We start from the raw sequence: 72,089 nt of genomic DNA on the forward strand, positions 1-72,089 counted from the left end.
GTGGGTAGCAGCTGAGGCGAGCAGGAATCTCTGCAATGCCGAAGATGAGCTGTGTCAGGTAGATGTTCACACCAAAGTTTCCCACATTCAGACTGATCCCATAGTACACCAAGCAGATCACAAACCTGTCAAAGGGACAATGCAATTTGGGGGAAAACACCAAAATGTCAGAATGGGATTAACGTGAAGATACAGATCTGTATTGCACAATATTGTGCATTATTCAAAATATAATGGATGCCCAGAATCTAATTTTTGGGTGGTTTACCCTTTTTTATAAAACATATTTTGATAAGTATTGCAAGTACTGGTACAAATTTGAACTTACCAGATAAAGCACATAATCAATGTCCTCTTTCTCAGACTCGTCACTCGGAAAAGGTCCAGCATGCTTCCAGTTCTGACTGTGTTCTCTGCATCCATCTGACAAACCATACATTCACATTACAAATTCCATTAAAACAAATACAATTAAATGTTTTGTTGAGACACACTTCAATTACCCTTTCAAGCAGAGAGTCTGAAACTATCCTGCCATTGACCCTGGCTGCATTCAGGATAATTTTCTTGGCTTCCTCCTGTCTGCCTTGAGTCAGGAGCCATCGAGCCGACTCTGGAAGGATCCTTAGAACAGAGAGCACTTACAGATATGGTATATATTATTCAAAGAGGTTTACAGATGAGGCAGACAACAATTGAACTATATACTTGAGCAGTTGCTGGATAAGGACTTTATAGGGGTCTGTGGTAGTACTGATATTAAAAACCAGACCTTCTGCAGAGCCTTGACTACTAGGCTACCAAGTCCCACTGGCTTCCAGTATATGGGTTTATAATCTGTCCCATACATGCCTTGTTAGCTAAAGGTCCATATAAAATCACAATATATTTTTTAGGGATGTCCAACATGCAGAAGCAAGAGTCTTGATATTATGGGCAGTATTTTAACCCCAAATTTTCCTACCCAAGAAAAAACACACACTGGAATGAATTTCCACAGCAATCATTTTTGAAGACCTTAGCTTAATAGACTGCAAACCCACCTGCCAACATTAATGAAGGACAGATATGAGGTTCAGAGTGAAAACCTTACCAAAAGTAGATACCAAGGATCAGGACTGGTGCAGACATGGCTAACTGGAGGATTCTCCAATTGCGGATGCCGTAGGCCAACCCAGTTAGTATCATCTGCCCCAGGGCAAATGTACAGTGAGACAGGATGGCGAAGGAGGCCCGATATGATGGACCACACCACTCAATGCCTACAAAAAGATTAGCCATCTTTTGACCTGCTAGAGGAGGAGTCATCCTAAATCTAAGACTATGACATGTTTGTCATTTATCTCATCTCATCTCATTATCTCTAGCCGCTTTATCCTGTTCTACAGGGTCGAAGGCAAGCTGGAGCCTATCCCAGCTGACTACGGGCGAAAGGTGGGGTACACCCTGGACAAGTCGCCAAGTCATAACAGGGCTGACACATAGACACAGACAACCATTCACACTCACATTCACACCTACGGTCAATTTAGAGTCACCAGTTAACCTAACCTGCATGTCTTTGGACTGTGGGGGAAACCGGAGCACCCGGAGGAAATCCACGCAGACACGGGAAGAACATGCAAACTCCGCACAGAAAGGCCCTCGTCGGTCATGGGGCTCGACCCCGGACCTTCTTGCTGTGATGCGACAGCGCTAACCTGTTTGTCATTTATAATAAAATTAATCTGAATAAGGATTAAAACATCTCCAAAGTAATGTCAGTAAAAGGAATAGTACAAATTATGTGTTCCATCAGTACCTATGATCTGGCCTGTGAGGAAGATGCCATTTAAGGTGACACCAACCACAAAGCGAAGAGCAATGTAGATGTAAATGTTGTGGGAGAAAGCAGCACCCACACTGAACAAGAACTGGAAAGTTAATGCAAGTAGTAGAACAAAACGCCGGCCGTATCTGCAAGGGTAGAACACATGACAAAAAATTGCCAATTGTCATTACTTCATCTCTATGGCCTCAGTCACTGTTTGACCCCAGTGTTGTGATGGTCAGTGAAAAGTATAGAATGGTCATGTAGTATAGTGGGCAATCGAACAAACAATGAATTTACTACCAATTGCATCAATTCTCTAGGTTATTTTGTTTATAGGAAGCACTCTTACTTGTCAGCCAGCAGTCCACACAACAGAGCTCCAGTGAGGAGTCCAGCCATGTAGATAGATTGTGAGGTCTCAATCAGATGCTTACTATCACACACCAAGTCAAACAGAAAGAAAGAAAGAAAGAAAGAAAGAAAGAAAGAAAGAAAGAAAGAAAGAAAGAAAGAAAGAAAGAAAGTAGTAAAAATATCAAAGCAAGCATTTAAACAATACTTAGTGTCCCAGCAGCCTTCTACTTTCAAATGCATTTGGCATCTTAAGGGTCTTCAATTTATCCATTTGAGAGAAAAATTTATGTAGAACCCAAAGGTTTTTCCTTTCACCAAAAGTTCAAAGTAGGACCTGTTTAAAAAGCTGGTTAGTCATGCAAGGAAGCCTTGAGGAAACGTCTCCAACTCTAGTTTCTCCAGCTCCTGCTCCAGCCTTGTTAACACCCTGGGTAGTGTCATCATGTCTCTATTATTGGTCTCTTTTGGTGGACAAATACCTCTTTACTTCCACTGTCTCCACGCAAAATTTGATTGCATGCTCTGTCTGTTCCAAGTTGGGTTGGTTTGTTTGTTTGTTTTAAAGTTTCCTGCAGTTTCTCGTTGTGTATTTTCTGTTTCTGACCATTATCTCGTGTTTTGGATATTGATAAAAGATCTACCAATGTCAAACTTCTGTTTTTTCCTCTCTGACCCCATTATGGACAATGACCATCAATTTTGGAAATCCCAGAATAAAAGAGGGTGGGTGGCCTTCATTCTGGTTGAGTGCTGTTTTTGCAAAAATAATGTGTTTCCTTTTCTGCCAAGAGTCACCCATAAAGGTCAGAAACTTAAGCTAGTAAAGCAATTAGCTTATTTCAAATCTAAAAACTGCAAACCACTAAAATGTCTAGTAGCATTTTACACCATCACAATGTCAGCCTCTTGGACATCAAATGGTTTGGAATGAGCAAGGCTCTACTTTGTCAAGTGAAAGTTATGGTAAGGAAGAGTCTAGTGCAAAGAATCCCAGTAGTGAAATTTGTATTTCATTTCTCATGTAGTTAGCTGCTAACTGTGCAGTGTCTGAAATTTGGGTGAGTATGGGAGGCCTTAGACTTAAAGGAGATGCGCAGAACCATGGCCTCACTTTTTGTTTATAAATGCCTTGAGACCTCAAGAATGGCATAGGAATAGTTTTAAGCATCAACAATAAATCTAATATAGTAATTTTTACAATTAAAATGATTCATATAGGTAGCGGTCTGAGTGAATGACCTTGACATCTGTGATGTCACCATAGGAAGGTTATCGGCCTCATCACCATTTCCACTATACTAAAACACAGAGCTGACTGCAACTTCAATCCTCCATTTTGAGCTAATTTATCACCATGCCACATAGATGTGTTGCTGGCAGGTGCAGCAACATGACAGAAGGTGGGTTTACGTTGCATTCATGGCCCAAGAATGTTCAAACTGAAAAGATTTGGACCTGTTTTGCAAGAAATTCATGGGCACATTGGGCGCCTACAAAGTGGTCTCTCCTCTGCTCTGCACATTTTACTCAAGACTGATATGATACCTCTGACCTGTTGAGGAGCGTTGGCTATAAGCTCATATTGAAAGAGGGTGCAGTACCAACAAGTAAAGGAAAAGAAAACTACAAGAAAACGAGAGTAAGTTCAGTTGCGCCAGTTCTCCTGGAGTGTGAGCCAAGGGTTGTTGCTAAAACCCGGGAAGGAACGGGATGGGACATATTATCGCTCGGGCAGTGACCTCCCCGTGGTTGCTGCTAAAACTGGTGACGTCCCATCCCATCCCGGGTTTTAGTAATTGCCTGAGCCGAGCAGTAATGGCGGAGTACTCAGTAGGGAGAAAATGGAGAATGAGTGGACCATCCGTCTGATTTCTCCGCTGGATATGCTTGCCTCAGCAGCAATATCTCGCCCTTACATGGAAGAAGCGAATGAATGGAGAACTAAAAGTCAGATTGTTTCAAAACAATCGGCCACAAGATCCGCCTTCAAGAAGCAAGAACACAGATGCGAAGATCATCATTTGGATACAAAACAATAAAAACAACAACACTCATTGTTTACCTGTATTTAGATTAATACATGTAATTTGTATTGTGTATTTAAGTTACCAGTATAAGATAATTTAATTTGCTTCAGAATGTGATTATCTCAGTTCATCTGATTATTTAATTAGCCTTTTACGTTTAATCAGTGAAAATGCATGCATGTATATGTATGTTGCATAAGTTATAACACCTATCCTGTTTTAATGAGAGTCAACCCACAATCAATGACGTCAAATCAGTCTTAGTTGAGCAAGTCATTAACGGTATTTCTTACTTTCACCATAAATTTTTATTTATATGACTTTGGTCTATAGCTGTCAAAGGCCTCAGCCTTAAAACTGGTTCCTGCTGTGACGTCATGCACTCAGGGCTGGCTGGCTCGGCAGGGCAACTCAAATGCCAACTTTGCAGTCGATTTTAACTCTCAAAAATATATATTTTTTTTATTCCCATTTATGCAGTGTACAAGAGTCAAGGATGGAGATTCTATCCACTCAGAAATGCATTTAAAAATAAAGGTTCTGCGTATCTCCATTAAAAAGCTCAAAAACTACTGATCAAGTGAATATCTAAAGGTTCCATAGTTATTCTTTGAGTAGATAGGGGTTTGTTTCTAAAGTTCCACTTGGAAGCTTTTCTGAAAGGGATATCTTTAGTGGGATGGTTCCAATCATAAAAGGTTCTCCTGCTCCCGAGTGACACGACAGAAAAGGCTTTTCCCCATCATCCAGAAATTGCGAATTCATATCTTGATGATGCCACAGTCATCTGTGGCCAGGAGCTGAAGAGAACAAAATTGGCTGTGCTCTAAGGGAGGGGCAGATGCTCTCTAACTTCAGTCACAGCAACATGCACTTTTCTTGGAGTGTTACACCACATTGATATTGAAAAGAATCGAGAAGACATTTCCCGTGCCTCAGAAGAAGCAGGTGATGGCTTTCACCTTCCCTGGTTGATAGCTGAGTGATAAGGGAGAGAATACTAGATAGGTGGGAACTGACCATGGCTAAATTACGTAGAGTAATAAACCAAATAGTCAGACCTATGTAGACCCCCCATACCATTATCAAGCAACATTGCTTGTTTTACGAGACGTGCTGAATTAAATTCAAAACAATCATTTGTTAGGAAATACAGCTTACCTCAGTAATTAAGGTGCTACTCCCTTGAGGTGCTTTGTAAATCCAGCCATCTCTGCATTTCTCTGTTGTGTTTAGTCCATAGGCTTCAATGACTTCAAATTCAAGTTCAACAGCAGTGAACATTTCACAGCTCTCATACTTGCCAGCTGGGTCTTTAGGGACCGTCAAATTTAGCTGCTCCTCGTAAGTCAGGTTCGGCCCTTGTTTCCGAATCCAGTTAGTATTGCAGTTGTGCGGGAAATTCAGGCCAGTAAACACCTGGACAAACATGTGAAAAGCTGAGATGATGTAGGGAAGGCATATTATCCCAAGCAGGCGCTTCTGGAATGGGCCAAATTCCCCAACAGCTGACAATATCTGGCTAAAGTCAATCATCTTGATGGAAAGCAGAGCAATCCCTTTCCATCTGGCATAGCAGTTTGCCAATATGGACATGAATTAATCTTTAACCTGCTTCAGGTTAATCTAACAAACAGGGAACACGTACACACATTTCTTATGTAGCATATTGTAAGAGTGAGCTAGGGAAAAACAATGAAGAGACAAGTCAAATATTTTCCTCTTATTCAGCTGATGTAATAAGGTTTAAATAAAAAATAAATTACTTGAGCACATCCATCCATCCATTATCTGTAGCTGCTTATCCTGACCTACAGGGTTGCAGGCTAGCTGGAGCCTATCTCAGCTAACTACAGGCGAGAGGTGGAGTACACCCTGGACAAGTCGCCAGGTCATCGCAGGGCTAACACATAGACACAGACAACCGTTCACACTCACATTCACACCTACGGTCAATTTAGAGCCACCAATTAGCCTAACCTGCATGTCTTTGGACTGTGGGGGAAACCAGAGCACCCAGAGGAAACCCACGCAGACACAGGGACAGCATGCAAACTCCACACAGAAAGACACTCGCGGGCTGCTGGGCTTGAACCCAGGACCTTCTTGCTGTGAGGCAACAGTGCTAAACCACTACACCACCGTGCCGCCCCCATCCATTCATTATCTGTAGCCATTATCCTGTTCTACAGGGTCACAGGCAAGCTGGAACCTATCTCAGCTGACTATGGGTGAGAGGTGGGGTACACCCTGGACAAGTCGCCAGGTCATCACAGGGCTGACACAGACACAGACAACCGTTCACGCTCACATTTACATCTGCGGTCAATTTAGAGTCACCAGTTAACCTAACCTGCATGTCTTTGGACTGTGGGGGAAACTGAAGCACCCAGAGGAAACCCACGCAGACACGGGGAGAGCATGCAAACTCCACACAGAAAGGCCCTCGCGAGCCCCTGGGCTTGAACCCAGGACCTTCTTGCTGTGAGGTGACAGTGATAAACCACTACACCACCGTGCCACCCCCATCCATCCATCCATTATCTGTAGCTGCTTATCCTGTTCTACAGGCTCGCAGGCAAGCTGGAGCCTATCCCAGCTGACTTGTACACCCTGGACAAGTCACCAGGTCATCGCAGGGCTGACATAGAGACAAACAAACATTCACACCTACGGTCAATTTAGAGCTAATTGCTGTTAATCTAGAAGACTCTGAGGATGAAGTTCCACTCTCTCTCTCTGTGTGTGTGTGTGTGTGTGTGTGTGTGTGTGTGTGTGTGTGAGAGAGAGAGAGAGAGAGAGAGAATCACTTAGCTGTCAGGAACTTTGGAGTGCGACCAAGTGCTTAAGCTGTCAGGGACTTTGGAGTGCGACCAAGTGCGACTTTTGAATAAATATACTGATATGAGATCAAAAGAGAGAAACACAGCCTCAAGAGGAGAGCAGTGGGGTCCAAGCACCCTTCCCAAAGATCACCATTTCTGTGAAAATATTCACAAAACTCAGTGTTCACAAGATATGGAACAAAACACAAAATGCTGTAGTGCCACTGTCAGGGCAATCAGGTTCATTACACTTGCACAAATAGTGGGGTGAGAATATTGATCCAATTTCACATCTGCACAACATACAGTTTGGTCTGCATGATCAGTTTTGGAGAAAGATGTGGAAAAGTACAAGAAGAAGAAGAAAGTTAAAGCAGGCATGAGAGCTGCTGGGCCTGTAATATCAATAGATATGAAGCAAAGACCTTGTGGATACAAATGAACATTTATATAGAGTATACGGCAAAATTAAGCAAACTGAACAGGTCCACAATACACAAATTTGGCTGAAGCTACACCTATTCTCAAATAAACAGAAAACCTAAATAGAGAAAAGTATTTTCTACATTCGTCCAGACTAGAAAGGATTCCTCAGTTTGCCCCTTTGAGGGAACCATTAAAGGTTTTATGCAAAACCTTACAATGTTCCAAAGTACCCTTAATATAACAGGACGCTAAAAACCCTGACTAACCCCCAAAGAAGCCTTGTGTATAGTAAATACAAAATTGTTCATAAGGGAAAGAGAAAAGGAAAAGCACTGCATATATAATTTTTTTAAAAATGCAGAACGTACAAGTACAATATGTTATCACAGGTATAACATCTCTTTTGTTTGCAAATTGAGATTCTGGGTGTCAAATACTTTGGCCATAATCCTCAAAAATACTGAAATTGATTATTTTAAAACATTTTTGGTCTGGACTTCAGCCTGAAACTGCAGATACATCAGTGAACCAAAGTCCATGTGATGTATAATAAGGGCTCGATTATTGTATGAACATTCACAAAATCAATCAGTCCTTAACTGTGCTTCATCAAAAACCCACACACAGTCATCACTGTACTGATTCAAACAAGCTGATATGTCCATTCTTTATTGATATTTAAAATAATCAGAGAAACATGCATCCAAGTTCAAAACAAACAAAAAAAAAAACAATCAAAAAAATAAATACAACCCCAATTCCAAAAAGTTGTGACGCTGTGTAAAACAAACAGAATGAGAAGACTTGCAAATCACGGAAACCCAATATTTCATTAAAAATAGTACAGAGACAACATATCAAATGTTGAAACGGAGAAATTTTTATTGTTTTTTGAAAAATATGTGCTCATTTTGAATTTGATGTCAGCAACAAGATCAATTTTCCTCAAAATGTTACTCCTTGGTTCCAGCTACAGCAGCACTCACTGTCCAGCTCTCTCTCTCTCTCTCACACACACACACACACACACACACACACACACACGTTATCCCTCTTTTTGTTTATCTACACCTGTTTATTGTGCAGACAATTATCTCATCTCATTATCTGTAGCCGCTTTATCCTGTTCTACAGGGTCGCAGGCAAGCTGGAGCCTATCCCAGCTGACTACGGGCGAAAGGCGGGGTACACCCTGGACAAGTCGCCAGGTCATCACAGGGCCGCAGACAATTATACTGAGCATAAATTCACACAAAGAGACTCTGTGTGTGTGTGTGTGTGTGTGTGTGTGTGTGTGTGTGTGTGTGTGTGAGAGAGAGAGAGAGAGAGAGAGAGTGAGTGTGTGAGAGAGAAAATAATAAGGGTAGACATCAAATCACAAAAAGCCACAAGTTATTTTAAAATGGAACATTATGCAAAGTCCATGCATGTAGAAATGCAAAGTGGCACACTGCTGTGACGTAGAAATTAAAACATGCTGTACATCTCTTAACAGTAGGTATTGAGCTCTGTTGAGTAAGACTGAGACCCCGTCCACACGTAGCCGGGTATCTGCTAAATCGAAGATATTTTTCTACGTTTTGGCCTGTCATCCACATGAAAACACATCAAAAACGAATATTTAAAAAAACTCCGGGCAAAGTGAAGATTTTTGAAAACTCCGTGTATGCCTTTTCGTGTAGACAGAGATAACCGGAGTTTTGCGTTTTAGAACGTCACAATCTGCGCCAAAAAAATGACAACAAATCTGCCCTGACGTCAGACGTGCGACCTTTGTTTACTGCAGAAGCCAGATTAAGCATGGACAAAGAGTAATGGATCGGAGTAGTGCCTTGAAAGCGTTAATTATTGTGCAGGTGCTATTTACATGTTTAATTTTAGAAGCCCAACTTGGGGGCGGCACAGTGGTGTAGTGGTTTAGCGCTGTCGCCTCACAGCAAGAAGGTCCTGGGTTCGAGCCCCGTGGCCGGCGAGGGCCTTTCTGTGTGGAGTTTGCATGTTCTCCCCGTGTCCGCGTGGGTTTCCTCCGGGTGCTCCGGTTTCCCCCACAGTCCAAAGACATGCAGGTTAGGTTAACTGGTGACTCTAAATTGACCGTAGGTGTGAATGTGAGTGTGAATGGTTGTGTGTGTCTATGTGTCAGCCCTGTGATGACCTGGCGACTTGTCCAGGGTGTACCCCGCCTTTCGCCCGTAGTCAGCTGGGATAGGCTCCAGCTTGCCTGCGACCCTGTAGAAGGATAAAGCGGCTAGAGATAATGAGATGAGATGAGAAGCCCAACTACTGACAAGATTCCCAATCAACGTTTTCTTGCGTCTTTTGAAGTTTCTACCCCAAAATTGTGTTTAGAAGGAATTCTGTCTCCGAGTCTGTCCAGACAAACAAGCTTGGCGCCATGTTTTATGTTTAGGCAGAAGTGACGCCAACAGAGGGCTATTCTGATGTGATTAGGGGGTAGGATTTGGGGAAATAATGCCATCTACAGGTTTGGAATGCTTATGAATGTGACTGAAAACGCAGATGTTCGGTTATGTGTGGAAGGGATTTTTTTCGACGACGAGGTGGTGTGGATAAAACATTTTTATAAACGGAGGGGGGGAAAATGTTCGGTTTTAAAAATACCCGGCTACGTGTGTACATGGCCTGAGTAATGAACCTTTTAAGTCAGTCACACCTGAGGCCTCGTCGGTCATCGGTCACGTGGGTTTCTGCAAACGATACATGCCTCGAAGCGAGGCTTCATCTACTATGCCCCCTTATACTCGATACAGTCTTCGGAGCCTCAGTTGGCCATCACTACCGTTAGCTTGGCTATCCTAACTAGCTAGTGATTAGATAGCCACCTACGGTAATTAGCCAGACAGACAACTGACTATCTGGAAATTTGCCCCCGTCTCAACTTTTATTGAAACGTGTTAGATATTAAATTTAAAAGGAGCGTATATTTTTCTAAAACCTAACATTTTTCAGTTTCAACATTTGATATGTTGTATTTGTACTATTCTCAATGAAATATTGGGTTTCCAAGATGTGTACAGTGTCTTGCAAAAGTATTCATCCCCCCTGGTGATTGTCCTGTTTTGTCATTACAAGCTGGAATTAAAAGGGATTTTTTTTTTGGGGGGGGGGGGGGGGGGGGGGGTTAACACCATTTGATTTGCACAATCTGCCTACCACTTTAAAGGTGCAAATTGTTGTTTAATTGTGACACAAACAATAATTAAGATGAAAAAACAGAAATCTGGAGTGTGCATAGGTATTCACCCCCTTTCGCATGAAACCCCTAAATAAGAGCTGCTCCAACCAATTCACTTCATAAGTCACATAATTAGTTGATTAAGATGCACCTGTGTGCAAGCAAAGTGTCACATGATCTGTCACATGATGTCTGTATAAATCATCCTGTTCTGGAAGGACCCTGACTCTGCTACACTACTAAACAAGCAACATGAAAACCAAGGAGCCTCCAAACAGGTCAGAGACAAAGTTGTGAAGTATGGATCAGGGTTGGGTTATAAAAAACATCCCAAACTTTAAATTTCCCAGGGAGCACCATTAAGTCCATTATAGCAAAATGGCAGTGGCAGGCCGTGCATTTCACACATGGGCCTTCAGTACTGCTCTGTCTGAATTAAATCCACCCCTCAATAATGCCTATAAAACTTCTACTGCAGCTACAGCTGCGACATTCATAAAAACATCAATAACAACCTCATTGTGGCAGCGGGGGCATGGTCAAGCGCCGGTCTGTGACAGGAGGGCGGAGTCAGGGAAGGTAAGTGGCAGAATCACTACACCTGACGGCAATTAACCTGTGTTTGTGTGTCTCCCCAGTGACAGCACCCTATTTAAGGAGAGAGAGCGAGAGCAGAGGGAGCTCTCTCCACAACCAGATGACTGGAATGTGTGTGCGTGTGTGGCTGAGAATGAAAGATATTTGCACTGAAAAGTGAAAATAAGAGTTGTGCGAACTCAGTCTCTGTCCTGCCGTCCTCTGTGCTCCACCCACACCTAGTGAACCTTTACAGGGGTGCCGAAACCCGGGATCAGAGTGGAGCTCCAGCCGATCAGCCCCATGGAGTCCTCCCCGTTTGCCGACCTGGTCCACACCCTTGCCAAGGCCCAGCAAAGCCAGCACCAGGCGCTCGTCATCCTCCGGAAGGAACAGGAGCGACGCTTCGAAGCCCTGGTGCTGGCCCAGCAGGAAGACCGCGAGGCGTTTTGGCACCTCCTCGCGTCGGCGGGGTCCACCAGCGCTCCGGCTGTGGGCCCATCTCCCCTCACCGTTACCAAGATGGGTCCGCAGGACGACCCCGAGGCTTTCATCACGCTATTCGAAGAAGTCGCAGAAGCCTCGGGGTGGCCAATGGAGCAGCGCGCGGCGCACCTCCTCTCCCTCCTAAAGGGAGAGGCGCAGCTGGCCGCGCAACAGCTCCCCGCCGACCGCCGGCTGACCTACGCGGACCTCCACTGGGCCGTCCTCCAGCGTGTGGGGCGCACACCAGAGCAACAGCGCCAGCGCTTCCGCGCATTGAGCTTGGAGGAAGTTGGCCGGCCGTTCGCGTTTGGCCAGCAGCTCCGGGATGCCTGCTGGCGGTGGTTGAGGGCCGATAACCGTGACGCCGAGGGGATCATCGACCAGGTGGTGCTGGAACAATTCGTCGCTCGCTTACCAGCAGGAACCGCGGAGTGGGTCCGGTGCCACCGCCCGGCGTCGCTGGATCAGGCAGTCGAGCTGGCGGAGGATCATTTGGCGGCTGTTCCGGCGGCAGGACAGCAGACGGCGTCTTCTCTTCTCCCCTCTTCTCTCTCTCTCCCCCTCCTTCTGTGTCCCGTCCTCACCCCATTCCCCCACCGCGGAGACGGGGGCCGGCGCCACCCCAGCCGGCCCGCCGCACCCGCGGTGCCCTCCCGTTTCTCCCTTCTGTGTCTGTCAATCCCCCACCTCAGGTGAGTGAGCCCCAGAACACCGGTGCAGAGGGAAAGCCCGGGCCGGTTTGCTGGCGCTGCGGGGAGCCGGGCCATCTTCAACAGCAGTGCACGGCAATGGAGGTGGGCGCAGTGGTTCGGATCCCCGACGCGCCAGAGGCCGCCCTCAATCGGGCCAGAGCGTATCGCATACCGGTGAGTATCCAAGGGGCTACATATCAGGCGTTGGTGGATTCTGGTTGTAATCAGACCTCAATTCACCAAAGCCTGGTTCAAAACGAGGCATTGGGGGGAGCACAGGGGGTGAAGGTGTTGTGTGTGCACGGGGATGTTCACTGCTACCCTTTGGTGTCGGTCCACATTTTTTTCAGAGGGGAAAAAGCCATAGTGAAGGCGGCGGTTAATCCTCGCCTTACCCACTCTTTAATTTTGGGGACTGATTGGCCAGGATTTCGGGATTTAATGACACATTTAGTGAAGAGTGGGTCCTGCCATTTAACAGTGGGAGGTCCCGGTGTCGCTTTGGCGGGAGTAGCTGTCACAGAGCCGTCTACGTCATCTCCGCGTCAGAGTGAGGAGCCGCCGGCTCCTCCTCTCTCTATTGGGGAATCCCTCGCGGATTTCCCATTAGAACAGTCGCAAGACGAGACTCTGAGGCATGCGTTTGACCAAGTGAGAGTAATCGATGGTCAAATGCTCCTGCCGAACGCCACCCCGTCCTTCCCTTACTTCGCGATTATGAACGATAGATTATACTGAGTGACGCAGGACACTCAAACTAAAGAGCGAGTCATGCAGCTTTTAATTCCGAAGAGGCGCCGGGAATTGATATTCCAGGCGGCTCACTTTAATCCCATGGCTGGACACTTAGGGCAGGACAAAACACTAGAACGAATAATGGCCCGGTTCTATTGGCCAGGGATTCGCGGCGATGTCCGTAGGTGGTGTACGGCGTGCCGCGAATGCCAGTTAGTAAATCCAGCGGCCATTCCAAAAGCGCCTTTGCGCCCTCTACCGTTAATCGAGACCCCGTTCGAAAGAATTGGGATGGATCTCGTCGGGCCATTAGATCGGTCAACACGAGGGTACCGCTTTATATTAGTTCTAGTGGACTATGCAACGCGATACCCGGAAGCAGTGCCTCTTCGCAATATCTCAGCACGCAGTATTGCGGAGGCACTCTTCTGCGTTATCTCCCGAGTTGGAATCCCGAAAGATTCTGACTGACCAAGGCACCTCGTTTATGTCACGTACACTGAACGAACTGTATGGGTTATTGGGTATTAAGCCGATCCGCACCAGCGTGTATCACCCACAAACGGACGGTTTAGTTGAACGGTTCAACCGCACCCTCAAGAACATAATTAAAAAATTCGTAAGTGAGGACGCACGTAATTGGGATAGATGGCTCGAACCTTGCTCTTTGCAGTGCGAGAGGTCCCCCAAGCCTCCACGGGGTTCTCCCCATTCGAATTGTTATACGGGCGTAAGCCGCGCGGCATCTTAGATGTGCTGCGGGAAAATTGGGAGGAGGGACCTTCACCAAGTAAAAACGAGATCCAATACGTTATTGACCTGCGCGCAAAACTCCACACGCTCATGCACCTAACTCAGGAGAATTTGCGGCAGGCCCAAGAACGGCAAGCCCGCCTGTACGACAAGGGTACGCGCCTTAGGGAGTTCGCACCAGGAGAGAAAGTACTCGTACTGTTGCCCACATCGAGCTCCAAATTAGTCACCAAGTGGCAAGGGCTCTTTGAGGTCACACGGCGAGTCGGGGACGTTGACTATGAGGTGAGGCGAACGGATAGGGGTGGGGCGCTACAGATTTACCACCTCAACCTACTCAAACTCTGGAATGAGGAGGTCCCCATGGAGTTGGTGTCGGTGGTTCCGGAGAAGGCGGAGCTGGGGCCAGAGGTTCAAAAGGGAACATTGGCATCGCGTACCTCTACGGTCCCCTGTGGAGACCACCTCTCCCCGACCCAACTCGCGGAGGTTGCCTAGTTGCAGACCGAGTTTTCGGACGTGTTCTCGGCCCTGCCTGGTCGCACCAACCTCATAGAGCACCACATTGAGACGCCCCCGGGGGCGGTAGTGCGTAGCTGCCCTTACAGGTTACCCGAGCACAAAAAAAAAAGTGGTTCGGGAAGAACTCGAGGCCATGCTCGAAATGGGCATCATCGAGGAGTCCCACAGTGACTGGAGCAGCCCGGTGGTCTTGGTACCCAAGGCCGACGGGTCGGTCCGGTTCTGTGTGGACTATAGAAAAGTCAACGCGGTGTCTAAATTCGATGCGTACCCAATGCAACGTATTGATGAGTTGCTCGATCGGCTAGGCACGGCTCGTTTTTACTCGATGCTGGATTTAACAAAGGGTTATTGGCAGATCCCCTTGACTCCATTATCCCGGGAAAAAACGGCCTTTTCCACACCGTTTGGCTTGCAACAATTTGTCACACTTCCGTTTGGGCTGTTTGGGGCACCTGCTACGTTTCAGCGGCTGATGGACAGGGTCCTCCGCCCCCACACCACCTATGCGGCCGCTTACCTCGACGATATAATCATTTATAGTAATGACTGGCAGCGGCACTTACAACACCTGAGGGCCATCCTTAAGTCGCTGAGGCGAGCGAGTCTCACAGCCAACCCAAAGAAGTGTGCGATTGGGCGGGTGGAAGTACGGTATCTGGGCTTCCACTTGGGCAACGGGCAGGTGCATCCCCAAATTAAAAAGACAGCAGCAATTGCGGCCTGCCCGAGGCCCAAGACCAAAAAAGGGGGTGAGACAGTTCCTGGGGCTGGCTGGCTATTATCATAGGTTTATACCTAATTATTCGGACGTCACCAGCCCACTGACTGATCTCACTAAAAAGGGGGCACCAGATCCGGTCCAGTGGACGGAGCAATGCCAGCGGGCTTTCTCTGAGGTAAAGGCTGCACTGTGTGGGGGGCCACTATTACACTCCCCTGACTTTTCTCTCCCTTTTATGTTGCAGACCGATGCGTCGGACAGAGGGCTGGGGACGGTTTCGTCCCAGGAGGTGGAGGGGGAGGACCGCCCCGTCCTGTACATTAGCAGGAAGCTGTCAGTGCGTGAGGGGCACTACAGCACTATCGAGAGTGTCTGGCGATCAAGTGGGTGGTCCTTGCCCTCCGCTACTACCTGCTGGGGCGCCCTTTCACCCTCTGTTCGGACCACGCGCCCCTCCAGTGGCTCCACCGCATGAAGGATGCCAACGCGCGGATCACCCGTTGGTATCTGACACTGCAACCCTTCAATTTTAAGGTGGTCCACAGGCCGGGGGCGCAGATGGTTGTGGCGGACTTCCTCTCCCGTCAAGGGGGGTGGGGGGGGAGTCGGCTGCAGGCCGGACGGCCGGACAGCCGCCCGGCCTGAGTCGGACGGTGGGGGTATGTGGCAGCGGGGGCGTGGTCAAGCGCCGGTCTGTGATAGGAGGGCGGAGTCAGGGAAGGTAAGTGGCAGAATCACAACACCTGACGGCAATTAACCTGTGTTTGTGTGTCTCCCCAGAGACCGCGCCCTATTTAAGGAGAGAGAGCGAGAGCAGAGGGAGCTCTCTCCACAACCAGATGACTGGAATGTGTGCGCGTGTGTGGCTGAGAGTGAAAGATATTTGCACTGAAAAGTGAAAATAAAAGAGTTGTGCGAACTCAGTCTCTGTCCTGCTGTCCTCTGTGCTCCACCCACACCTAGTGAACCTTACACTCATATTGCAATGTTATTTCGCAAAATAGCAACATTTTATTTTATCGATGTGTTCACAAAATAGCAACATTTTATTTTATCGATGTGTGTATTTATGTGCCTTATGAGACCTTGTGTGCATGTATGCGAATGAGGTCAGTCAGTATAGGCGAAGTAGATGACATCACTCACCAATACGAAGATTATCTGAACTGAAAATCCATCCTCCTTTCTTTCCTCAAGCAAACGTCAATAACTCTGTCGTAAAAGTCGTTTGTTCTTTTCAGTCCCATCAAAAAGTCCCATTCGATGGCCATCGAGGCTAATGCAGACAGTCGAGCCTGTCCTGTCATGTTTCTCGCATACGTTTTGATTCTCTTGAGGGCTGAAAATGTCCGTTCGACAGAAGCAGTGGATACGGGGATGGTCACAGCCAAACACACCAGTTTGTACAGCTGCCCCATGCTCTCACTCAGCTGTTTCTGCTGAAGAAAGTCAAGCAGATCAGTGGGGGATTTTCTGGCGAAATCATCCATGCCATACATGACGGTCAGTTCTGTTCTTGGTGTCGGGCTCCAGACACCATGGCGATCAGTAGCAAATAACAAACACTCCCAACAATACAGTTTGTGGTGTTCCTCGGAGCCTGTGAGCCAGGAGTACCGCTCGTAATTAGCGGGCTGAAAGTGGCGAACAAATCCTTTTCTAGGCTGTGTCAGGTTGGCTAGCTTTGGCGTTGACCGCCCTTTCTGAACAATGTCCAGCTTTTCTGGAAAAGTCCTCCGGGAAAATGGTTGTGACAATAAATTTGCCACCATATCAACTTCTCCCCCTCCTTCGGCCATTTTGGGTTGATAAAACAGATATTTATATTATTTAACTATGAAAAATTGAAGCTCGTTAATGCAGTTAAAAATTGCTAAGTTGACTAGTACTCAATGACTTTTTGTAGCATTCGCGTCATCGCAACTCCAGTGGAAATCTAGCCAATCAAATGGTGAGAATACAATGAAGTTTCCTTATGCATGCCTTGAGCCAATCAGAGCATATACGCCTGCAATGGGCTGTTGGGGCTCATCAGAGACGGCCTAATACGAGTGGTTCTGGGCTCGCTAACTTGAATCTACAGTCTATGACACAGACAGGCCAGCAGAACTGATTGTACTGGCCTCCAGGCAGATTTATTTGCCTGGCAACAAATGATGGTTGAAATGTGATTGGTTAAAAATGCTTCAACGTGAAAATACACGTCTGGCAGCAGCGCAGCCACGGGAAAGGAAACAGCCAGACCATTTGGAATTATTTAATAGTTATGAAATGAAATAAAAATAATAAACAAAAAATTAACATCAATCAGTCTGTCTGTGATTTTTTTAAGATATTTTCAGGCCAGCAGAGAAGGCTTTGCAGGCCCTGATGGCCCACCACTGCAACATGGAAAGAATATGGCACCACTACAAACCTGACAAAAGAAAGCCACCCACCAGAACTCTCAAACCGGGCAAGGAGGGCATTAATCAGAGATGCAAAGAAAACAGCAAAGATAACACTGAAGGAGCTGCAAAGATCCACAGCAGAGATGGGAGGATCTGTCCATAGGACCACTTTAAACCATACACTCCACAGAGTGGGACTTTATTGAAGAATGGCCAGAAAAAAGTTATTGCTTAAGAAAACACATTTGGAGTTTGCCCAACAGCATGGGGCAAACTCACCAAACACATGGAAGAAGATTCTCTGGTAAAATTTGACTAAAATTGATCTTTTTGGCCATCATGAGAAGTGCCATGTGTGGCGCAAACCCAACACCCAGAGAACACCATTCCAACAGTGAAGCATGGGGTGGCAGCATCATGCTGTGGGGATGTTTTCATCAGCAGGAGCAGGAAAGCTGGTCAGGACTGAAGGAAAGATGGATGGCACTAAATACAGGGCAGCTCTGGAGGAAAACCTGTTTGAGTCAGCCAGAGGTTTGAGACTGGGATGAAGGTTCACGTTCCAGCAGGACAATGACCCTAAACATACTGCTAAAGCTACACTGGAGTGGATTAAAGGGAAACATTTAAATGTCTTGGAATGGCCTAATCAAAGCCCAGACCTCAACCCAATTGAGAATCTGTGGCATAACTTGAAGATTGCCGTAGACCAACGCAACCCATCTAACTTGAAGGAGGTGGAGCAGTTGTGCCTTGAGGAATGGGCAAAAATCCCAGTGGCTAGATGTACTAAGCTAATAGAGACATACCCCAAGAGACTTGCAGCTGTAATTGCAGCAAAAGGTGGCTCTACAAAGTGTTGGCTTTTGGGGGGAACCTATGCACACTCCATATTTCTGTTTTTTCATCTTAAATATTTGTGTCACAATAAAACAACAATTTGTACCTTTAAAGTGGTAGGCATGTTGTGTAAATGAAATGGTGCTACCCCAAAAAAATCCATTTTAGTTCCAGCTTGTAATATAACAAAACAGGACAAACACCAAGGGGGATGAATACTTTTGCAAGGCAATGTAAATAATCATATTCTGTTTTTTTCTTTGCTTGGTTGGTTTTTAAATTTACGTTTTACACTGTGTCCAAAATTTATGGAATTGGGGTTGTACTAATACTGAACCTTTGGTCAAATAGATAATCGAAAAATGAATCAAACTCATATCAGTGGTGGCAATGAGCTTCTAGACTTCAGGGACGTTTTATAGAAATACATATTTCAGGAGGTTTTTTTGGTTGTTTTTTTGTTTGTTTGTTTATAAATGGCACATAATTTGTTTATAAGCTGTTCAGCAGAATGTCTAAATTGTCATCATTGTCACCGTCATCATCATCACTGGATGTTTACAACAGGCATATGTTGGGCTTTTTGTACTATTCAACATTATGTGAAGAATGTTTACTAATACATTTAAGAGGACATGGCAAATAATTCTACACAGGTTTATGAAATTATTTCAACAAACACTGCTTTATAATTTCGTGCTCCTTGGTGATTCTTTCATCATTTCTTGCTGGTTAATTCCACTTTCAACACTTCCCTTCTTCAATATCCTACAAATAAACATATTTAAAAAAATCAGATATATTAAATCTCAGAGGTGATTTTACATCTGGGTAATAACTCTTGGCTTTAAAGTTATTAAAATATACACATACATAAAAATTCAATGCAAAAACTCAATGAAAGTCAACGAATCAAGACTGTATCCACTCACATGTTCTTATCCATGAGAGCATCCATGTGATCCAGAAGCTCTGTGTTCAGGGTCTCGGGAAGCATAAAGCAAAGCACTCCAGCGAGAAAGGGCAAACTCCCAAAGATTAGCATTGGAATGGCATGATGATAGACATCCAACAGACCAATGAGAGGAGCCAGAATCCCACCCAGACAGGCAAACATGGTGTTTAATCCTGCCCCATTCTGCCTGCAACAACAAGGTTAACAGGTCAACCAGGGCAAAAACAAGCTACATAAGGGGAAAAAAAGTGTGCTGCACAATGCAGATTCTCATCTCATTCTCATCATCTCTAGCCGCTTTATCCTGTTCTACAGGGTCGCAGGTAAGCTGGAGCCTATCCCAGCTGACTACGGGCAAAAAGCGGGGTACACCCTGGACAAGTTGCAAGGTCATCACAGGGCGAACACATAGACACAGACAACCATTCACACACTCATTCACACTTAGGGTCAATTTAGAGTCACCAGTTAGCCTAACCTGCATGTCTTTGGACTGTGGGGGAAACTGGAGCACCCGGAGGAAACCCACACGGACACAGGGAGAACATGCAAACTCCACACAGAAAGGCCCTCGCTGGCCACAGGGCTTGAACCCGGACCTTCTTGCTGTGAGGCAACAGCGTTAACCACTACACCACCATGCCGCCCCAATGCAGATTCCTTCATGGAATTAAGTATTTTGTATACAAATACAGTATGCCATAGTAAGCAGGAATGCAAGTTACTCATTCATTACCTCACGACAGTGGGGTACAGCTCAGTAGTGTACACACACACTATGGTAAAGGAAGCAGCAAGTGAGAATTTCCCCAACACTGCTATGACAGTCACCACTACGGGGTATTCTGGAAGAAAAGGTTAGAAGTTAGAGGCTTCAGCAAACAGTGTATCCATAACACAGAAAAGACTTTGGTATGTGCTTGAAAGTCAGTTACATAAAGTTGTATGAATCCTTTGAGGGGAATTCATTTGAGTGACTTTGGTCATTCTTTTAAGAAATGGACAAGAGTGATAAGTTCATTTGAAATTCTGAGTTAGTACTGAAAACATGACATGCAAGTGTTATTGGGTAAGGCTAAGGTCACACGACAGCTTCCAGTGGGTTTGCCAATACTTGGTGATGAAAAATTGGGACAATTGCCACCAATTGTGTAATGCACAGCAAATGTTCTCCAAGCTTTGCAAGTTGTTTTTTGGTGTGTCTCCACCTCATGAGTGGCCAAAAATGTCACGAAAAATTTCAGTGCATGCACTGAAATTTGCTAGCATTGTTTTTGTCTGGAAACTACGTGGCAAATACTCACAGATGGGTTTGGGAATATTTCCCAAAGCTCGGGGAACCTTCTCAACCAAACACCTGATTTTCATTGATAACCCATGGCAAAGCACCGCAAGCTGTAGTGTGACCGGAGCCAAATAAAACATAAGAACCAATCAGATCTCAATATACAAAATTAATTAATTCGTCCTCAGTAGCCTCTTTATCCTGGTCAGGGTTGCGGTGGATCCAAAGCCAATCCCAGGAACACTATGTGTGAGGTAGGGATACACCCTGGATGGGATACCATGACACCGACAGAATTGTGGCAGCGGGGGCATGGCCAAGCGTCAGTTTGTGAGTGGAGGTCGGGGTCAGGGAAGGTGAGTGGCCAAGCCATTACACCTATTCTCAATTTTATATATATATATATATATATATATATATATATATATATATATATATATAAAATGTGTGTGTTGCAGTGATGGTGGAGCATAAAATGAGGGGGAGAGCAGAGAAGAGGTCTCTCCCGACCAGAACACAGGTGTGCGCGTGTGTGACTGTGTGTGAGCAGTGAGTGAGTGAAGCTGAAAAGCAGCAAAGTAAAGGAAAATAAAGTGTGTGAGTACTTCAGCTCCCACCTGCCATGCTTCTGTACTCCACCCACATAAGGGACTTATTACAGTGGTGCTGAAACCTGGGACGTACAGAAGGGAACCACCGCATGGAGTCCTCCCCATTTAAGGAGCTCATCCATGCCCTCGCTACCACCCAGCAGAATCAGCATCAAGCGCTGATCGCCCTCCGGAAGGAACAAGAGCAACACTTTGAAGCCTTGATGCTGGTCCAGCAGGAAGATCGCCAGGTGTTCTGGCATTTGCTTGCATCAGCAGGGGCTTCAACCGCCACCACAGCAGACCCTCCTCATGTCACTGTCGCAAAGATGAGCCCGCATGACGATCTAGAAGTCTTCATCGCTCTCTTTGAGCAAGCGGCCGAAACGTGGGGGTGGCCACTCGAACAGCGCATGGCGCGCCTCCTCCCGCTCCTGACTGGCAAGGTGCAGCTTGCAGTACAGCAGCTCCCTGTCAACAGCTGGCTCATGTACGCTGACCTTAAGAGAAACATCCTGCAGCGTGTCGGTCACTCCCTGGAATAACATCTCCAGTGCTTCTGGATGCTGACGTTGGAGGAGGTCAGCCAGCCGTTTGCATTTGGCCAACAAGTCTGGGACATCTGCCGGCGGTGGCTGAGGGTGGAAGACAGCAACACCAATGGGATCATCCATCTGGTGGTACTGGAACAGTTCATCTCTCGACTTCCAGAAGGAATGGCGGAATGGGTCCAGTGTCATCACCCAGTGTCACTAGAACGATCCATTGAGTTGGCAGAGGACCATCTGTCAGTGGTTCCAACAGGAGGCAGACAAGACGCCTCTCCTCATTTCTTTTCTCTCTCTCTTCCCCCCCACCATGGAGGTGGGGGCTGGCTCCTCCTCAGCCAGCCTGTTGCACCCATGATGTCCTCCCTTCTCCCTCTTCCATGTCTGTGTCTTCTCCCCCTCAGGTGAGTGACGCCCATAACACTGGTGCAGAGGGAAAGCCTGGGCCGATGTGCTGGCGCGGTGGGGAGCCGGAGCATCTCCAGAGTCAGGGCTCTCTGATGGAGGTGGGAGCTGTGATCTGGATCCCTGACACGCCAGAGACCACCCCCAATCAGGCCAGAACATATCGCATGCCGGTAAGTATTCAAGGGGATACATATCACATGTTGGTGGATTCCGGTTGCAATCAGACATAAATTCACCAAAGCCTGGTGCAAGGTGAGGGACTGGGGGGAGCACAAGCGGTGAAGGTGTTGTGCGTGCACGGTGATGTTCACCATTATTCTCTAGTGTCTGTCCATATTCTATTCCGGGACCAAAGGCATAGAATAAAGGCAGTGATTAATCCTCATCTCACCCACTCACTGATTTTGGGGACTGAATGGCCAGGGTTAAAGAACAGATGGAACACATTAAGAGGTGGGTCCTGCATTAGTATGTCACGAGAAGATCCCGGAGTGGCATTGACTGGGGAAGCTGTCATAGAGCTGTCTACGTCTGCACCGCATCAGGGCGATACGAAGAGTGAGGAGCAGCTCGCCCCTCCTCCCTCTCTCAGGCCTTGAGGATTTCCCATTAGAGCAATTGCGAGATGAGAGACTCTGTCATGCTTTTGACCAAGTGAGAGTAATCGATGGTCAAACTCTCCAGCCAAGCGCGACAACGGTTTTCCCATATTTTGCTATTATTAAGGATAGGTTGTACTGAGTGATGCAGGACACTCAAACAGAACAGAACAGAACAGATAACCCAGTTGTTAATCCCAAAGAGCTGTAGGGAACTCATATTCCATGCGGCTCACTTTAATCCCATGGCCGGACACTTAGGGCAGGATAAAACACTAGCCTGAATAATGGTCGGATTCTATTGGCCAGGGATTTGCAGGAACATTCATTGGTGGTGTGCAGCATGCCATGAATGTCAATTAGTAAATCCCGCAGCCACTCCAAAAGTGCCTTTGCGCCCTCTCCCTCTAATCGAGACCCCTTTTGAGAGAATTGGTATGGATCTTGTAGGGCCATTAGATCGGTCAGCATGAGGATATCGCTTTATTTTAGTTCTGGTGGACTATGCAACGCGATATCCGGAAGTGATGCCTCTCCACAATACCTCAGCACACAGTATTGCGGAAGCGCTCTTCAATATTATGTCCTAGGTCGGGATTCCAAAAGAAATCCTGACAGACCAAGGCACTACATTTATGTCATGCACACTGTGCAAATTGTATGGGTTACTGGGAATTAAGTCTATCCACACCAGTGTCTATCACCCACAACCGGATGGCTTCGTGGAACGGTTTAATCGGACACTCAAAAACTGAATTCAGAAAATTTGTAAGTGAGGATGCGCTTAATTGGAATAAATGGCTCAAGCCCCTGTTATTTGCAGTACGAGAGTTCCCACAAGTCTCCACAGATTTTTCACCATTTGAGTTACTATATGGGCGTAAGCTGCGTGGCATTTTGGATGTGCTACAGTATGAGAAAATTGGGAGGAGGGACCTGCACCTCGCAAGAACAATTCAGTATGTTCTCGACCTGCGTGCAAAACTCCACACCCTCATGCATTTAACCCAGAAGATTTTATGGCAGGCACAAGAATGTCAAGTCCAGCTGTACAACAGAGGCACGCACCTTAGAGAGTTCACGCCGAGAGACAAGGTAATCGTATTATGGCCCACGTCAAGCTCCAAATTAAATCACCAAGTGGCAAGGGCCCTTTGGGGTCACACAGTGAGTCAGGGACGTCGACTATGAGGTGAGGTGAACGGATAGGGGCGGGGCACTGCAAATCTACCACCTCAACCTGTCAAAACATTGGAACAAGGGGGTCCGCATGACATTGGCATCGGTAGTTCCAGAGGAGGCAAAGCTGGGGCCAGAGGTAAAAAAAAAAAAGTAACATCTCAAACCACTCCAGTCCCTTGTGGAGACCACCTCTCACCAGCCCAACTCACCACTCCAGTCCCTTGTGGAGACCACCTCTCACCAGCCCAACTCACGGAGGTGGCCAAGTTGCAGAAGGAATTTTCCGACGTGTTCTCGCCCCTTCCTGGTTGCACCCACCTCATAGAACACCACACATTGAGACGCTCCTGGGGGTGGTGGTGCGTAGCCACCCTTACTGCTTTCCTGAACACACACAAAAAAAGGGGGGATGAACTCAAGCCCATGTTCAAAATGGGAGTCCCACAGTGACTGGAGCAACCTCATGGTCCTGGTTCCCAAGATCGATAGGTCAGTTTGGTTCTGTATGGACTGTAGAAAAGTCAACACGGTGTCTAAATTTGATGCATACCCAATGCCTCGCATTGATGAGTTGCTCGATTGGTTAGGCACTGCTCACTTTTATTCGACGCTGGATCTAACGAGGGGATATTGGCAGATCCCCTTGACTCCTCTATCCCGAGAGAAAACGGCCTTTTCCATACCGTTTGGGCTACACCAATTTGTCATGCTTCCTTTTGGGTTATTTGGGGCTCATGCTTCATTCCAGCAGCTCATGGACAAGATCCTTTGCCCTCACGCTGTTTTTGCAGCAGCGTACCTCAACGACATAATTATTTATAGCAATGATTGGCAACTGCACCTAGAACACTTTAGGGCCATCCTAGAGTCGCTGAGGTTGCGCGGGAGCAAGGCTGCGCGAGAGCGAGGCTGCGCGAGAGCGGACCGAGAGGTTGCGCGAGAAGCGAGGCTGCGTGGGAGCGGGCCGAGAGGAAGCGCGGGAACGGGCCACGTAACAACAACCAACGCAATGCCCCCGAAGAGAGCTCCTACGGTCGAGGAAATTGACGACATTAAAAAAATCCCTCGACCTTCTGGGTGAAGAAATATCTGCTGTCAGGATGCAGCAGAAGACCATCTTGGACCTGGTGGAAGAGGTCAAAGCTCTGCAGCTGCAGAACACGGAGAAGGCGAAGAGGATCACCTTTCTCGAGAACCGAGTGGAGGAGCTGGAGCAGTACACCCGGATAAACAACATAATTGTGGGGGCGTCGTGGCTCAGGTGGTTAAGGCGCCATACCATGAATGCGGGCGACCCGGGTTCGATTCCGGCCCGAGGTCATTTCCTGATCCCTTCCCGTCTCTCTCTCCCGCTCATTTCCTGTCTCTACACTGTCCTATCCAATAAAGGTGCAAAAAGCCCAAAAAATATCTTTAAAAAAAAAACAAAAACAAAACAACATAATTGTGACCGGATTGCAGATTAAACCCCGGTTATATGCTGGAGCAGTGGCGAGAGGAGACGGAGAGGAGTAGAACGAGGAGGATGCTAACTCTGTGGACCAACAGGTGTTAGCATTCCTGCACTCCAAGGGGATTGAGGTAAAAAGTACCAATATTGAAGCATGTCACCCTCTCCCACGGAAAAGCAACACAGACAAACCGGCGGTAATAATAAGATTTGCCAACAGAAAGTATAAGATGCAAATGTTAAAGCAAGGGAGGAAACTGAAAGGCTCAGACGTTTTTTTAAATGAGCACTTAACAAAAAAAATGCAGACATTGCAAGAAAGGCGAGATTCATGAGGAAACGGGAAAATACAAAACACTTGGACACAAAACTGCAAGATATTTATAAAGCTGAAGGGATCTCCAGAAGAGGCCAAGATCCTGGTCATCCGAAATATTGGGGAACTGGACAAATTCTGAGGGAGCCAATCAAAGTAATTTACAATCATGACACAAGGATTGGACACTGGACACAAGAACTGGACACTTTCCTTTATACTGAACATAAAACACAAGATATGGAAAATAATATTGATCCGGAAAATAATCTTTTCAGCAACATCAATATCAGCTGCCGGTATTATACTGAAAATCAATACAATGCAACATTCAGAGAAGGAAATAAGATATCAATTATTCATTTCAATACCAGAAGTCTATATGCCAATTTCCATAAAATGAAGGAATATTTCAGTCAATTCAATACTCCACATTCAATATAATAGCCATATCAGAAACTTGGATCAATGATGAGATGGGCGTAGATTTTGAGCTGAACGGGTATGAATTTAATTATATCAACAGAAAGAACAAAAGAGGAGGGGGAGTGGCAATATATGTTGATAATAGTTTGGAATATAAAATTAATAATAAAATGACGGTAGCTGTTGATGATTGGATGGAGTGTATTACAGTTGAAATATGTTGTAAAAAAATGAAAAATATAACGGTGAGCTGTATATACAGATCTCCTGGATCAAGCATAGAAGTTTTTATAAATTGGATGGAAAGTATGTTTATAAAATCAACACAGAAGGTCATGTACATCTGTGGTGATTTTAACATCAACCTCTTAAATCATAAGAAACATAAAATGACAGAAGAGTTCATTAACTCAATGTTCAGTATGGGACTGTATCCAACTATTACCAGACCAAGCAGGATCGCTTCTCACAGCACCACTATAATAGATAATATATTTACTAATATCCTGGAAAATAATACAGAGAGTGGACTACTATTAACAGACATCAGTTCAAGTTCAAGTTCAAGATTACTTTATTTGTCCCATCAATGGGCAATTTAGTTTACAGCTCAGTCTCCATCAGACAACAATAAATTAAAAATTATTAAGAGAACACAAGACATATACACATACATCCAATATACACACATCCAGTCAAACATCACACCCTACCCTGACAGTGATAGCCAGCATTTAAAAAAATCAAGTTCTCATTGGTGTACTCTATCCCTACCCTCTTATTTAATAATCTAATACTTACAGGGATGAAAGAATTTGAGTACCTATTTGTTTTCGCTCTGACCGAGTAATAGCGCCTCCCAGAGGGCATTAAAGAAAACTGACCACTTAACACATGGTCAGGTTGGCTAATGATACTTCTAGCCTTTTGGACTGCCTGTTTGTTAAACAGAGCGCTCAAACCGTTAAGGTGTGTTCCAATAATCCTTGATGAGGTGTTAACAATACTACTAAGACTGTTTTTGTCTTTGACTGACAAAGTGTTAAACCAACATAAAAAAGAAAACGTTAAAAGACTTTCAATAAAAGACTGATAAAAATTACACAAAATGGTTTTAGAGACACTGAAGGAGTTAAGCTTCCTCAGTAGATGAATTCTCTGCTGTCCCTTTTTAACAATTGTCTCTGCATTTAAATGAAAGTTCAGGTCACTATCAAATATTGTGCCTAAGTATTTGTAAGAATCAACTGTTTCAACTTCCCCCCCCATGTATGACACTTGCCTTTGATTCGGCCTTCGCTCTCCTAAAATCTATTATGAGCTCCTTTGTTTTATCTACGTTCAAGTCTAGAAAGTTATCGTCGCACCACTTCACAAATGATGTCAGTGTTGGCCCATGAGTGGAATGTGGACCTTGGAACAGGGATAGCAGTGCAGTGTCATCTGAAAACTTAACCAGGTAGCTTCCTTGCTGGGAAGACCTACAGCTGTCTGTATATAGAATAAATAGCAGGGGAGAGAGTACACATCCTTGTGGTGAGCCAGTATTTGAAGTGATTGGTTGAGACAAATGACCATTTACTAAGACTCTCTGATTTCTATCTGTTAAGAAATTTAAAATCAAAAGCAGTAATTGATTTGATAATTGAAAGTCATTTTTCAGTCTCTCAATCAAAATATGCGGCTGCATTTTATTGAAAGCAGAAGAAAAATCTGCAAATAAAAGCCTGGCATGGGAGCCAGGTTTCTCCAAGTGTTTATATATTTTATCTAAAATAAAAAGTTTTGCATCATCCACACTTCTGCCTGTTTGATATGCAAACTGTAGTGGATCCAGCTTCCCAGTGACCAAGGACAAAATTTCATTTTTGAGGATTTTTTCAAAATTCTTCATCACCAAGGATGTAAGAGCTACAGGTCTAAAGTCTTTCAGCTCCTTAGGTTTATTTAATTTAGCTAATGGTATTATAGTGGAGCTCTTCCATATTTGGGGAATCAGCCCTTTTGTTGCACACATATTGAAGAGGGAGGTAAAAACTCCACTTAGTTGTTCTGCACAATGACGTAGTGTGCGTCCGCAAACAGCATCAGGACCAGCAGCTTTCCTAATATTGACCTTCTTAAACAGGGTTGTTACTTGCTCCTGAGATATTATTAGGTCATGATTAGGAACCAGAGTGTTTCTCCACATAGAAATATTGTTACCAAAGTCATCGGATTCAAAACGTGAGTAAAATAAATTAAAAGCATTTGGAAGATCACATAACTCAACACCTTGGATAGTAATAGTCCTTCTGCCGTATTCGGCTTGTTGGTTTAATGATACCATTGACTTTATTCCTCGCCAGGCGGCTCTAAGATCCCCTCCCCTGTATTGCTCTTCTACTTTTCTTCTATATTTCATTTTAGCTTTCCTAATCTCATTTTTTACTTCTTTGCACACCGCTTTAATCTCCCAAATGTCACCACTATAGAAAGTCCTCTTTTTCTTGTTAATGACAGATTTTAGTTCTTTCGTCATCCATGGTTTGTTGTTCGGAAAAGTGACGGTAGTCTTAGTTGGGATGACCATATCCACACAAAATGTGATATATGATGATACCGTGTCTGCAAGTTCATCAATGTTCTCAGACCCTTCCTGAAAGCACTCCCAGACCGTACACTCAAAACATGCTTGAAGTGAAGAGATACTATCCTCTGACCAGAGTTTCACAGTTCTCTCATTGTGTTCTAGGCGTCTGAAAGAAGGTTTGTACACTGGCATGAGGTAAACACTTATGATAGGAAGCTCCCAAGGAAGGCATAGGTATGGAGCTGTAAGCACCGTCCACTGACCCATAGCACAGATCAATCAAGGTCATTTTCTGCGTTGTAGTACAAGTAACATATTGATCATAAGTTCTCATAGTCTTTCTCAAATCACAGTGGTTAAAATCTCCCAAAATAAATTTAGGTGCATCGGGGCAAATTTCGTCCAGTTTATGTGTAGTGTCTGCAATCAGCTGAGCAGCAGCGGCTGCATTTGCGCGCGGGTGAATGTATACCAGTGTATAAAAAAGTTGTTGAAACTCACGCGGAAGGTAGAAGGGGCGTAGTGAGATGGACAGTAATTCTATGTCGGCGGTGCATATTTTTTCCCTGATCGTAATAGTATTGCAATACCGCTCGTTGATGTAAAAACACACCCCTCCTCCTCTGTTTTTTCCTGTTGCCTCCGGTGACCTGTCGAGCCGAATTGGGCTTCCAAACCCAGTTATTGACAGATCCTCGTCCCGATCTAGGTCGGTGAGCCATGATTCCGTAAAAGCAAGTAAACACGACTCCCTGATCTCCGCTCTAGTCTTAGTCCATAATTCCAATTCGTCAATCTTGTTACGGATGGATTGCACATTTGATAACAATACAGAGGGGAGCGGTGGTAGCTTGCGGCGATTATCCAGCCGAAAAGTTTTCAATCTCCGGCGTAAGCCACCTCTCTTCCCCCTCTTCCGAGGTTTCAAGGCCGGTGCACACCGCAGCTCCCTCGGGATAGTAGCAGGGATAACCCCGGCTGTTGAAGTCCGCAGCGAGAGGACAAACTCCCTGCTGTATGTCGCTCTCCCGGTAATTCCAAGTCCACCTGCTTCCCAACAGGTAGGCCTAGGAGCCCCCAGTAGCAACGATACCAAGAGGAAGATCACGAGGAGTTCCAAAAAAGTGACCACCTACCTATTTTTAATGTATATTACTGTAATTATAGCAAGAAAAAGGATACTACAAATTATAAATATATAAGAGTGAAAACTGAAGAAACCATGATTGCGCTAAAAAATGACTTAATGATACAGGACTGGAATGTAGTTTATAAAGAAAAAGATGTTGATAAAGCATATGAAGAATTTTTAATAATATTCAATGAACTATATAATAAAAATTGTCCTATAAAGAAATACAGTAATATACATAAATATACAAATAGTCCGTGGGTCACCAAGGGGCTACAAAAAGCCTGCAAAAAGAAAAATATATTATACAGACAATTCTTAAAGCATCGAACTATAGAGGCAGAGGAAAAATATAAAAAATATAAAAATAAATTAACTAATATTATGAGGATATGTAAGAAAGACTATTATAATAAATTACTGGAGAAAAATAAAAACAATATTAAAGGTATATGGACTGTACTAAATGGTATGGTGAGAAATGGATCCAAAACTACAAATTACCCGGAGTATTACACTGAAAATGACAAGACCATAAATAATATGGAGGACGTGGTGAATGGTTTTAACCAATACTTTGTAAATGTGGGACCAAATTTAGCGGCAAAAATAAAGGAACCCGAGACAACACAATGTGGGAAAATAGAAGATATGGGGGATAGAAATCCAAGTACAATTTTTCTAACTGCAACTGATGATGAAGAAATTATCCAAATTGTAAGAAAATGTAAAAACAAAACCTCTGCAGACTGGAATGATATAGACATGTTAACAGTAAAGACAGTTATTGAGGGAATTGTGAAACCACTCACCCACATCTGTAATTTATCTTTTCAGTCAGGTACATTTCCAGACAAAATGAAAATTGCAAAAGTGATACCATTGTTTAAAACTGGAGATAGACACCATTTCACAAACTACAGGCCTGTTTCTTTACTTCTTTAATGTACAATTGATAATAGACAATACTAAGATAGAAATGGTACAGGAAATTAAATTTCTTGGTGTGATTTTGGATCATAAAGTCTGCTGGAAACCTCATGTAGGATACATACGAGCAAAACTGGCAAAGTGCTCGGCAATACTGTGGAAAACAAAACATATTCTTGATTGTAAATCTTTGCATACTCTATATTACTCATTATTTTTGCCATATCTGACTTACTGTGTCGAAGTCTGGGGAAACACCTACAAAACCACTCTGCAGCCGATATGTACAATACAGAAAAGAGCAATAAGGACAATAAATAAAACAGGATACAGAGATCACACAAACCCACTATTCATAAACTCACACATGTTGAAATTTATGGATCTGGTCAAATTCAGAAGAGCACAAATAATGTACAAAGTGAGAAATAATCTATTGCCAAAAAATATACAAGGAATGTTTAGTGAGAGAGAGGGGGGATATAATCTAAGGGGAGACCTAAATTTTAAAAAACCAAAGGTTTGAACAAATATGAAAAGCATGTGCGTATCGAGCTGTGGGGAGTGACTTTATGGAACAGACTGGAGACAGAAATAAAACAAAGTGCAAATATAAATCTGTTTAAAAAAAAGGTACAAAAAAATTTTTTAAACAAGTATATAGAAGAGGAAGTATGTCAATGGAGAATGATGAGGGATAAATAGAATAGGGTTGATTGTTATATTAGAACTAACTTAGTATATGGTATATATGGTATATATTTATATATGGGGATAGTTTATATCTTCATATTTACAGGGATAGGTATGTAGCAGATATTTATTTTTGTAATTATATATTTATATAGATATTTATGAAGTATATATATGGTATATAAATTTTTTGTAATTATATATTATATGGATATTTATGCAGTGTATATGTGGTATATAGTATATATATTTTTTGTAATGATATATTTATATAGATATTTATGAAGTGTATATGTGGTGTATATATATATATATATATATATATATATATATATATATATTTGTAATTATATATTTACAACCCCGATTCCAAAAAAGTTGGGACAAAGTACAAATTGTAAATAAAAACGGAATGCAACAATTTACAAATCTCAAAAACTGATATTGTATTCACAATAGAACATAGACAACATATTAAATGTCGAAAGTGAGACATTTTGAAATTTCATGCCAAATATTGGCTCATTTGAAATTTCATGACAGCAACAAATCTCAAAAAAGTTGGGACAGGGGCAATAAGAGGCTGGAAAAGTTAAACGTACAAAAAAGGAACAGCTGGGGGACCAAATTGCAACTCATTAGGTCAATTGGCAATAGGTCATTAACATGACTGGGTATAAAAAGAGCATCTTGGAGTAGCAGCGGCTCTCAGAAGGAAAGATGGGAAGAGGATCACCAATCCCCCTAATTCTGCGCCAACAAATAGTGGAGCAATATCAGAAAGGAGTTTGACAGTGTAAAATTGCAAAGAGTTTGAACATATCATCATCTACAGTGCATAATATCATCAAAGGATTCAGAGAATCTGGAAGAATCTCTGTGCATAAGGGTCAAGGCCAGAAAACTATACTGGGTGCCCGTGATCTTCGGGCCCTTAGACGGCACTGCATCACATACACGCATGCTTCTGTATTGGAAATCACAAAATGGGCTCAGGAATATTTCCAGAGAACATTATCTGTGAACACAATTCACCGTGCCATCTGCCGTTGCCAGCTAAAACTCTATAGTTCAAAGAAAAAGCCGTATCTAAATATGATCCAGAAGCGCAGATGTCTTCTCTGGGCCAAGGCTCATTTAAAATGGACTGTGGCAAAGTGGAAAACTGTTCTGTGGTCAGACGAATCAAAATTTGAAGTTCTTTATGGAAATCAGGGACGCCATGTCATTTGGACTAAAGAGGAGAAGGATGGCCCCAGTTGTTATCAGCGCTCAGTTCAGAAGCCTGCATCTCTGATGGTATGGGGTTGCATCAGTGCGTGTGGCATGGGCAGGTAACACATCTGGAAAGACACCATCAATCCTGAAAGGTATATCCAGGTTCTAGAGCAACATATGCTCCCATCCAGACGACGTCTCTTTCAGGGAAGACCTTGCATTTTCCAACATGACAATGCCAAACCACATACTGCATCAATTACAGCATCATGGTTGTGTAGAAGAAGGGTCCGGGTACTGAACTGGCCAGCCTACAGTCCAGATCTTTCACCCATAGAAAACATTTGGCGCATCATAAAACGGAAGATACGACAAAAAAGACCTAAGACAGTTGAGCAACTAGAATCCTACATTAGACAAGAATGGATTAACATTCCTATCCCTAAACTTGAGCAACTTGTCTCCTCAGTCCCCAGACGTTTACCGACTGTTGTAAAGAGAAAAGGGGATGTCTCACAGTGGTAAACATGGCCTTGTCCCAACTTTTTTGAGATGTGTTGATGTCATGAAATTTAAAATCACCTAATTTTTCTCTTTAAATGATACATTTTCTCAGTTTAAACATTTGATATGTCATCTATGTTCTATTCTGAATAAAATATGGAATTTTGAAACTTCCACATCATTGCATTCCGTTTTTATTTACAATTTGTACTTTGTCTCAACTTTTTTGGAATCGGAGTTGTATATAGATATATATATATAAATTATAAATTTATATAGATATTTATGTAGTATATATTTATTTTTTTCAATTAAATATTTATATAGATATTTATGAAGTGTATATATATATATATATGGTATGTAGTATATATTTTTGTAATTATATACAGTATTTATATAGATATTCATGAAGTGTATATATGGTATATATTTTTATAGGTGTATTAATGCAGTTTGGATTTCGGGGTAGTTAAAAAGGGGTGGGAAATTTAAAAAGTATTGTACTTCTTCCCACTCCTTTTTCGAACAATGTGCGGTGTATTGTAATGTCTTAGCTCTTTATGTTATTTTATTTAGTTATTTTTTGTCACTTTCTCGTTGTCTTTCTTTTGTATGTACAAATAGTTACATAAATTTTTTTTTATACATGTTCGAAATAAAAATAAATTAAAAAAAAAATTAAAAAAAAAATTCAGGTGTGCAGGTCTCACAGCTAGCCCAAAAAAGTGTGCAATTGGGCAAGTGGAATTACAGTATCTGGGTTTCCACTTGGGTCGTGGGCAGGTGTGTCCCCAAATTAACAAGACTGCAGTGATTGAGGCCTGCCCGAGGCCCAAGACCAAAAAGGGGATGAGACAGTTCCCGGGGCTGGCTGGCTACTATCGTAGGTTCATACCTAATGATTTGGACGTCACCAACCCGCTAACTGATCTCACTAATAAGGGAGCACCAGATCCAGTCCAGCGGACGGAGCAGTGCCAAGAGGCTTTCACTAAAATAAAAGCTGCACTGTGTGGGGGGCCACTTTTACACTCCCCGGACTTCTGTCTCCCCTTTATTTTACAGACGAACGCATCAGAAAGAGAGCTGAGGGCCGTTTTGTCCCAGAAGGTGGAGGGAGAGGAGCATGCCGTGCTGTACATCAGCCGCAAACTCTCGATGCATGAAAGGAAGTACAGCACCATCGAAAAGGAGTGTCTGGCCATCAAGTGGATGGTCCTCGCTCTCTGATACTACATGCTGGGGTGCCCTTTCACCCGCTGTTCAGACCATGCGCCCCTCCAGTGGCTCCACTGCATGAAGGATGCCAGAACATCCTCCAGCTGTTTAAGTTCGAGGTGGTCCACAGGTCGGGGGCGCAGGTGGTGGTGTCGGACTTCCTGTCCCGTTGGTGGGGGAGTCCGCTGCAGGCTGGACAGCTCCCCGGCCTGAGTCGGGCGGTGGGGGCGTGTGGCGGTGGAGCCAAGTGTCAGTTTGTGAATGGAGAGCGGGGTCAGGGAAGGTGAGTGACCAAGTCATTACACCTGTTGTCAATTAATGTGTGCGCGTTTGTTGCAGTGATGGTGGAACATAAAAGGAGGGGGAGAGCAGAGAAGAGCTCTCCCCCGACCAGAACACGTGTGTGCATGTGTGACTGTGTGTAAGCAGCGAGTGAGTGAAGCTGAAAAGCAGCAAAGTAAAGGAAAATAAAGTGTGTGAGAACTTCAGCTCCTGCCTGCCATGCTTCTGTACTCCACCCACATCAGGGACTTATAAGATTATTAACTCACCTTCGTCTAAAAAATGATTTGTATGTTTGCACACCTGCTGGGATGGCAAGAATGACCAGACATGCAGTTCCCCCGAGGAGCAACACTGCACTTTGAGATTTCTTTCTGCCAAAGCGCTCAATAAGTGGGTAGCAGCTGAGGCGAGCAGGAATCTCTGCAATGCCGAAGATGAGCTGTGTCAGGTAGATGTTCACACCAAAGTTTCCCACATTCAGACTGATCCCATAGTACACCAAGAAGATCACAAACCTGTCAAAGGGACAAGGCAGTTTGGGGAAAAACACCAAAATGTCAGAATGGGATTAGCGTGAAGATACACATCTGTATTGCACAATATTGTGCATTATTCAAAATATAATGGATGCTCAGAATCTAGGTTTTGTGTCGTTTACCCTTTTTCATAAAACATATTTTGTTAAGTATTGCAAGTACTGGTACAAATTTGAACTTGCCAGATAAAGCACATAATCAACGTCCTCTTTCTCAGACTCGTCACTCGGAAAAGGTCCAGCATGCTGCCGGTTCTGACTGTGTTCTCTGCCTCCATCTGACGGACCAGACATTGACATTACAAATTCCATTAAAAATAAATACAATTAAATATTTTGTTGAGACACACTTCAATTACCCTTTCAAGCAGAGAGTCTGAAACTATCCTGCCATTGACCCTGGCTGCATTCAGGATCATCTTTTTGGCTTCCTCCTGTCTGCCTTGAGTCAGGAGCCATCGAGCCGACTCTGGAAGGATCCTTAAAACAGAGAGCACTTACAGATATGGTATATATTATTCAAAGAGGTTTACAGATGAGGCAAACAACAATTGAACTATATACTTGAGCAGTTGCTGGATAAGGACTTTACAGGGGTTTCTGGTAGAACTGATGTTAAAAACCAGACCTTCTACAGAACCTTAACTACTGAGGCACCAGGTACCACTGGCTTCCAGATATATGGGTTTATAATCTGTTCCATACATGCCTTGTTAGCTAAAGGTCCATACATAAGAAAGAAAGATAGATAGATAGATAGATAGATAGATAGATAGATAGATAGATAGATAGATAGATAGATAGATAGATAGATAGATAGATAGATAGATAGATAGATAGATAGATAGATAATTCGGACGGGTGGGTGGAGCGCAGAAGGACGGCAGGCCAGAACTGAGTTCAAAAAAACCTCTTTATTGTCACTTTTCAGTGATTTTTACACTCTCCCAGCCACACACGCACGCTCAGCGTGTGGCACACACACAGGTCGTCTGGTTGGGGAGAGAGCTCTCTTCCTCTCCTCACTCTCTTCTTATATTGAGGTATTTCACCCACGTGACCAAGTCACGTGATTCAGCCATTTTGGACGGCACCCTTAAGTCCTTCAGTGCAAGGCAGTATGAGATGGTGGAGACCTTTGCACATTTTAACAAGAAAGTAAGCTGTGATTCGTGTTAAATTGGATCTGTCTTTTATCACAAACACTGTACCCAGCCTTGGTATGGAGCCAAGGTAGTCGACAGAAGTCAACAGTTTGATGAAGGATGACCCCAGCAGTTTGAAACGGTACAAGGTAGGCTATGTTCACAACACTGTCTTGTTACTCGGGGGATCCGAGATCCCCTGAAACAGACATGAGATCCTTTGAAAACATGATTTGGGAAATGTTGGGGGGGTCCTCTAAAATACTGGCAAAATGATGTTTATTGACATAGCAATCGTGTGTAACGGGAAGCATTTGCATATCCGAAGTGTTGTGTTTACATGACAACGACTGCTGCTGCCAGGTTGGTTGTTGAGTAGCCTGACTGTTTTTTTTGTTCTTGCGTGTGGTATCATTGTTGACGCGAGGTTGTTTTTTGAACATGCCAATGCGGACACGATTTCCCCTGATGAGTTATGACTTCAGACGCGATGCGTGTGTGGAGTCCGCGTGATATGTGCGTAAGATAGGCTTCTCATGTGTTTGGAGATCCGCGCTCTTTTTTTTCCTCTTTCTTTCTTTTTACTTAATTTCCCTGTTTATTTCTGTGTCCCGTTTCTTTCTAGCCTCTGTTATTGCGTTTTATGTCTGATGTCTGCTACATGCAACCCTAGACAAATTAACACTGACTTGTTTCACTGCTCACATGGGTTAACAAACACTGACCCATTTACTTTTTGCTATATATTTTATCAAAATTGCGTTAACTGATAAACTAACCTGAAATGAAATGATCACTGCAAAGTCTGGAGTACTCTGTTGGCTCCCAATCCTGTCTTTTCACAGCTGTAATCCCTCTTGTCTGGGTCAGTAGTAAACCGGGAGTGATGTGTCGGTCGCGAACGATCCGGTTCAAAGAGCCGGCTCTTTGAAGTGAACGACGGGAGCCGGCTCTTCGGTGGGAACCGAGCTGGGGAGCCGAATTCTTTTTTTGTCCTTAGGTGCCTCAGAGAGAGAGACTTTCACAAAAAAAAAGTTGCTGTCCGATTGCGTCTTTGTGTTGTCTATTACCATTCAAAGGAAAAAAAGTAGCATGGTGTACGCCTACTTTTTTTGGTTGGGGGGGGTTGATGTCATTCACAGCTGCGAAAATACGAAAATTGGTGTAATGCTTAAAGCTGTGGAGCGCAGGGGAGAGGAGTCTGTGAGGCACCTGAGGAGGGGAAAATCAGCTGTGTATTTTATATTGGTAATATAACACAGTTTTGCATTATGTTTGTGAGAAAATAATTTATTAATTGGTAAGTTTTATTTCTATAGCTAGAACATTGTTACACTGCTATACTTTACAAAGCTTTACAATGGCTACAAAAACTAAAAAATAAAATGGAAAACATCCTATTGATAAAATATAAATAATGTAATTAATTAACTAGTTAATTGCAGCAATTAAATCAAAAATAAAATCTCAGGAGCCGTTTGGGAGCCGAAAGAGCCGGCTCCTTATAGTAAGAAGAGGCAAAAGAGCCGGCTCCCGAAAAAGAGCCGAAATTCCCATCACTAGAAACCGGTAAAAGGAGCGTCCTGCACGCTGTCCCTGTCTGTTGTGGCAGCCCACAGCACAACAAGCAAACACCATGGTTATTTATAGAGTGCTTACTGACAAATTAATCTATTCTAGGTGTCTGTAACACGTTTTTTTTCAAGCCGGTTCTCCCTCTCTGTCTGCAGCGTTAGTATGTAGCTTGACGTTCAAAATGGCGGACACCGGGGCGTCACGTGACCCTGTGACGTCAGGTGAAATACCTCAATAGGGCGCGGTCACTGGGGAAGACACACAAACGCACATTAACTGACATGAGGTGTAGTGATTCTGCCACTTACCTTCCCTGACTCTGCCCTCCGGCCCTCCGGTCACAGACCGACACTTGACCACGCCCCTGCTGCCACATTATATATATATATATATATATATATATATATATATATATTTTTTTTTTTTTTTTTTAAGGGCTGTCCGAGATGCAGAAGCAAGAGCCTTGATATTATAGATAGTATCTTAACCATGTGCAGCACAGTGGTTAACACTATCACCTCACAGCAAGAAGGCTCCGGGTTCGAACCTCATAGCCAACAGGGGCCTTTCTGTGTGGCGTTTGCATGTTCTCCCCATGTTTGTGTGGGTTTCCTCCCACAGTCTAAAGACATGTGGATTAGGTTAACTACTCTAAATTGTCCATAGGTGTGAATGGTTGTTTGTCTGGCGAAGCCACAGCAGACCTAGCAAGTCGGCAGTGGATGAAGCATGCTCAACACTGCAAAAAATAAAAATCTTAGGAAGTTTATTTGTCTATTTTCAAGTCAATACATCTAGCCACCCTTATTATAAGACATAATTGCCCAACAAGCAAAACCTCATTTAGCTAGAAAGGCTAGTTTTTAGACAGTCCATCTTGAAAATCTTGTATAGACAAAATGTCTTGAAAAAGTCTTATTTGGAGCACCTTTGAAAATAAAACCAGTTTTTTTTTTTAAAAAGAAGTAAGTACATTTTGGACATTTGTCAAATGCGGTTCATCTTGTTTCAAGAAAAAAAAGTATGCTTGTTTTGGGAATAAATGAACTTTACTGAAATCTTTGAATCTTTCATTACAATTCAACTCACCCTTACATATCCTAAGTTTACTGCGACTGTTTTCTCAGTCATTCAGAGTGAGCTCCTTCTAGATGCTGTACAGACTCTAGACCAGACAAGTGCCTTCAAAAAGGCTATAAGTGAGTGGAGGGCGTTTTAGTGAGGTCTTTTTGGAATGTTGTGAGTTAAGTTCAGTGTTTTTTTTTTTTTTGTGTTTGTTTGTTTGGTTGGTTGTTGTTGGTTTTTTTTGTGCCTGATCTTGTAAACCCCTTGTACACTGCACTGTTGCTTTGGCATTGTGTAAGCACTGTAAGTCAAAATGCGTAGACTTTTTTTAAAATTAATTTATTTTTTTTTGGTGTCTGAGGTCCTTAAGAATCTTAAGAGATGTTTTAATGTTTGAATGTTGAAATGGGAAAAAAAATAAACTTGTTGCAATGCTACACGTGTCGTCAACTTGATTCAAGATAGTCTCTGGTCTCATATCTAGAGTATTTTACTAATTACAGGTCACAAAAGGAGAATCTTTTAAGCTACCAATGCTTAGTTCTAGAATTTAACAATCCTAATATTAGTATATTTATCTTAAATTGAGTTTTTACTCTTAAGACTTTGTCATGAATTTAAGTGAAATACCCTTAAAATGAAATAAATAAAAACGACTTGAATGGCTAAATGTAAGAAGTACGATCTTGTTATAAGAACTATTTTGATTATTTTGAGTTAATCAGATCTCGCATAATAAGTTCCCCAATCTTATTTTGGAATTATTTTATCTAAAAACAGGTTAGATTTTTCATCTTACTTTAAGAAATCTTACCAAGTCAAATTTGACTAGTTCCATTGGCAGATTTTTTTCACCTGATTCAAGCAAATATGCTTTGTTTTAATCTTTTATTTCTTATTTTTGAAAGGCCATTTATTGCAGTGAAGATAGATGCAGTCAGCCTCATAAGAGGTGTTAGGGTGAGTCTGCATCTGAACCCAAAATTCTTGTCAAAATTCTCTCTTAACCCAAGATAACACACGCTGGAATGAATTTCCACAGCAATCATTTTTGATGACCTTAGTTTAATAGACTGCAAACCCACCCGCCAACATGAATTAAGGACAGATTCAGACTGAGATTCAGAGTGAAAGCCTTACCAAAAGTAGACACCGAGGATCAGGATTGGTGCAGACACAACTAATTGGAGAATCCTCCAATTGCGGATGCCGAAGGCCAATCCAGATAGTATCATTATCCCCAGGGCATAGCAACCGTGAGACAGGATGGTGACCAAGGCCCGACGTGATGGACCACACCACTCAGGGCCTACAAAAATATTAGCCATCTCTAAAGTAATGATAGTAAAAGGAATGGTATAAATTGTGTTCCATCAGTACCTATGATGTTGGTAGTGCTGGTGACGCCAGATATAGTGACACCAACCACAAAGCGAAGAGCAATATAGATGTAAAAGTTGTAGGAGAAAGCAGCACCCACACCAAACAAGAACTGCAAAGTTAAAGAGAGTAGCAGAACAAAACGCCGGCCATATCTGCAAGGGTAGAAAACATGACAAGAAATTTGCCTTTTGTCATTACTTCAGCTCTATGGCCTCAGTCACTGTCTGACCCCAGTGTTGTGATGTTCAGTGAAAAAGTATAGAATAGTCATGTAGTATAGTGGGCAATAGAATAAACAACGAATTTACTACTAATTGTGTCCATTCTCTTGGTTATTTTGTTTATAGGAAGCCTCCTTACTTGTCAGCCAATGGTCCAAACAACAGAGCTCCAATGAGGAGTCCGGCCATGTAGATAGATTGTGAAGTCTCATTCAGAGTCTTACTATCACACACCAAGTCAAACTAAAATAAATAAATAAATAAATAAATAGAAGAAAAGGAGTAAAAATATCAAAGCAAGCATTTAACCAAAACTTGGTGTCCCAGCAGCCTTCTACTTTTAAATCCATTTTGCATCTGAAGGGTCTATAATTTGCCCATTTGAAGGAAAATTTTAGGTAAAACCTGTGATGGCCGCACCTGCAGCCACACAATTGCATGAAAGTCGGTAACCCTCATGCATTAGCATATTTTAGTTTCTCAGACACTAATAGTTTCACACCCATATTACACACACCAACACATAAATTAAGACACATAGTCCTTAATTTCATATAACATAGCTATAATTAATTTAACTGGAAGGTACATACAGTGGGGCAAAAAAGTATTTAGTCAGCCACCAATTGTGCAAGTTCTCCCACTTAAAAAGATGAGAGAGGCCTGTAATTTTCATCATAGGTACACTTCAACTATGAGAGACAGAATGAGGGGAAAGAATCCAGGAAATCACATTGTAGTATTTGTAATGAATTAATTGGTAAATTCCTCGGTAAAATAAGTATTTGGTCACCTACAAACAAGCAAGATTTCTGGCTCTCACAGACCTGTAACTTCTTCTTTAAGAGGCTCCTCTGTCCTCCACTCATTACCTGTATTAATGGCACCTATTTGAACTCGTTATCAGTATAAAAGACATCTGTCCACAGCCTCAAACAGTCACACTCCAAACTCCACTATGGCCAAGACCAAAGAGCTGTCAAAGGACACCAGAAACAAAATTGTAGACCTGCAGCAGGCTGGGAAGACTGAATCTCCAATAGGTAAGCAGCTTGGTGTGAAGAAATCAACTGTGGGAGCAATTATTAGAAAATGGAAGACATACAAGACCACTGATAATCTCCCTCGATCTGGGGCTCCACGCAAGCTCTCACCCCGTGGGGTCAAAATGATCACAAGAACGGTGAGCAAAAATCCCAGAACCACACGGGGGGACCTAGTGAATGACCTGCAGAGAGCTGGGACCAAAGTAACAAAGGCTACCATCAGTAACACACTACGCTGCCAGGGACTCAAATCCTGCAGTGCCAGACGTGTCCCCCTGCTTAAGCCAGTACATGTCCAGGCCCATCTGAAGTTTGCTAGAGAGCATTTGAATGATCCAGAAGAGGATTGGGAGAATGTCATATGGTCAGATGAAACCAAAATAGAACTTTTTGGTAAAAACTCAACTTGTGTTTGGAGGAGAAAGAATGCTGAGTTGCATCCAAAGAACACCATACCTACTGTGAAGCATGGGGGTGGAAACATCATGCTTTGGGGCTGTTTTTCTGCAAAGGGACCAGGACAACTGATCCGTGTAAAGAATGAATGGGGTCATGTATCGTGAGATTTTGAGTGAAAACCTCCTTCCATCAGCAAGGGCATTGAAGATGAAACGTGGCTGGGTCTTTCAGTATGACAATGATCCCAAACACACTGCCCGGGCAACGAAGGAGTGGCTTCGTAAGAAGCATTTCAAGGTCCTGGGGTGGCCTCGCCAGTCTCCAGATCTCAACCCCATAGAAAATCTTTGGAGGGAGTTGAAAGTCCGTGTTGCCCAGCGACAGCCCCAAAACATCACTGCTCTAGAGGAGATCTGCATGGAGGAATGGGCCAAAATACCAGCAACAGTGTGTGAAAACCTTGTGAAGACTTACAGAAAATGTTTGACCTCTGTCATTGCCAACAAAGGGTATATAAAAAGGATTGAGATGAACTTTTGTTATTGACCAAATACTTATTTTCCACCATAATTTGCAAATAAATTCTTTAAAAATCAGACAATGTGATTTTCTGGATTTTTTTTTTTTCTCATTTTGTCTCTCATGGTTGAGGTATACCTATGATGAAAATTACAGGCCTCTCTCATCTTTTTAAGTGGGAGAACTTGCACAATTGGTGGCTGACTAAATACTTTTTTGCCCCACTGTAAGTTATCTCTGTAGTGCACACATTTAGTTAATTTATGTATATTCAACATTATGTTAATTTATCCTAGGTTCTAATTCCCTTTTCTTTTTTTCTGGTGCTGGGGGGTGCTGGGCTGCTGAGGTCATCTGGCAGATTCTGGCAAAAAGCTGAACCCTGGGAGGAGTGGCTTTAAATGCAGGAAGAAGCAATTGGGCCCAATCATGTTCCTGCTGCATCAGAAGACATGCAGAGGAACATGCATAGAGACATGGCTATGCGGACTCACTCCAGACTCTGTGCTGCAGCTGGCTGGCTTCCAACTTTTCAGAGCAGACCATAACATGGATCTCTCTGGATAAAACAAAGGGTGGTGGAATCTGTTTTTATGTAAACAGAGGCTGGTGCAGTGATCCTGAAACACTGTTCTCCCAACCTGGAATCATTTATCATTAATTGTAAACCCATCTACTCCCCGTTTGAGTTCACTTCATTCATTCTGGTTGGTGTTTACATTCCACTACAGGCCATTGTGCAGAATGCACAGTGCATGCTGGCCGATCAGACACTGGGTGTGGAGCAGACTAACCTGGAGGACTCCCTAGTTATTGTCCTCGGTGACTTTAACAAAGGTAACCTCAGCTACGAACTACCAAAATAAAAACAGTTTATTAAACCAGAGAAGAGTATATTTTGGATCACTGCTACACTACAGTCAATAATGCCCATCACGCCCTCCCCCGGGTTGCACCGAGCTACTCTGACCATGTCATGGTCCACCTGATTCCTGCATACAGGCAAAAATTAAAGCTGAGGAAACCTGTAGTGAGGGCATCTAAGATGTGGAGCAATGAGGCTGCAGAGAACCTTCAGGCATGCTTGGACTGTACAAACTGAGATGTGTTCAGGACTGTTACCAATAGTCTGGATGAGTACACAGAGGCTGTGACGTCCTACATCAGTTTGTGTGAGGACTGCTGCATTCCATCACGAACCAGGGCGAGTTACAATAATGACAAACCCTGGTTCATAAGATAAGCTCAGACAGCTAAGGTGGCAAAAGGAAGAAGCGTTCAGAAGTGGAGACACGGACAGGTTTAAAGAATCGAAGAACAGGTTTAGCAAGGCAGTGAGAGAAGCTAAACGTCTGTACTCTGAGAAACTCCAACACCAGTTCTCAGTCAATGACTCAACATCTGTGTGGAAAGGGCTCAGACAGATCACTGACCACAAACCTTCAGTCCCCCACTCTGTTTATGACTTGTGCCTGGCCAACCAACTGAATGAGTTATACTGTCGCTTTGAAAGACAATGGGACTGTCCTGATGGCATCCCCCGGGACTCCACACTCCAGCTCCAGCCCACCACCCCAATCATCTCCTCCACCTCTACTGCTGCCAGGGCCTCTCTACAACTTTACACCTCGGAGGCCCATCCACCTTCCACCACAGCCTCAACCAAGCAGCTCTTTAAGAAGCTGATCCCCTGCAAAGCAGCAGGTCCTGACTCAGTCTCACCATTTACCCTGAAGCACTGTGCTGATCAGCTGTCTCCGATGTTCACAGATATCTTCAACACCTCACTGGAGACATGTCATGTGCCAGCCTGCTTCAAGGCCTCTACCATTATCCCTGTCCCCAAAAAGCCAAGGATCACAGGATTAAGTGACTCCGGACCCATCGCCCTGACTTTTGTGGTCATGAAATCCTTCAAGCGCCTTGTGCTTTCCCAGCTCTAAACCATCAATGACCCGCTCCTGGACCCCATGCAGTTCGCCGACAAACCCAACAGATCTGCCAATGATGCTGTTAACATGGCTCTTCATGTCATCCTCCAGCACCTGGCCTCCCCAGGAACCTATGCTAGGATTCTATTTGTGGATTTCAGTTCCATCTTCAACACCATCATCCTGGCTCTTCTGCCTGACTCCACCTGCAGGTGGATCACTGATTTCCTGTCTGACAGGAAGCAGCACATGAAGCTGGGGAAACATCTCTGACTCCTGAACCATCAGCACTGGATCCCTCCCTAAGGCTGCATCCTTTCTCCTCTATTCTTCTCCCTGCACACAGACAGCTGTACCTCAAGTCATCAGTCTGTCACGCTCTTAAAGTTCACAGATGACACCATCCTCACTGGACTCATCTCTGATGAGGATGAGTCTGCCTACAAGTGGGATATTGACCATCTGGTCTCCTGGTGCAGGCAGAACAACGTGGAGCTCAATGTTCCAAAGACAATGGAGATGATTGTAGACTTCAGGAGGCGCTCTGCCACACCCTCCCCCATCACCCTGTTTGACTCCCCAGTAACCTTTGTGGAGTATTTCTGCTTTCTGGGCATTATAATCACCCAGGACCTTAAGTGAGAGACGTATACCTGCTCTTACCAAGAAAGCACAGCAGAGGATGTACTTCCTGTTAAAGTTGAAGTCTGATCTGCCAAAGACAATGATGGTGCACTTTTACGCCATCATTGAGTCCATCTTCACCTCCATCGCCATCTGGTATGCTGCTGCCACTGCCTGGGACAGCATAGACTGCAGCATACTATATAATTTGCTCTGCTAAGAGGATGATTGGCTGCAACCTTCCATCTCTTCAGGACTTGTATGAGTCCAGGTCCCTGAGGAGAGCAGAAAGGATTGTGGCCGACCACTCTCACCCCAGACACAAACTTTTGGAACCACTCCCCTCTGGTAGGAGGTTGCGGTCCATGAGAACAAAAACCTCATGCCATAAGGCCAGCTTTTTCCCCACTGCAGCTGCCTCATCAATAAGGTCAGAGACCCCCACTGACTCCAACCTCACACTTCCAATCTGTGACATTAATGCACTTCGTTTCTGAACTGCAATTTTGCACATTTCAAGGCCATGTCATGCATCTCCATTCTGTGAACCTTTATTGCTCATTCCAGCTCACACTGTACAGCTTGATTATTGACATCCCCCATTACACATTCTCTTCCTTTCACACACTCTTGTCTATGACCCATTTTTGCACATTTTGGGCATAATGCACAGCCTGGACTCCAACACCTCATGCACCAGTGGCAGCTGCTGCTTTTTAAAACAGGGGAAGCCCATTTTACGTATTCATCGTAAAACCTGTAGGCCGGATATCAAAGCATAGAAAGGTGTGCCCCATTAGCATAGTGAACTAGACAACCCTACCTAGTGGCAGAAAGTATTTTTGCTTGTACATTTCATGTTATAGTCTGGCTTGCCAGGCTAGTGTCTCATATCCTTAATCAAAAATATCAAACATCCAAAAATCACTGGCTATTCAACGAAGAGCCTTGAACAATCATACCCTGATATGCAACACAGAGTCTTTAACACAACACCCAGCTGTGCAACACATCCTTGAACATCTTCTGCAACACAGTCTGGAAATTCATAACCAGGTAGGCTATGCAACACACAGAACCTTGAATATTATACCCAGGTATAACCTATAACACAGAGCCCACCATTCTCTTAACATTACTGAACAATATACACACTTCAGATTCATGAACATTATATGATGCACACTATTTATACACAAATTCTGCCCTCCGCTCCTTTTCCAGAAAATGGTCTGTGACCCTGTCATACTCAGGGATGTGATTTGGGGCTGGTGAAATTATCTGAAAATTTTAGCTGGGGGTCTGGGGGCCACAGGCCCCCAGCTGGTCCAGGGCAGCACCCTGGTGGGGGGACAAGGGAGGAAGCCCCTGGGTTTTGGGGTTTTCTGACTTAAAAATTGTACTAAAATGGCAAGCAAACACACAAGAAAAAACTTGTCATGATTAACAAATTCAAGCCAATTTAATGGTCAACATGCAAGTCTGACACACACACACACACTCTCGCTCTCTCTCTCTCGCACGCGCACGCTCTCTCTCGCGCGCTCTCTCTCGCGCGCTCTCTCTCGCTCTCACTCACACACACACACACACACACACACACCCCAAAGAACCAGCGCGGCAGGGGCCGCTAGCCCCGCGCCTTGGGATGTAATTCGCCCCGAGGCGAGCCGCGGCGCTCTACTTAGGTTTCGTTTCTATCCCGGGCTCCAGCCCAACTTTGGACGCTCGTAGCTCGGGCAGGGGAGGTCCCAGCATCCCCAAACTTGACAGCCAGAGACCTCTGCCCTCTCCCCAAAGAACGAAATCGCTGAACAAATGTCTCACAGTCTCTTGTTCAACGTCTGTAGCAACCTCTTTCTCCAACCATTCCCAGCGGAACTTGTTTTTCACTATTCTGTCGATTTCTTTAACTCGATTTGCATCTTTACGCTCGATCACGGAGGCTGCCATCTTTCAACTCTGTTTGAAGCGAGCTTACGTACAGCTATCTAACAAGCGCGTTCATTGGTTGTTACAGAGCGATGGGCCAATCACGTACCTCGTTTCATCTCAATGACGTAATTGCGTAAATGACGTAATTACGTCAATGAGATGAAACGAGGTACATGATTGGCCCATCACTCTGTAACAACCAATGAATGCGCTCGCTTCAAACAAAGAGTTGAAAGATGGCAGCCTCCGTGATCGAGGCGTAAAGATGCAAATCCGAGGCTGCCATCTTTCAAACAAAGTCGGAACGAATAGGATACGAATGTGGATTTGAGGGAAAAATCGGAAACATTTTTTTTTTAAAGTTTTGAGGTGAAAAAAGCGTAATTCCGCGAATTCGCGGAAAAATCACATCCCTGCATACTAGCTGGTTGTGCTTTCCAGAGACTTCACCAATTTCTGTTAGCAGCTAGCACTGCAGATCCCAATAAGGCTCAAGCTAGCCTACAACCAGATTGAACTACAAATTAAATAAATGAGTGAATTCGCGAATGATCAAACTGATAGAATGGATGAAAGTTAACGGAGCACAATGAGTAATATTTACATTTATTTACAGAGTAATGTACAGAGACATCAATGAGAAGAAACGTTTATATGAAAAGAAATTCGGACAGCACTTTGGCACACAACTACACTTTCTCAACATCCGCTAGGGACTGATCATACTTCCGTGTTCCTGCCGACACCGAAGTACAGAGCCTGCCCTCCTCACTACCTCCAATAATCCTTCATCAGCCCGGCTTCTTGTCCCTCCCACTGTCTCGTTTAGTCCCAGAGAAGCCCGGCTTCCCTGGAAGTGACGATTTTGTCGATTTTAACCAATAACAACTAGCCGAAATTGGCTGTTCAGAGCCGTCTCATAGACTGCAACGGATACCCGGCTGCCAGCCATAGAGCCCATTGAAATAAGAAAGGTTACAGCCAGTGTTGCCAGATTGGGCTTTTTTAAGTGTATTTTAGCGGGTTTTGAACATATTTTGGCTGGAAAACGTCAGCAGTATCTGGCAACGCTGGTTACAGCCTGGCAGCAAAGGTGATTCTCGTAGCGAACTGCAAGTTCGTCAGACATCACTCAAATAAGTTACAGGATAGTTATGAACGTAAATACAATCTTGGGCATATATTATGTTATGCAAGTTATTGTTTTAATGAGAATTCAACGTCATAGATGCCGCAGTTTGGGGAGAGAATTTTAGGGGAAGCTCGGCTTCCCTTGTTGTCTCTGAAAAATCGCCCCTGTCATGCACATACCCCTTAAATGTCCACTTTTCAAATTTGTATATTTCAAATTCTTCTATTTTTACACACGCGCATGTGTGTGTATAGGTGGAGGTCAGGCACATTCAGCTGGAAGAGCTTGTCCTGCAGAAGAGCCAGGATGATGGTGTTGAAGACAGAACCGAAATCCACAAATAGAATCCTATTGTAGGTTCCTGGTGAGTCCAGGTGCTGGAGGATGACGTGAACAGCCATGTTAACAGCATCGTCGGCAAATCTGTTGGGCCTGTAGGTGAACTGCATGGGGTCCAGGAGCAGGTCTGGTTGAGTGCTAACTGTTATTGCAAGAAGAATTTGTTTCCTTTTCTGCCAGTAGTCAGTGACTACTTGGGCCGTGCCATGCGGTGTAAGGACGACAGCTGACAAATCAGAAACACCCATTCAGTCATGTCCCGCCCCAGTTAAAGACAGCTGACAAATCAGAAACACCCATTCAGTCATGTCCTGCCCCAGTTGAACACAGCTGCCACTTTTTAGCTTACAAATTACTATTCTGTTTTTTTATTATTATTAGAAGGCACATCGAGTTTAGTCCTGCCTTGGCCAGTGCATTCTGAAAGTATGTTTCGGTCTGTAGCCAACAATGCATGTTATTGCAGATCATATCTCTCCACATAAACTAAAGACGCAGATGCAGACTTTTTCACGGCTTTTTCATGGACTGTAACGGCATTTGCTTATGTAGTAATTTCAATACAAAATTTACTCTGATGAAATTATTCAGACACTCCAACGCCCCCCCCCAAAAAAAAAATCGGATCTGCACAAGCCGTGAAAAAGGCGCGCCGTTTGCATCCCTGTTTAAACTCATAGGTTAACCAACTTTAACCGGCTAATGAGGCTCGGTGGTCAGTTAAGATTTTTTTTAGTTTTCGCCATCCCTACTTTAGAGGGGTGGTTCCAATCGTAAAAGGTTCACCTGCTCCCAAAGTGGCATGATGGAAAAGGCTTTGCCTCATCATCTGGAAATTGCAAGTTTGAATCCAGATGATGTCACAGTCATCTGTGGCCAGGAGCTGAAGAGAACAAAATTGGCTATGCTCTCAGGTAGGGGCGGATGTTCTCTAACTTCAATCACAGAAACATGCACTTTCCTTGGAGTGTTATGTTGAAAAGATGCTTCACATGGCTTTCGCCCTCCCTGTTTGGTAGCTAAGTGATAAGGGAGATTGGCCATGGCTAAATTACAAAGAGTAATAAACCAAATAGTCAGACCTATGTAGACCCCCCATACCATTATCAAGCAACATTGCTTGTTTTACGAGACGTGCTGAATTAAATTCAAAACAATAATTTGTTAGGAAATACAGCTTACCTCAGTAATTAAGGTGCTACTCCCTTGAGGTGCTTTGTAAATCCAGCCATCTCTGCATTTCTCTGTTGTGTTTAGTCCATAGGCTTCAATGACTTCAAATTCAAGTTCAACAGCAGTGAACATTTCACAGCTCTCATACTTGCCAGCTGGGTCTTTAGGGACTGTCAAATTTAGCTGCTCCTCGTAAGTCAGGTTCGGCCCTTGTTTCCGAATCCAGTTAGTATTGCAGTTGTGTGGGAAATTCAGGCCAGTAAACACCTGGACAAACATGTGAAAAGCTGAGATGATGTTGGGGAGGCATATTATCCCAACCAGGCGCTTCTGGAATGGGCCAAATTCCCCAACAGCTGACAATATCTGGCTAAAGTCAACCATCTTGATGGAAAGCAGAGCAATCCCTTTCCATCTGGCATAGCAGTTTGCCAATATGGACATTAATTTTTAACCTGCTTCAAGTTAATCTAACAAACAGGGAACACATTCACACATTTCTTATGTGGCATATTGTAATATTGAGCTAGGGAAAAACAATGAAGAGACAAGTCAAATATTTTCCTCTTATTCAGCTGATGTAAAGTTTCAAATTGAAAATAAATGACTTGAGCACATTCACTAATTGCTATTAATTGAGGAGACTCTGAGGACGAAGTTAGTGTGTGTGTGTGAGTGAGTGAGTGAGTGAGTGAGAGAGAGAGAGAGAGAGAGAGAGAGAGATCGCTTGAGTTGTCAGGGACTTTGGAGCAAGTCAAAGTACATATGAAAAAAATTTTAAGCACTTGAATTTCAATATAGTTTCCTCCATGATTATTGGCACTCCTTGTAATGATTAGTGAAAAGGGTCAGAAAAAAATCCACCTTTTGGTGAAGTAACTTCATTCACACTGAAACAACCGATGAAAGATTTGTTGAATAAATTTATTTCAATTAAAGGTTGGAATTTTTTTTTCCATTTTTCCAGTGCGAGATGAAACCACTTCACCAAAAGGTGGAATTTTTCTAAACTTTTTTTTTTTTTTTAATTTTTATAATCTTTCCAAGGGCAGCCAATAATTGTGGAGGGCATTGTGACTATCAGTAACTCAAATTTACAACCTATAATAAAACAGTGGAAAAGTTGTAATATGCTGTTATCAGTATGTGCAATGAAAGGAAAATGTTCAAGTTTTATTTATTTGTACAACACTTTTAACAACAGACAGTGTTCCAAAGCAGCTTTACAGAAAATTAAAGACTTTAAACATCTGAGCTAATTTCATCCCTAATAAATTTATGTATCCCTGATGAGCAAGCCTGTGGCAACGGTGGCAGGAAAAACTCCCCCACACGACATGAGGAAGAAACCTTGAGAGGAACCAGACTCAAAAGGGAACCCTATCTTCATCTGGGTGATAACAGATAGCATGATTTTAAATAACTCGCTTGCTAAATAACTGTCTCCTATATAGTCACAAAGTACAACTGTGTAACCAGGAAATTTATTACAGTTTTAACACGAAGTCTGTTTTGTTCAAGTTATCAACTGTTTATTGATGGAGACTTGAATACAAGACTGTACAGGACAACCGCAGTCCGAAAGTTATCATGGTGATTGTAGTCCTCAGCCATCGTAGCAAAACTGTAAGTGTCCAGAGCTGTCTTCCAAGTGCGACTTTTGAATAAACACATTGATGTGAGATCTTTAATTAAAAGAGAGAACAGGCATGCAAACTGGTCGGGGTGAAAAAGGTGAGAAGGGTGCACGGACACATGCAACGCGTGCAAAAGTACATTTCGTAGTCTACGTTACAAAAAAAATTGCAACCAGTGACATCTTGAATTTAATACAGTACAAAATAACTTTCCATAAACATGTCTTAATAAGTTACTGTTGAGTGGCCGGTAAATTGTACCATTTATTTGTCAGTGGCCGGTAAAGTTTGATATTTTGTGAAGTTAATTTTCACCCCTGTGTACAACACAGTGGGCTATTTACAAAAAGGTATATATTGCTGCCTGTGCTATCTAACAGACCTACCCCAGAGGACACACCTGGCCAATCCCTGTCTGTCAATTTTCTTAAAGACATCACCTATGTGAAATCAGGGGCGGATCTAGAAAAATATTTATGGGGTGGCAAGAGGGGGGCAGGAATTTTTGAGGGGTGGCAACGTATTACAGATGTGTATATATACTGAATTTAATCACAGTTATCACAATTTGACGACAAATAGTATGTACACACTACAAAAGGGCACGGGCTGCCATTTACAAACTCATACAGACAAACTTAATCTCATGCTTTTATTGTTCACGAAGAACACACATTCTCAGATGAGGTCTATACCATTTCTGGACAGTTTTAACATAGAAAGAAAAACACCCTTTTTTCAGAGTCAAGAGACTCCCTGTGACCCCGCTGTGCTATGTTTTCTGTGGCTGTTAGAACTAAAATTCCAGCTAATGTTTTAACGTAGTTTTGATTTTAACAAAGTTATCACGTTTTTACAATATATTTATCATGTAATAACATAACATCACGTAATTTCATGATACAAAATTATTACGTTATTTCATGATACGAAATTATCACGTTATGATATTTTCATGTAATAACGTGAAAACACCTTATCAAGAAATAACGTGAAAATATGGTTTAACGTCCTAGGCTAGGCTACTTCCATTAAAAGCAGACGGCCTAGCCTAGCCTACTGTAGAACTTGGGTCGAGCAAAAACACCGAGCAAAAACATGGCTGAATCCTGAATGACTCCTATTTGTATAAATAGGGGACTACATAGGCGGCAAAACGTAGTGTTTTTCCTGCCATGGAAGTGCACTTGTATATTGAAGAGGAAGCAATTTGCATTACAGCCTTGAATGAGGATTCAAAATGGCGGCTCGGCTCAGTTTTCCCTTCCTCCTTCAGTGTGGAGCACTTGCATGTGACGTCACAGCCGATCCAGATTGTGACAGACGCCATCTTGTCGGTCAAACGCCATATTTCCGCCTTCTACTTTTTCTTCTGGAAAACCCTACTATATACAATTCTACTACAACGGCTGCGGCTACAAGCTCTCCCTACCTGTGCACGGTTTTTATGTTTTTTGTGTGTATTTTTGCGTGTTGTTCGTCTGTACCGGACTTCAATATCCACTACAACCGTATGGACTTACTGGACATTGGTTTCCAGCAGAAAATGACGGTTTGTATCGATTTCCATCGCATGCACAACATTCCGGACGAGATAGCGAGACCAGCAGGGTATCCGTGGATTGTTATCGGAAGCAAAGCGAAGGAGGCGGCGCCGGGAGCGGAAGCAAAATTTCTCCGTTTCAACATTTGATATGTTGTCTCTGTACTATTTTTAATGAAATATTGGGTTTCCGTGATTTGCAAGTCTTCTCATTGTGTTTGTTTTACACAGCGTCCCAACTTTTTGGAATTGGGGTTGTATTTATTTTTTTGATTAAGGTTTTTTTTTTTCCAATAAATCGCCAATTCGCTCATTTGCACTCTTGTTTGTTTTGAACTTGGATGCATGTTTCTCTGATGATTTTAAATATCAATAAAGAATGGACATATCAGCTTGTTTGAATCAGTACAGTGATGACTGTGTGTGGGTTTTTGATGAAGCACAGTTAAGGACTGATTGATTTTGTAAATGTTAATACAATAATCGAGCCCTTATTATACATCACATGGACTTTGGTTCACTGATGTATCTGCAGTTTCAGGCTGAAGTCCAGACCAAAAATTTTTAAAATAATCAATTTCAGTATTTTTGAGGATTATGGCCAAAGTATTTGACACCCAAAATCTCAATTTGCAAACAAAAGAGATGTTATACCTGTGATAACATATTGTACTTGTACGTTCTGCATTTTTTTTTTAAATTATATATGCAGTGCTTTTCCTTTTCTCTTTCCCTTATGAACAATTTTGTATTTACTATACACAAGGCTTCTTTGGGGGTTAGTCAGGGTTTTTAGCGTCCTGTTATATTAAGGGTACTTTGGAACATTGTAAGGTTTTGCATAAAACCTTTAATGGTTCCCTCAAAGGGGCAAACTGAGGAATCCTTTCTAGTCTGGATGAATGTAGAAAATACTTTTCTCTATTTAGGTTTTCTGTTTATTTGAGAATAGGTGTAGCTTCAGCCAAATTTGTGTATTGTGGACCTGTTCAGTTTGCTTAATTTTGCCGTATACTCTATATAAATGTTCATTTGTATCCACAAGGTCTTTGCTTCATATTTATTGATATTACAGGCCCAACAGCTCTCATGCCTGCTTTAACTTTCTTCTTCTTCTTGTACTTTTCCACATCTTTCTCCAAAACTGATCATGCAGACCAAACTGTATGTTGTGCAGATGTGAAATTGGATCAATATTCTCACCCCACTATTTGTGCAAGTGTAATGAACCTGATTGCCCTGACAGTGGCACTACAGCATTTTGTGTTTTGTTCCATATCTTGTGAACACTGAGTTTTGTGAATATCTTCACAGAAATGGTGATCTTTGGGAAGGGTGCTTGGACCCCACTGCTCTCCTCTTGAGGTTGTGTTTCTCCACACATGCAAACTCCTCACCTTTTGGCGAAATTCGCCGTTTTGGTCCCAAAATAGGTCACTTGTGTGAATCGTGTAGATCCGAAGAGGTTTTTTTTGGGGGGTGGTGGTAGGCAGGCTACAACGTTATTGTTGCCAGACATTTCACTTACAAGGTTACAGCCAATCGAGATAAACAGTTACTAACACGCGCTTCTTTTCCATTGGAGTTCTGATCAGCTGGTGCGCAACCCACTGCTGGTTGCCAGTCCTCGCTTACGAATATTCCACAGATTCAGACCGCAAAGTCACCTTTTTATAGAGAGATCTGGCAACCTCATCTCGCGACTGGATCTGAACATACCAATGGAACAGTTTCCAGCACGCTCGGGGGTGAATAACCATGGGCGGATCTACCGGGGTGGCATAGGGTGGCAAATACCACTCTAAAAGAAAGCCTTGCCACCCCTGCTGCCACCCCAGTTGGCAGCAACGAATTCAAAGAAAAATTACAGCCAATTTGACATTTACGTGCGCGAATTTCCAATGTCTGACTGCGGCGAATGCAGCACGAGATAACACCAGAGATTGGTTGTTTTGAAAAATTGAGAGGCGCGACGCGAGGGAGCCAGGAGTCACGAGGAAAGGAGACACGGGAGGACAGAGGTAAAAGCTGATTAACTGTCTATCAAGAAATGAAATTATAATGAATGAACAGTGCTAGCATAGTTGCGATGCTGATTTTGAGAGGATAAAAATCAGGTTGGAGAACGTTATTTAGCTAACTATACATGTAAGGCCAAAAAAAAAAAAAAAAGGGTGTTTCTGGTAACCCGACCGATTGAGAATTTCCGCGTCGAAATTGCCGACCGTAAAGTTTTTATTACAAATTTCCCTCGATATTTTAGTGTAAGCGGCGTTTGTCATAATTTTTTGTTTCAACGTATTCAAGTTGTGAAAGAAACGATACAAAGTAAAATATGTTTCGCCACTTCTATCAGCCCTCCTGCATAAACATGGAAGCGCACTTGTATAGAGATCTTGCGGTCACGTGACCGGAAAGTATACAGCTGCCATTTTGTCGGTAAAAAACACAGCTGAATATTGCTGCACTCGTGTACAGAATGGATCAATTTCAACCGACGGACTACACGGCTCATTTTTCTAATGAACAGATAACTAGATATATGTGTCTAAAATAAACGATCTACAGATTAGTGACCCTTATCGATTACCGGACGGAGTTTTCACGACCGTGTCAGTGGATGTTGAACTGCCAGAGGTGGAATACCCAGATGTGTATAATTACCTCATAAACTTTCCCTCGCTGTTCAGTGGTGAAGCACTGTGTGCTTATAAATCTCTGGACAGTTATCTTTACAGAAATTCAGGATTTGTCAGCGACTCAGATGTGGCATCTTGTAAACAAGAAAATAACAATTCTCATTGGACGGGTAAGTCACTTAAGTATTGAGTATAGCACTGACCAGCCGATTATAGAATAGAATAAGGTAATTCCAGCTGTAATTCCAAATCGTCCATCTTGTTTACCATGGATCTGGCATTGGAGAGGTAGTGGCTTAGCAGTGGAGATTTGAGTGGCTGTTTTCTGAGCTTAGTCAACAGGCCGGCTCTGCAGCCTCGGAGTATTCTATAATAAGTAGACACATAAATTCTTAATTATAAACATATTCTAATTTCTTCATTCTAAAGAATGCAATTAAAGTGGCAGGATATAAATCCAAAACAAGTGTTTATTTAAGTTTTGAAAAAGATGAAGAAAAGCATAACCATCAAACAAACATGTGCAGCTTAATTATGTGGTTTTTTATATGGAATTGCACCATTTTAACAACAAATAATTCTAAATAAATTCTGCAGTTTTTTTCCCAAGAATTCCTCCAGAAAGCCATGCCTTAAAAAGAAATTTAAAGTATTACAAGCATGTCAATTTAGTTATTTAGCTATATAAAACCCCGCAAAACTTCACACACTGAATGAGCCGATTGAGTATGTGTCGGTTCTTGCTCACCTCATCATTGTGACGACGAACTGCTAGCCGATACCCCTCATCCAGCTGTGTGGCAATGTTTACTCTCCAAAGGCTGAAAATTTCAGACAGCTGCCCATGTGAATCTTTGAATTCTCGTGCTTCTTCACTTTCTCGGAGAGATGATGCACATCTGTAACTCCGTTTATGGTCCACGCTGAACCGTCTGCTGTGCTACTTCCAGGGTGGAAGAGAACGCAAGGGTAGCAAAAAAGAGCATTGACCACATCACAGCCAGCTAGCCAAGTTTTCCGGTGGTGCCAGTTCTTGTTAAAACCTCTTGAGTAGGTCTTCTCCTCCTTCGTAGACACTTGCTTGATGTTTAAATTCGGTCTAGGAGGTCCTAGCTGTTTGATTGCCGTTTTCTCCTCATTGGTACGACGACTAAAGGGAACTTCTTTCAGAGACGCTATCGTATTGCTGCACTCAACACTCGCCATCTTCTTCATAGAATGTTCACACATTTCCCGCGCAACAGGCATATGACGAAAGCACGCTGCTTGTGCTAGCGCATAAAACCTAATAGAAAATGCATTGGGAGCAAGATTTAAAAAAAAAAAACGTATGTACCATTACTGTCAATGGGAGATTTTGGGGCAAATCTGAACCTGACAGAAATCGCACCAAAAGGGCGTGGCTACACCAGGCGCGACCTTAGCCTGATTGGACGATGACATTACTGTTGCCATGGTAGTAGGAGTAGATTAAAAAAAAAATCTCCGTTTGGGAGTGCGTCGTCCAAATCGCCCCTATTAACGAGCCGCCAGTGACACACACACGTTATCCCTCTTTTTGTTTATCTACACCTGTTTATTGTGCAGACAATTATCTCATCTCATCTCATTATCTCTAGCCGCTTTATCCTGTTCTACAGGGTTGCAGGCAAGCTGGAGCCTATCCCAGCTGACTACGGGCGAAAGGCGGGGTACACCCTGGACAAGTCGCCAGGTCATCACAGGGCCGCAGACAATTATACTGAGCATAAATTCACACAAAGAGACTGTGTGTGTGTGTGTGTGTGTGTGTGTGCACGAGCGAGAAAATAATAAGGGTAGACATCAAATCACAAAAAGCCACAAGTTATTTTAAAATGGAACATTATGCAAAGTCCATGCATGTAGAAATGCAAAGTGGCACACTGCTGTGACGTAGAAATTAAAACATGCTGTACATCTCTTAACAGTAGGTATTGAGCTCTGTTGAGTAAGACTGAGTAATGAACCTTTTAAGTCAGTCACACCTGAGGCCTCGTCTGTCATCGGTCACGTGGGTTTCTGCAAACGATACATGCCTCGAAGCGAGGCTTCATCTACTATGCCCCCTTATACTCGATACAGTCTTCGGAGCCTCAGTTGGTCATCACTACCGTTAGCTTGGCTATCCTAACTAGCTAGTGATTAGATAGCCACCTACGGTAATTAGCCAGACAGACAACTGACGATCTGGAAATTTGCCCCCGTCTCAACTTTTATTGAAACGTGTTAGATATTAAATTTAAAAGAAACATATATTTTTCTAAAACCTAACATTTCTCAGTTTCAACATTTGATATGTTGTCTTTGTACTATTCTCAATGAAATATTGGGTTTCCAAGATTTGTACAGTGCCTTGCAAAAGTATTCATCCCCCTTGGTGATTGTCCTGTTTTGTTTCATTACAAGCTGGAATTAAAAGGGATTTTTTTTTTTTTTTGGGGGGGGGGGGGGGGTTAACAACATTTGATTTACACAACCTGCCTACCACTTTAAAGGTGCAAATTGTTGTTTAATTGTGACACAAACAATAATTAAGATGAAAAACAGAAATCTGGAGTGTGCATAGGTATTCACCCCCTTTCGCATGAAACCCCTAAATAAGACCTGGTCCAACCAATTCACTTCATAAGTCACATATTAAGATCCACCTGTGTGCAAGCAAAGTGTCACATAATCTGTCACATGATGTCTGTATAAATTAACCTGTTCTGGAAGGACCCTGACTCTGCTACACTACTAAACAAGCAACATGAAAGCCAAGGAGCCTCCAAACAGGTCAGAGACAAAGTTGTGAAGTATGGATCAGGGTTGGGTTATAAAAAACATCCCAAACTTTAAATATCCCAGGGAGCTCCATTAAATCTATTATAGCAAAATGGAAAGAATATGGCACCACTACAAACCTGACAAAAGAAAGCCATCCACCAGAACTCACAGACCGGGCAAGGAGGGCATTAATCAGAGATGCAAAGAAAACAGCAAAGATAACACTGAAGGAGCTGCAAAGATCCACAGCAGAGATGGGAGGATCTGTCCATAGGACCACTTTAAACCATACACTCCACAGAGTGGGACTTTATTGAAGAATGGCCAGAAAAAGTTATTGCTTAAGAAAACACGTTTAGAGTTTGCCCAACAGCATGTGGCAAACTCCCCAAACACATGGAAGAAGATTCTCCGGTAAAATTTGACTAAAATTGATCTTTTTGGCCATCATGAGAAATGCCATGTGTGGCACAAACCCAACACCCGGAGAACACCATTCCAACAGTGAAGCATGGGGTGGCAGCATCATGCTGTGGGGATGTTTTTCATCTGCAGGGACAGGAAAGCTGGTCAGGACTGAAGGAAAGATGTATGGCACTAAATACAGGGCAGCTCTGGAGGAAAACCTGTTTGAGTCAGCCAGAGGTTTGAGACTGGGATGAAGGTTCACGTTCCAGCAGGACAATGACCCTAAACATACTGCTAAAGCTACACTGGAGTGGTTTAAAGGGAAACATTTAAATGTCTTGGAATGGCCTAATCAAAGCCCAGGCCTCAACCCAATTGAGAATCTGTGGCAAAACTTGAAGATTGCTGGACACCAATGCAACTCATCTAACTTGAAGGAGTTGGAGCAGTTTTGCCTTGAGGAATGGGCAAAAATCCCAGTGGCTAGATGTACTAAGCTAATAGAGCCCCATAAAGCTGCCCGACATGATTGAAGTGGTGGGCAGAGCTGTCGGCACTCAGACTGTGGCTATTCAGAACTTGAGCCGCTCTGTGGATTCCATCTAGGAGAAGTTGATGGCTTTGCAGAGAGAAATGGATTTTAGGGACTAGAATGGACGAGTGGGGTAGTCTGCCACATCTACCCATTTCAAGCCTAAACAAATTCCAATCTTAGCTTCGGCTCTCTCAGCCAGCACTGCCTTGGTCAAGGTTGTTGCTGGAGCAACAATCTTCCCCTGAAGATCACTGCAGTTAGACTCTCTCTCTGTATTCCCTACTACCATTCCTTTGTTTTGTTTGTGTATATGCTATTATCTGTGTTGTACTATGAAAGCTAAGTGGTACCGGAGTCAAATTCCTCATGTGTGTTCGCATACCTGGCAATAAAAGTGTTTCTGATTCTGAGACATACCCCAAGAGACTTGCAGCTGTAATTGCAGCAAAAGGTGGCTCTATAAAGTATTAGCTTTTGGGGGGAACCTATGCACACTCCAGATTTCTGTTTTTTCATCTTAAATGTTTGTGTCACAATAAAACAACAATTTGTACCTTTAAAGTGGTAGGCATGTTGTCTAAATCAAATGGTGCTAACCCCTAAAAATCCATTTTAATTCCAGCTTGTAATATAACAAAACAGGACAAACTCCAAGGGGGATGAATACTTTTGCAAGGCACTGTAAATCATCATATTCTGGTTTTTTGTTTGTTTTGTTTTTAAATTTACGTTTTACACTGTGTCCAAAATTTATGGAATTGGGGTTGTACTAATACTGAACCTTTGGTCAAATAGATAATAGAAAAATGAATCAAACTCATATCAGTGGTGGCAATGAGCTTCTAGACTTCAGGGATGTTTTATCGAAATACATATTTCAGGGTTTTTTTGTTGTTGTTTGTTTTTAAATGGCACATAATTTGTTTACAAGCTGTTCAGCAGAATGTCTAAATTGTCATCATTGTCACCATTATCATCATCACTGGATGTTTACAACAGGCATATGTTGGGCTTTTTGCATTATTCAACATTATGTGAAGAATGTTTCATAGTACATGGCAAATAATTCTACACAGGTTTATGAAATTATTTCAACAAACACTGCTTTATAATTTCGTGCTCCTTGTTGGTTCTTTCGTCATTTCTTGCTGGTTAATTCCACTTTCAACTCTTCCCTTCTTCAATATCCTACAAATAAATATATTTTAAAAAAATCAGATATATTAAATCCCAGAGGTGATTTTACATCTGGGTAATAACTCCTAGCTTTAAAGTTATTAAAATATACACATACAAAAAAATTCAATGCAAAAACTCAATGAAAGTCAATGAATCAAGACTATATCCACTCACATCATCTTATCCATGAAAGCATCCATGTGATCCAGAAGCTCTGTGTTCAGGGTCTTGGGAAGCATAAAGCAAAGCACTCCAGCGAGAAAGGGCAAACTCCCAAAGATTACCATTGGAATGGCATGATGACATCCAACAGACCAATGAGAGAAGCCAGAATCCCAGCCACATAGCCAAACATGGCGTTTAATCCTGCCCCATTCTGCCTGCAACAACAAGGTTAACAGGTCAACCAGGGCAAAACAAGCTACATAAGGGAAAAAAAGAAAAATGTGCTGCACAGTGCAGATTCCTTCATGGAATTAAGTATTTTGTATACAAATACAGTATGCCATATTAAGCAGGAATGCAAGTTACTCATTCATTACCTCACAACAGTGGGGTACAGCTCAGTAGTGTACACATACACTATGGTAAAGGAAGCAGCAAGTGAGAATTTCCCCAACACTGCTATGACAGTCACCACTACGGGGTGTTCTGGAAGAAAAGGTTAGAAGTTAGAGGCTTCAGCAAACAGTGTATCCATAACACAGAAAAGACTTTGGTATGTGCTTGAAAGTCAGTTACATAAAGTTGTATGAATCCTTTGAGGGGAATTCATTTGAGTGATTTTGTCATTCTTTTAAGAAATGGCCAAGAATGATAAGTTCATTTGAAATTCTGAGTTAGTACTGAAAACATGACATGCAAGTGTTATTGGGTAAGGCTAAGGTCACACGACAGCTTCCAATGGGTTTGCCAATACTTGGCGATGAAAAATTGGGACCATTGCCACCAATTGTGTAATGCACAGCAAATGTTCTCCAAGCTTTGCAAGTTGTTTTTTGGTGTGTCTCCACCTCATGAGTGGCCAAAAATGTCACGAAAATTTTCAATGCATGCACTGAAATTTGTTGGCATTGTTTTCGTCTGGAAACTACGTGGCAAATACTCACAGATGTGTTTGGGAAACCAAACACCTGATTTTCATTGATAGCCCATGGCAAAGCACCGCAAGCTGTAGTGTGACCGGAGCCGCATAAAACATAAGAACCAATCAGATCTCAATATATAAAATTAATTAATTCATCCTCAGTAGCCTCTTTATCCTGGTCAGGGTTGCGGTGGATCCAAAGCCAATCCCAGGAACACTATGTGCAAGGTAGGGATACACCCTGGATGGGATACCATGGCACCGACAATTGTGGCAGCGGGGGCATGGCCAAGCGTCAGTTTGTGAGTGGAGGTCGGGGTCAGGGAAGGTGAGTGGCCAAGTCATTACACCTGTTCTCAATATATATAAGAGGTCTCTCCCAACCAGAACACAGGTGTGTGCGCGCACTTGTGTGAGCGACTCTATGTGAGCAGCGAGTGAGTGAAGCTGAAAAGCAGCAAAGTAAAGGAAAATAAAGTGTGTGAGAACTTCAGCTCCCGCCTGCCGTGCTTTTGTACTCCACCCACATCAGGGACTTATTACAGTGGTGCTGAAACCTGGGATGTACAGAAGGGAACCACCACATGGAGTCCTCCCCATTTAAGGAGCTCATCCATGCCCTTGCTACCACCCAGCAGAATCAGCATCAAGTTCTAATCGCCCTCCGGAAGGAACAAGAGCAACACTTTGAAGCCTTGATGCTGGCCCAGAAGGAAGATCGCCAGGTGTTCTGGCATTTGCTTGCGTCGGCAGGGGCTTCCACTGCCACCACAGCAGACCCTCCTTACATCACTCTCACAAAGATGAGCCCGCATGACGATCTAGAAGTCTTCATTGCTCTCTCTGAGCAAGCGGCCGAAACGTGGGGGTGGCCACTCGAACAGCGCACGACACGCCTCCTCGCGCTCCTGACTGGCGAGGCGTAGCTTGCAGCACAGCAGCTCCCTGTCAACAGCTGGCTCATGTACACTGACGTAAAGAGAACCATCCTGCAGCGTGTCGGTCACTCCCTGGAACAACATTGCCAGTGCTTTTGGACGCTGACGTTGGAGGAGGTCAGCCAGCCGTTTTCATTCAGCCAAAAAGTCTGGGACACCTGCCAGTGGTGGCTGAGGGTGAAAGACAGCAACACCAATGGGATCATCCATCTGGTGGCACTGGAACAGTTCATCTCTTGACTTCCAGAAGGAACGGCAGAATGGGTCCAGTGTCATCACCCAGTGTCACTAGAACGATCCATTGAGTTGGCAAAGGACAATCTGGCAGTGGTTCCAACAGGAGGCAGACAAGACACCTCTCCTCATTTCTTTTCTCTCTCTCTTCCCCCCCCACCCCCCACCATGGAGGTGGGTGCTGGCTCCTCCTCAGCCAGTCTGCCGCACCCATGATGTCCTCCCTTCTCCCTCTTCCGTGTCTGTGTCTTCTCCCCCTCAGGTAAGTGACACCCATAATACTGGTGCATAGGGAAAGCCTGGGCCGATCCGCTGGCCCGGTGGGGATCCGGAGCATCTCCAGAGTCGGGGCTCTCTGATGGAGCTGGGACCTGTGATCGGGATCCCCAACGCGCCAGAGACCGCCCCCAATCAGGCCAGAACATATCGCATGCCGGTAAGTATTCAAGGGGATACATATCACATGTTGGTGGATTCTGGTTGTAATCAGACATCAATTCACCAAAGCCTGGTGCAAGGTGAGGGACTGGGGGGAGCACAAGCGGTGAAGGTGTTGTGCGCGCATGGGGATGTTCACCATTATTCTCTAGTGTCTGTCCATATTCTATTCCGGGGCCAAAAGCATAGAATAAAGGCAGTGATTAATCCTCATCTCACCCACTCGCTGATTTTGGGGACTGAATGGCCAGGGTTAAAGAACAGATGGAACACATTAAGAGGTGGGTCCTGCATTAGTATGTCACGAGAAGATCCCGGAGTGGCATTGACTGGGGAAGCTGTCACAGAGCCGTCTACGTCAGCACCGCATCAGGGTGATACAAGGAGTGAGGAGCAGCTCGCCCCTCCTCCCTCTCTCAGGGATTCCCTTGAGGATTTCCCATTAGAGCAGTTGCGAGATGAGACTCTGTGTCATGCTGTTGACCAAGTGAGAGTAATCGATGATCAAACTCTCCAGCCAAGCGTGACACCAGTTTTCCCATATTTTGCTATTATTAAGGATAGGTTGTACTGAGTGATGCAGGACACTCAAACCAGTGAACAGATAACCCAATTGTTAATCCCAAAGAGCTGTAGGGAACTCGTATTCCATGCGGTTCACTTTAATCCCATGGCCGGACACTTAGGGCAGGATAAAACACTAGCCTGAATAATGGCCGGATTCTATTGGCCAGGGATTCACAGGAACATTCATTGGTGGTGTGCAGCATGCCGCGAATGTCAATTAGTAAATCCCGCAGCCACTCCAGAAGTGCTTTTGCACCCTCTCCCTCTAATCGAGACCCCTTTTGAGAGAATTGGTATGGATCTCGTGGGGCCATTAGATTGGTCAGCATGAGGATATCACTTTATTTTAGTTCTGGTGGACTATGCAACGCGATATCCGGAAGTGGTGCCTCTCCACAATACCTCAGCACACAGTATTGCGGAAGCACTCTTCAATATTATGTCCCAGGTCAGGGTTCCAAAAGAAATCCTGACAGACCAAGGCACTACATTTATGTCACGCACACTGTGCAAACTGTATGGGTTACTGGGAATTAAGTCTATCCACACCAGTGTCTATCACCCACAAATGGATGGCTTCGTGGAACGGTTTAATCGGACACCTTAATTCAGAAAATTTGTAAGTGAGGATGCACTTAATTGGAATAAATGTCTCAAGCCCCTGTTGTTTGCAGTACAAGAGTTCCCACAAGTCTTCACAGAGTTTTCACCATTTGAGTTATTATATGGGCATAAGCTGCGTGGCATTTTGGATGTGCTACAGTATGAAAAAATTGGGAGGAGGGACCTGCACCTAGCAAGAACAATTCAGTATGTTCTCGACCTGTGTGCAAAACTCCACACCCTCACGCACTTAACCCAGAAGATTTTATGGCAGGCACAAGAATGTCAAGTCCAGCTGTACAACAGGGGCACGCACCTTAGAGAGTTCACACCGAGAGACAAGGTAATCGTATTATGGCCCACGTCAAGCTCCAAATTAAATCACCAAGTGGCAAGGGCCCTTCGGGGTCACACAGTAAGTCTGGGACGTCGGCGATGAGGTGAGGTGAACGGATAGGGGCGGGGCACTGCAAATCTACCACCTCAACCTGTTAAAACGTTGGAACAAGGGGGACCCCGTGGCATTGGCATCGGTAGTTCCAGAGGAGGCAAAGCAGGGGCCGGAGGGAAAAAAAAAAAGTAACATCTCAAACCACTCCAGTCCCTTGTGGAGACCACCTCTCACCAGCCCAACTCATGGAAGTGGCCAAGTTGCAGAAGGATTTTTCCAACGTGTTCTCGCCCCTTCCTGGTTGCACCCACCTCATAGAACACCACACATTGAGACGCTCCTGGGGGTGGTGGTGCGTAGCCATCCTTACTGCTTTCCTGAACACACACACACAAAAAAAAAAGGGGGGGGGGATGAACTCAAGCCCATGTTCGAAATGGGAGTCCCACAGTGACTGGAGCAGCCTCGTGGTCCTGGTTCCCAAGATCGATGGGTCAGTTTGGTTCTGTATGGACTGTAGAAAAGTCAACACGGTGTCTAAATTTGATGCATACCCAATGCCTCGCATTGATGAGTTGCTCGATTGGTTAGGCACTGCTCACTTTTATTCGACGCTGGATCTAACGAGGGGATATTGGCAGATCCCCTTGACTCCTCTATCCCGAGAGAAAACGGCCTTTTCCATACCGTTTGGGTTACACCAATTTGTCATACTTCCTTCGGGGTTATTTGGGGCTCACACTACGTTCCAGCAGCTCATGGACAAGATCCTCTGCCCTCACGCTGTTTTTGCGGCAGCGTACCTCAACAACATAATTATTTATAGCAATGATTGGCAACGGCACCTAGAACACCTTAGGGCCATCCTAGAGTCGCTGAGGTGTGCGGGTCTCACAGCTAGCCCGAAAAAGCATGCAATTGGGCAGGTGGAATTACAGTATCTGGGTTTCCACTAAGGTCATGGGCAGGTGTGTCCCCAAATTAACAAGACTGCAGTGATTGCGGCCTGCCTGAGGCCCAAGACCAAAAAGGGGATGAGACAGTTCCCGGGGCTGGCTGGCTACTATTGTAGGTTCATACCTAATGATTCGGACGTCACCAGCCCGCTAACTGATCTCACTAATAAGGGAGCACCAGATCCAGTCCAGTGGACGGAGCAGTGCCAAGAGGCTTTCACTAAAATAAAAGCTGCACTGTGTGGGGGGCCACTTTTACACTCCCCGGACTTCTGTCTCCCCTTTATTTTACAGACGAACGCAAGAGAACTGAGGGCCATTTTGTCCCAGAAGGTGGAGGGAGAGGAGCATCCCGTACTGTACATCAGCCGCAAACTCTCGATGCATGAAAGGAAGTACAACACCTTCAAAAAGGAGTGTCTGGCCATCAAGTGGACAGTCCTCGCTCTCTGATACTACATGCTGGGGTGCCCTTTCACCCGGTGTTCAGACCATGCGCCCCTCCAGTGGCTCCACTGCATGAAGGATGCCAGAACGCCCTCCAGCTGTTTAAGTTCAAGGTGGTCCACAGGTCGGGGGCGCAGATGGTGGGGGAGTCTGCTGCAGGCTGGACAGCTCCCCGGCCTGAGTCGGGCGGTGGGGGCAAGTGTCAGTTTGTGAATGGAGGGCGGGGTCAGGGAAGGTGAGTGACCAAGTCATTCCACCTGTTCTCAATTAATGTGTGTGTTTGTTGCAATGATGGTGGAACATAAAAAGAGGGGGAGAGCAGAGATCTCCCCCAACCAGAACACGTGTGTGCATGTGTGACTGTGTGTGAGCAGCAAGTGAGTCAACCTGAAAAGCAGCAAAGTAAAGGAAAATAAAGTGTGTGAGAACTTCAGCTCCTGCCTGCCATGCTTCTGTACTCCACCCACATCAGGGACTTATAAGATTATTACCTCACCTTCGTCTAAAAAATGTTTTGTATGTTTGCACAACTGCTGGGATGGCAAGAATGACTAGACATGCAGTTCCCCCGAGGAGCAACACTGCACTTTGAGATTTCTTTCTGCCAAAGCGCTCAATAAGTGGGTAGCAGCTGAGGCGAGCAGGAATCTCTGCAATGCCGAAGATAAGCTGCGTCAGGTAGATGTTCACACCAAAGTTTCCCACGTTCAGACTGATCCCATAGTACACCAAGAAGATCACAGACCTGTCAAAGGGACAAGGCAATTTGGGGAAAAACACCAAAATGTCAGAATGGGATTAGCGTGAAGATACACATCTGTATTGCACAATATTGTGCATTATTCAAAATATAATGGATGCCCAGAATATAGGTTTTGTGCCGTTTACCCTTTTTCATAAAACATATTTTGTTAAGTATTGCAAGTACTGGTACAAATTTGAACTTGCCAGATAAAACACAATCAACGTCCTCTTGCTCAGACTCGTCACTCGGAAAAGGTCCAGCATGCTGCCGGTTCTGACTGTGTTCTCTGCCTCCATCTGACGGACCATACATTGACATTACAAATTCCATTAAAACAAATACAATTCAATATTTTGTTGAGACACACTTCAATTACCCTTTCAAGCAGAGAGTCTGAAACTATCCTGTCATTGACCCTGGCTGCATTCAGGATTATCTTTTTGGCTTCCTCCTGTCTGCCTCGAGTCAGGAGCCATCGAGCTGACTCTGGAAGGATCCTTAGAACAGAGAACACTTACAGATATGGTATATATTATTCAAAGAGGTTTATAGATCACGAACCAGCGTGAGTTACAATAATGACAAACCCTGGTTCATAAGATAAGCTCAGACAGCTCAGGTGGCAAAAGGAAGAAGCGTTCAGAAGTGGAGACTAGGACAGGTTTAAATAATTTAAGAACAGGTTTAGCAAGGCAGTGAGAGAAGCTAAACGTCTGTACTCTGAGAAACACCACCACCAGTTCTCATTCAATGACTCAACATCTGTCTGGAAAGGGCTCAGACAGATCACTAACCACAAACCTTCAACCCCCCACTCTGTTAATGGCTTGCGCCTGCCCAACCAACTGAATGAGTTATACTGTCACTTTGAAAGACTGTCTTTATATCCCACCTGTAGGCAGACTCCTCATCAGTGCTCACAGTGCTCTCAAGACAGTGGAGATGACTGTGGACTTCAGGAGGAGCTCTGCCACACCCTCCCCAATCACCCTGTTTGACTCCCCAGTAACCTCTGTGGAGTATTTCTGCTTTCTGGGCATTATAACCACCCAGGACCTTACGTGGGAGACGTATACATGCTCTTACCAAGAAAGCACAGCAGAGGATGTACTTCCTGTGATAGTTGAAGTCTGATCTGCCAAAGAAAATGACGGTGCACTTTTACACCACCATCGAGTCCATCTTCACCTCCATCACCATCTGGTATGCTGCTGCCACTGCCCGGGACAAGGACAGACTGCAGCATATAACTTGCTCTGCTGAGAGGACGATTTGCCACAATCTTCAGTCTCTTCAGGACTTGTAGAAGTCCAGGACCCTGAGGAGAGCAGAAAGGATTGTGGCCAACCCCTCTCACCCCAGACACAAACTTTTCGAACCACTGCCCTCTGGTAGGAGGTTGCGGTCCATTAGAACAAAAACCTCACACCATAAGGCCAGCTTTTTCCCCCACTGCAGCTGCCTCATCAATAAGGTCAGAGACTCTCACTGACTCCAACCTCACACTTCCAATCTGTGACATTAATGCATTTCATTTCTGAACTGCAATTTTGCACATTTCAAGGCCATGTCTCCATTTCTCCATTCTTTGAACCTTTATTGCTCATTCCAGCTCGCACTGTACAGCTTGGTTATTGACTTAGCCCATTACACATTCTCTTCGTTTCACACACTTGTCTGTGACCTATTTTTGCACATTTTGGACAGACTGTACAGCCTGGACTCCAACAACTTATGTACATACCCCTTAAAAGTCCACTTTTCAAATTTGTATATTTCAGATTCTTCTGTTTTTACACACACACATATATATATATATGTATATATATACACACACACACACATTATATATATATATATATATATATATATATATATATATATATATATAATGTGTGTGTGTGTATATATCTCCTGGATCAGAGACCCTGCAAGTTCTGAAACACACAATTTCCAAGTATCAAGGTGCGACTAAATATGATACAAAGTTTCATTCCAGCTGAACCAAAATCTCTTCTGATTCAGCGAGGAAGCACCATTTCTAGTGCACTGTTTGCACGGGCGCAGATAGAGGGGGGGACGGGGGGGGATTTGTCCCACCCAGATTTAAATTCACCTCGTTCGGTCCCCCCCACTTATAGGGAGGAAAAAACGTCTATGCTGTCTTTCTTTGCATAAGGCAAACCTCACGGAAAAATCAAAAGACTAATTACCATTCGGTTTATTGAGGTGCACAGCAGTACATACATAGTTGCAACTGCGCAGACTGCACAGGTTGCGAGCTCGAGCTTGGTTGCTATGGATACCCATAACAAGTTTGACAGGCAGATCAGGGACAGCTCCTCCTAGTTCAGGACCCCAACACGGCATGATGAAGGGTGCCAAAAGGCAGAAAACGATTGCATCGTTTTTTCAAAAAAAAAACGACTAAGTAAACTGTGCCTTACTTGATCATATCACCTTGCAATGTTTTGATAGTCTGTTCAAAGTAATGTCGTAGTGAAAGTAAAATCGTACGGAGTAGAGATGCCTTTCTGGTAGCCTCCTTCTTTCGGTGGTAGCCTGTAGATACAGTGCTCATAAGGCAGTTTTAATGTTTAATCTGGCGTTCCCTGCCATAATTTCAGCGAGCATATTGTTTCATAAGGAAACTTTGCGAAGAGTTGTTGACTGACTGCTGCTCACGCAACACACAGGCATAGTTAGAAAGTCAGGATGCACTGGTTTACACTTTACACACACACACACATAGCCCAGCCTCTCGCTATGTTTAACAGTTGGAACTTAGCGGTTTTAAAACTAGTTTTGCAATTTCTGTGCGTGATGATAATGTGTAAACTTTGGATTTCCATAGGCTATGTTAAAATGTTATCATTGTCCTGGCCTGCAGGTAGTTCCTGGTGATGGCAGTGAGGGAGGTGAAATAACATGTATACACACTACCGTTCAAAAGTTTGGGGTCACCCAGACAATTTTGTGTTTTCCATGAAAAGTCACACTTTTATTTCCCACCATAAGTTGTAAAACGAATAGAAAATATAGTCAAGACATTTTTCTGGCCATTTTGAGCATTTAATCGACCCCACAAATGTGATGCTCCAGAAACTCAATCTGCTCAAAGGAAGGTCAGTTTTATAGCTTCTCTAAAGAGCTCAACTGTTTTCAGCTGTGCTAACATGATTGTACAAGGGTTTTCTAATCATCCATTAGCCTTCTGAGGCAATGAGCAAACACATTGTACCATTAGAACACTGGAGTGAGAGTTGCTGGAAATGGGCCTCTATACACCTATGGAGATATTGCACCAAAAACCACACATTTGCAGCTAGAATAGTCATTTACCACATTAGCAATGTATAGAGTGGATTTCTGATTAGTTTAAAGTGATCTTCATTGAAAAGAACAGTGCTTTTCTTTCAAAAATAAGGACATTTCAAAGTGACCCCAAACTTTTGAACGGTAGTGCGTGTGTGTATATATATATATATATATATATATACACACACACACATATATATATATATATATATACACACACACATACATACACATATATATATATATATATATATATATATATATATATATATATATATATATATATATATATATATACACACACAAAATGGAATCATTTACTGACAGCTCAGTCCCCCCCAGTTCAAAAATCCTATCTGCGCCCCTGACTGTTTGCACCAGAAGCATCAACTATAAACACCGAGGCCTTTGAGACGTTGAACTTCACATGCAAAGAAAGTCTTACAAAGGTCTGGAAAAAGTGAGATTGCCATCAGGATCACTCTTGACCACATTTGCAGCACAGACTTCTGTCAGCAAGAAGGTACATTTTATTTTATCATGTTTGAAAAAAGTTAAATGTGCCTTGTTTCAGTTAATCTAAGCTCAGTTAGATACATTTGCAAAGTTGCTAAAGTAAAATAATAGCTTATTTTCAACTGCCCCACAGATATGTTATAAATGTATAGCCAAGTAGCCTAGCTAGTCTGTGTTGGTGACAGGAAATAAAACAAGCACATAAGCGTATAAAATCTATAACTCTATAATTGTATATGCAGCCCCTGGACCCCAGATTTCTTACTACTACTTTCATTTTGGGGTTAACAGCTATGGGATTGTTGAGCAGCTGAAGTCTGGAACAAAGCAAGAATGGACAAAAATCCCAACTGCAAAACTGCAACAATTCGTATCCTCAGTTCTCATATGATTAAAAAGTGTTATTAAAAGTAAAGGTGAGGTCATACAATGGTAATAATGCCGCTGTTCCAACTTTTTTTTTTTTTGAGGCATCAAATTCTAACTTCAATTGTATTTTTTAAGTATAGACAAGTTGGTCAGTAAAAAGTATTGAAAATCTTTATCTACTTTTTCAGTTAAATAAATGTGAATTAAATCTCAAATTTTTGTTTTTATTGCATTTTGGAAAATCTCAACTTTTCTTGAAAAGGGGTTTGTACAATATGTTATCACAGGTATAACACTCATTTGTGTGTAGAGATTTTTAGTGTCAAATACTTTGGCCATAATCCTCAAAAATACTGAAATTGATCATTTTATATTTTTTGGTCTGGACTTCAGCCTGAAATGACAGATCAGTGAAACAAAGTCCATGTGATATGTAATAAGGGCTCAATTACTATATTAACATCCACAAAATCAGTCAGTTCTTAACTGCTCTTTATCAAAAACCCACACAGTCATCACTATACTCATTCAAACAAGCTGATATGTTCATTCTTTATTGATTTTTAAAATAATCAGAGAAACATGCATCCAAGATCAAAACCAACAAGACTGCGAATGAGCGAATTGAAGATAAAAAAAAAACTAATGCAAAAAATTAAATATCTTACAGTTGGATGTTATTGCCTGTACTAAATTTGAGTGTGAAGGTAGTCTGTCCAAACACTAAAGCACTGCTATACTACATTTCAGCAAATAAAAAAGATGGGATGGATGTGTAAGGTTTTCAGCAAAACTGTGGACGACGTCGTCAATCACTTTTTACTCAATATTTTATTAATGCTGGTGAATGGCACAATAAGGTTTTTCCTTTTTTGAACATTTTATTTCTTTTTTTTAATGGAATTCATGACATCAGTATACAAGGGTACTTAATTCTAAATATTCGATAATTCAATATTACATTTGATTTATTGGATTCTAACATTTTAACTGCCTGGAGTGATTGAGAGTGAATCAGACTAATCAAAACGTAAAATAATTAACAAGGCCATTACTA

General features: G+C 43.4%; 2 protein-coding genes across 2 annotated transcripts in view; both read right to left on the reverse strand.

The window, feature by feature from the left end:
- Window positions 1-5,730, reverse strand: part of LOC132867584 (solute carrier family 22 member 13-like) — a 5,849-nt gene extending 119 nt beyond the window's left edge. The window contains exons 1-7 of the mRNA XM_060900573.1: window positions 5,357-5,730; window positions 2,163-2,267; window positions 1,802-1,956; window positions 1,094-1,262; window positions 504-624; window positions 329-423; window positions 1-125 (exon numbers count right to left, since the gene is read on the reverse strand). The exon at window positions 1-125 is cut by the window's left edge and continues 119 nt beyond it. Coding sequence (XP_060756556.1) covers window positions 1-125; window positions 329-423; window positions 504-624; window positions 1,094-1,262; window positions 1,802-1,956; window positions 2,163-2,267; window positions 5,357-5,730 — 1,144 coding nt within the window. The remainder of the gene's footprint in view (window positions 126-328; window positions 424-503; window positions 625-1,093; window positions 1,263-1,801; window positions 1,957-2,162; window positions 2,268-5,356) is intronic.
- Window positions 5,731-19,045: 13,315 nt separating this feature from the next.
- LOC132867888 (solute carrier family 22 member 13-like) lies at window positions 19,046-50,079 on the reverse strand. The gene is made up of 10 exons (XM_060900858.1): window positions 49,705-50,079; window positions 40,737-40,840; window positions 40,374-40,528; window positions 40,134-40,302; window positions 35,568-35,688; window positions 35,392-35,486; window positions 34,974-35,188; window positions 20,051-20,159; window positions 19,292-19,501; window positions 19,046-19,127 (listed from the first exon to the last, which is right to left on the reverse strand). Exons 1-10 carry the CDS (start codon window positions 50,077-50,079, stop codon window positions 19,046-19,048), a joined length of 1,635 nt encoding a protein of 544 aa, XP_060756841.1.
- Window positions 50,080-72,089: the final 22,010 nt, after the last annotated feature.

The sequence above is a fragment of the Neoarius graeffei genome, chromosome 19 (assembly GCF_027579695.1).
Source record: "Neoarius graeffei isolate fNeoGra1 chromosome 19, fNeoGra1.pri, whole genome shotgun sequence".
NCBI classification, from domain to species: Eukaryota; Metazoa; Chordata; class Actinopteri; order Siluriformes; family Ariidae; genus Neoarius; species Neoarius graeffei.

Coding starts and splice junctions, on each gene's coding strand:
- LOC132867888 (XM_060900858.1), bottom strand. CDS start 50,079: ATGGTTGACTTTAGCCAGATATTGTCAGCTGTTGGGGAATTTGGCCCA. Junction 35,487..35,567: donor CAGACTCTCTGCTTGAAAGG/GTAATTGAAGTG, acceptor CTGGTCCGTCAG/ATGGAGGCAGAGAACACAGT. Junction 35,189..35,391: donor TTGATTATGTGCTTTATCTG/GCAAGTTCAAAT, acceptor TCCCTTTGACAG/GTTTGTGATCTTCTTGGTGT.